This window comes from Papaver somniferum, unplaced genomic scaffold (assembly GCF_003573695.1).
Source record: "Papaver somniferum cultivar HN1 unplaced genomic scaffold, ASM357369v1 unplaced-scaffold_99, whole genome shotgun sequence".
Classification (NCBI taxonomy): Eukaryota; Viridiplantae; Streptophyta; class Magnoliopsida; order Ranunculales; family Papaveraceae; genus Papaver; species Papaver somniferum.
In genome coordinates, this window is record NW_020653081.1 from 1169540 (window position 1) to 1241191 (window position 71652).

The 71652-nt window shown below is 37.5% G+C and overlaps 3 protein-coding genes and 1 long non-coding RNA gene across 7 annotated transcripts; 2 read left to right on the forward strand and 2 right to left on the reverse strand.

The window, feature by feature from the left end:
- Positions 1-9819: 9819 nt before the first annotated feature.
- LOC113346341 lies at positions 9820-10540 on the forward strand. The gene is made up of 2 exons (XR_003358487.1): positions 9820-9958; positions 10052-10540. It is a non-coding gene; the product is annotated as an uncharacterized LOC113346341 (long non-coding RNA).
- A 4-nt stretch (positions 10541-10544) lies between these two features.
- On the reverse strand, positions 10545-20904 carry LOC113346339 (splicing factor 3B subunit 3-like). Of its 2 annotated transcripts, XM_026589883.1 has the most exons (15): positions 20659-20904; positions 20440-20574; positions 20243-20322; positions 20061-20144; positions 18263-18350; positions 17941-18107; positions 15822-17775; positions 15244-15554; positions 14542-14809; positions 14253-14408; positions 13968-14109; positions 13311-13387; positions 13006-13145; positions 11785-11893; positions 10545-11121 (listed from the first exon to the last, which is right to left on the reverse strand). In XM_026589883.1, exons 1-15 carry the CDS (start codon positions 20842-20844, stop codon positions 10921-10923), a joined length of 4098 nt encoding a protein of 1365 aa, XP_026445668.1. In that variant the 5' UTR covers positions 20845-20904; the 3' UTR covers positions 10545-10920. The 2 variants fall into 2 exon arrangements, with proteins under 2 accessions (XP_026445668.1, XP_026445669.1); XM_026589884.1 differs by lacking the exon at positions 20659-20904 and having other exon boundaries at positions 20238-20322; positions 20440-20496.
- Positions 20905-25691: 4787 nt separating this feature from the next.
- On the forward strand, positions 25692-29394 carry LOC113346466 (mediator of RNA polymerase II transcription subunit 7a-like). Of its 2 annotated transcripts, XR_003358517.1 has the most exons (7): positions 25692-25846; positions 26379-26533; positions 26674-26743; positions 28334-28500; positions 28576-28649; positions 28734-28859; positions 28948-29366. XR_003358517.1 is itself a non-coding variant. In XM_026590013.1 (6 exons), exons 2-6 carry the CDS (start codon positions 26399-26401, stop codon positions 29006-29008), a joined length of 507 nt encoding a protein of 168 aa, XP_026445798.1. In that variant the 5' UTR covers positions 25692-25846; positions 26379-26398; the 3' UTR covers positions 29009-29394. The 2 variants fall into 2 exon arrangements, 1 of the variants encoding a protein (XP_026445798.1); XM_026590013.1 differs by lacking the exon at positions 28734-28859 and having other exon boundaries at positions 28948-29394.
- A 191-nt stretch (positions 29395-29585) lies between these two features.
- Positions 29586-31170, reverse strand: LOC113346520 (caffeic acid 3-O-methyltransferase-like). Of its 2 annotated transcripts, none has more exons than XM_026590068.1 (3): positions 30705-31170; positions 30326-30585; positions 29586-30183 (listed from the first exon to the last, which is right to left on the reverse strand). In XM_026590068.1, exons 1-3 carry the CDS (start codon positions 31025-31027, stop codon positions 30035-30037), a joined length of 732 nt encoding a protein of 243 aa, XP_026445853.1. In that variant the 5' UTR covers positions 31028-31170; the 3' UTR covers positions 29586-30034. The 2 variants fall into 2 exon arrangements, with proteins under 2 accessions (XP_026445853.1, XP_026445852.1); XM_026590067.1 differs by having other exon boundaries at positions 30275-30585.
- Positions 31171-71652: the final 40482 nt, after the last annotated feature.

Here is a 71652-nt window from a genome sequence, read left to right on the forward strand (position 1 = left end):
AGAGTTTGGAAGAGAATAGAGACATAAAATCGAAGAACTAGGCGCTGTGAAGAAGAAGTTCCTGCTGCTGCTGGAACTGAAGAACACGAAGAACATTGGACGAGGCAGGAAAGTCGTTAAAAACTGTCGCTTTATTACGACACTTTTCCACTCCTTTCCGCGACTGAGTCATTGTACCAACAACACTATCTTTGTGTCGTTGATTCTGGACGCCTTCTGTGGGTCGCAGAATCCTGTTTTATACTATTTACCTCTTCATTGTAAAACACTTTTGAGCATCAATAAAATATTTTGAGAGGTTTTCCAACATGATGAGCGGCTAAAATACCTGGTGACTGAGGCGACGGAGGAGCTATTCACTCATGTTTGATTGGTAAATTCTTTTTTATAATTTCTTAATTATTTATTTTATTTAATTCACTTGGATCAATAAAAAAAAAGAGATAAAAATGGTTTTCTTAATTAGTTGTGAATCAGTTTGATGTTTTATGCTTAGAATTAATTCTTTGATAAATCATGCTGAAGGATTACAATTTAATATTTGGACACCTTATAGATTAATAAGTGATTTAATGGAAAAAGAACTAGATAATAATTATGAAATATTTTTGTAACCAATCAACTTGAAGTAATAGTGAATCCTGAGCCTTAATCTTTCTAAAATCTTGACATTACTATGAATTTCCTTCATTTATTTATTTGTTTAAATCTTAAAAAAAAAAGAGTTACCTTCACAAGTTCGAAAAGAACCCAGTTTTCACCACTATCTACAACAACATTTGAGTTACATCATGTGGGGATTAGGTTTCTCAGTTGCTAAAGTTATCCTTTATGTAGTTTTCAAATCAGGGTTTGTACTCCAAGTTACCTTGGTAACAAAGCATTCAATATTCACCGTTAGATGAAAAACCTGATTCAACCAAGCAAATATCTTCCAACCGTTAGATCGAACTTAGCTTGTTACACACAAATGTACCCTCATTTAGGTTTATGAACCGTACCCAAACGTGTACACCCATGTCGGATCAACAATAGTCAACCGAAGTTAGCCATATGATAAATCTCATATCAACCATATTCATCTAATTCATAACTAGTTCAAATGACTCAAATGAAACTAGTTAAAGAGTCGCTCAATTGTTATATTCTCATAGAAGTATACAAGAACACAATCGAAACAAAATCGATTTGATTGACTCGAGTCAATTCATGAACATTATAGCCACGGTTTGCAAAGATTGCATTCCTTATTATATAAATGTTTAAGTTCGTGTACACAGCCAATTTTAGAAAGTAACCCACTCACGTACGCAAACGGGTACGCATACTTGAGTATCCGGAATTGAGTTTGGTTACGCCAGTACGCATACGGGTACGCATACTTCAACACATTCCAAACTTCAGCAGATTTTCACGGACGTGAACTTTCCACCGGTATGCGTACGGGTACGCGTACTTGCCCAGACATCAATAACCACCAGTACGCGTACGGGTACGCATACTTCAGGATCCCGGTTTTGGACTTATACACTAATGTGATTAACACACTATGTTTATATCCAATCATGGTTACATGATTCTAAACTCTTTATGTCAATCATTGAAACTTTCTTAGAGGACGTTATATAGTTGTTGTTCACAAACTATTTTTCGTCAAAGCGATTTTCAAGTTATTGAAATTATCATAATGAAACATTCTAAGACAACACCAAATGATTGTATCACACAAACCATGTAAGATGCGACTCGAAAATTTTCATATGATCTTATTCGGACTTTCGTCACGAATGTAAGATGAATTCGACCGAAGCGAAAGCTTGTCAACACATATTCCGAGAAATATATAAGCGAGATAAACTCAACTCGAAATCTCAAATTTGTATAATAGAAAACTATACCGTAACACGATTCATGTCTCAATATAGGATATAGCATATAAATAGACTTTTCATGTGATAGATAAGTTTCAGTCTCCACATACCTTTTGTCGATGAAGTTCCACAAGATCCCCTTAGTAGTTCTTCGTCTTCAAGAGATGAACGCCGTGAAGTCTAAAGCTCAACTACACAATATATGTCCTAGTTCCGAGACATCTAAATAGGCTAGAAATCGAGACTCATAGTTTTGATCACTAACATTGACAAACATACAATGGATGAGAAGCTGGGTTAGGAAGAAGAAAAAATTTTGTTAAAAATCAGCATAAGTTAAATCTCATTGTTTTTGCTCTGTGGCACATTTGAAAGTTTAGGTGTGAGTTGATTTTTGAGGACAAACGCAAGCCTTCCAGAGACATTCTCTACAGAGTCATGAACTTTTACAGTAACACCAACATTTGCATTACTTTGAAGGAAAACATTAAAAATGCAAATAAAAATGTCACTAATAACAGCATGAACAGAAATAGGATATGAACTAAACCTCCACCTAACTGGATAAAAATGAATATTGATGCTTATTTTGTTAAAGGAAATTTTATTACTGGTTTAGCTCTAATCATTAGAGATGTTTCAGTGCACCTGGTAGGGGAAAGAATTCTAACTGTGAGAGCCAGAGAAGCATAAAAAGCTGAAGTTTTTGTCATGTTGGAAGCGTTGTCAAATGGGCCCATCAGCTTTAGGTGCAGAATCTCATAATTGGTGATTGTTAGGAAAACAGTGGGTTTCTATTCTAGAATTGTTTCCACATTGAGGTGGATTTCCTATAAACTAGGCTTGATAGAGTTTAGGAAAGAGTTTGGTTTCCTAATAGGAGACTAATACTTGGTGGCTAGGTTTGTGTTATCTATATATAGAACTAAAATTGTAGATTTGTAGACATCCAACCTAGAAGAGTGGTAAATCCTTGCTCAGGATTTTGGTATCTTTGTTGGGAGGGTCGAATACTACCGTGAAGGTTAATAATGGTGTGAGAGAAAAACTTGTAGAGAGAGGATTTTTGTGTTCTGGTGTTTAGGGTTTAAGGATTTGACCTAAACCAAGTTTCTAGTGTTTTCATGTTTCTCTTCTGTTACTAGCAATTGTGAACAAGGTGTAGAATAGAAGACATGAGGCCGTTTTGAAGGATGGTTTTAGAGAGATGGTTTTTATGGTTTTCTTTGATGGTGTACTCGGGTATGTCTTGTTAACTCTTTGGGTATTGTCTTGGAGAAAAGAGCATGTAATGGTCTTTGATTTAATGGAAGTTTTTCTGGTGGTGTTGGTCGTGGATGTATCCTTTAAAGGTGAACCACGTACATATTGTGTTGTGGCTGTGTGTGTGTGTGTTTATCTTCTTTCTATATTATTATTTCTTTGTGTTTGGTTCAAATCACCGATTTCCATTTGTGATCATGTGTTCTGCGGCGCTCGGGGCGCCAATTTTGGTATCAGAGCAAGGACAGCCTGATATGATCGAACCTGGAATTGAACGATGGTTTATTATCCGGGTGGAGAAATATGTTATGAAGATAATGTTCCAACCCGTGTTTACACAAAGATGGGTTTGTGATGTGATCTACAAACTGGAGGTTCAACTTGGTAAAAGTGTATGTTCTCCGGGGTTTTTTATGATGTAGTGTGGGATGCAGAATAAGGCTGAACGAGGTGGAATACATACATACTTCTTGAAGGGTGTTAGTAAGTATATACATTATAAAGAATGGGTTACAAAGTTTGAAGAATGGTTGGGGTTGTGAAGTCTCATGTAGAAGCAAGTCCAGCAGTGCTTCGAAGTTATGCACGAGATCTTATAGATTTATGTTCATAAGTCTATGTTAAAGTATTCTTGATGACTTGCACGTAATACAAGAATGTGCCCGATCTCAAAAGCATGTACCAAGGTAATATTGGCATTCATAAGGTATATATTTTGAGCAAGTATGTTGGGTATGATAGTGGTAAAAAGTATGTCACATTAGTGATGGATTTGGGAATCACTCAAAGGATTAAGCCTGTTAATCACGGTAATGAAAATACCTGATGGTTTATTTCAAATACATGGTAATCATGACATCTGCTGGAGTATGATATTGAACCTAACTCTTCCTTTCTAAATTAATGTTCAGTATGATGTTAGCTTACTGGCTAGGTGGAGTTCGCGTTGATTCTTCTGGATGGTTCTCTTGGTGATTAATGGTGGAGTCTGTGCAAGGATTATTTGATGGTGATTGAAGATTTTCATGGTGTTTGTGAAACGTGGCCATTTTCACAAGTTTTTTTTCATGAAGAAGATAGTTTAAAGACTTTTATCAATGTCATGGTGGTTTAGTCGAAGAGATGGTTCTATGAAGATGTAAGTTCGCGTATGAGCTTCAAAAGGAATTTTACGGGTATATAGAGATGGTGAATAACTATGGTGGAAGATGGAGGTAATTTCTTGTGATCGTCGCATGCTTGAAAGTATGATCCGAGGTGGATATTGTTAGGAAAACAGTGGGTTTTCTATTCTAGAACCGATTCCACATTGAGGTGGATTTCCTAAACTAGGGTTGATATAGTTTAGGAAAGAGTCTGGTTTCCTAGTAGGAGACTAATACTTGGTATCCAAGTTTGTGTTCTCTCTATATATGACTATATTTATAGGTTTGTAGAAATCCAACCTAGAAGAGTGGTAAATCCTTGTGCTTAGGATTTTGGTCTCTTTGTTGGGAGGGTCGAGTGCTACCGTGAAGTTCAATATCGATGTGAGAGAAAAACTTGTAGAGAAAGGGTTTTGGTATTCTGGTGTTTAGGGTTTAGGGATTTTCCCTAAACCAAGTTCCTAGTGTTTTCGTGTTTATCCTCTATTACTAGAAACCGTGAAGAAGATGTAGAAGAGGAGACATGGGGTTGTATTAGAGCATAGCTTGTACCCACCAAGTGTTGGCATATCAAGTTTCGTTGTCATATTTTAGTATCAAAACTCATCTAGAGTCGCTTGATTAATTACTAGATTCAACTTCGTTTAGGTTAGACTAGAAAATGTAGGAATGTTACCATCCAACTAATGTCCACCATCAAAAAACTCAAGTACCCTCAGAGTGAGATGTTATTACTTCGTAACTGCACTGGTGTGTCCAGATTGTACTTCTATATGCGCACCACCAACCCTGCTGCTTTAAAAAATGCCACCGAAATATTTGATGATCATTTATTTCAGTACTTGAGGCTTCTGGTCACAGGGGATGGGGCGGGTTTTGGACCTTTGCAACAACGCAGTGCTACTCTTCCCATCAAGGAAGGTGGATTTGGCATTTACACTATGGCATACACCCGTAACTATTGTTACTTGGATTCTCAGAGTCAAACGGTTTCGGTGCAAAAGGCGATTCTTGGTAATTTATTCTCTTCAGACAAAGGTTCTGCTTATTATTGTGGGTTTCCTTCTAATTATTGTGTTGATGATACTACCCCCCCTTCTATGCACTCCTTGGCAGTTATTTATTTTGACGCAACTAAGAAGCAAATCCCAAACCAATTTTATATGTCTGCAAGAGATTCCATTTTATGGCAGTGCAATCGTGTTAAGCACGCTCAAGATTACCTATTGGCCATACCCATTAGTGGTCTGAATCAATGCCTTGGACCCAAACAATTTTGCAAAGTTTTTTGTTATCGTCTTGGTATTCCATTGTTTGTCGAAGGTGTCCTATGTTCAAGCTGTAATAGACCCATGGATATTTTTGGTGACCACGCTCTTCACTGTGCCAAGGATGTTGGGCTCAAGTTTCGGAATGATCTGGTACGTGACGTTATCGTTGATATCTGTGACAAAGCTGGTGTGCCCGTGCGTAAAGAATCAACCCTTGGGTTTTTGTCTGATGATAATAGAGACTTGCGCCCGGCTGATATTCTTGTTCTTAATTGGGATAATGACCAAGATGTTTGTATGGGTGTTATAGGAGTCTCACCCTTCACGGGTGAAGGTATCCGCGCTTTTGTCCCGGACCAAGCTATTTCAAATGCTATTTTACACAAACGTAACAAATACTTAGATCAATGTGTTTCACATGGTTATGGTTTGATTGTCTTAGAAATTACCACGTTGGGGGAGCTTGGTGATGATACTGTGTGTTTGTTTAAGAGATTGAAGAATTGTGTTGTTAGTAATGATGTCAGTAGTAGAGTAGGTAAATTTCTTTTCTATAGATTAGGTGTTGTTATTCAGAATGGTGTTGGTGCTCAGCTTGTTGCTAAGCTACCAACAAAAGTTCTGTACGATTTTATTGAGTAATATGGTTAATTTATATTAAAAAAAACGGTAAAAAATTTACATAAGGATAAATTCCCAACTAAAAATGGTACTAGAGAAGTCACAAGGTGCAATGCTTTGTCTTTCGAAGGGAAAGGCAACATGTTGAGGTAAAGTTCATGATAATTAAAAAAAAAAAGAAGGAAAATGGGTCATTTGTCCAAATATTTTTAAAACATGGTTCTAATGGACGAGTAAAAATTATTATGGGTTAAATGGACAGAAAAAAGATAGCAATGATGAAACTGGATTCATCCTGGCTTAAACTTAAAAAATAGCGAGGATGAAACTGGATGCATCCTGATGTAAATTAAAAATAAGAAAAAGTATTTGAAAATGGGTAGGATAAAACTGTTTACATCCTGGCTATTTTAACATTTTTGTCCATTTAAACAGTATCAAAACCTAGATATCTTTTTCACCCAGAAATTATTAATTTTGGTCTTTTAAACCAATTTTGTAAAAAAGAAATTGACAAATTAATAAAGTAACCAACTTTCTGACTACTAATTAATAAACCGGCCATTTTTTTAGATCTTATTTAAAATGGCCAAATTGTTAGTTTTCTCGTCTGGGCCTACTAAAATAGTCGGCAAAAGTTGATTTAGTCAATAAATCCTCTGAGATTACCACTGTATCCTAATGAAACTCTATTGTAAAAACATTATCCTCTTCCACATCTCCTCAACTCCTTTTTTCTGCCTCTTTCTCTTCTCGACCCTAAGAGAAATTGATTGATTGACCATAAAAGAAATTAGGAGCAATTTCAGAAGTTAATACGAACATGAAGATAAAGTTGGAGTTTGATAAGAAATTTGGTATGACTTTATCAAGATTTTTGACATACATCTCGACCTAAAAATCAGTTTTTGCCGATAATTAAGAAGACATTTTGAGGAGGATAAAGTGATTTCGAGTCATAGTTTGATTAAGAAGAACGGGTCAGCAGCAAATTTGATCTTTAAGCAAGCTAGATGGAGATTCTTTTGTAAAGTTTCGAAACCAGAAAACAGTTAGGAATAGGGTGTTGTTGTCGTTGGTTCAATTGCGTGACAAACAACTTTGTTGAATGTTTAGAGTTTATAACCGAAATTTGTAGGGAAGGAGATAGAAAATGCTCAATACAACACTGAAACACACATCTCGGGACCAGCACAAAAATGCACATCAAATGTTCGACGATAGGCCTATAAGAAGAGAAAAAGGGGGTAAAAAACAGCTGTGGTACACACAACGGTTTTATATCGTGAAATGCACAACGAGGACAATGGACGGTCTCGATGCGCGTACTTGGTATCGGGATAGGTACGGGCAGAAATGGTCCCCACCAGCCCCTCTCACATGCAATGCTTCGGTGCGCTCCGTGGTGTAAAATCACGGTGTGTTAATCATTTCTAGGTAAAAAATATATTTCTTTCTTTTCGTATTTCAGTAACGGTGAGGTGATTTATTGCTGGGTATTTATTAATTTGGTCATGTAGAATGTGGTTTTTGATGTGTTTCATCATCCAATTTCTGAGCGTGACCAAAATTGATTCATTGTTACTCTAAATGTATTTTATAAAAACAAGAAAAGGAAAGAACACTTGTGTTTTGTTTGTTCATTAGCAGAGAGACAGGGATTGTTCCCGTGAACCGATAAAATCAGTTGTAACTTGTAGTTGGATTGGAAGAGTTTCGATCAAAAGATGAGTTGTTTTTTGTTGTTGGCCGACGAAAGAAAGTGTGATGAACTAAGAGCAAAAATGTAAAGTCAAAGTTTAGCTAGGGGCAATAAGTCTTTTACCAGGTAGGGTAACGGACACCGGTGCAGTTAACTACCATTACCTGTTTTTTTTTCTTCGAAAAACGGAATGGAAAATGTAAACGACTATTTTATATAATAATTCAGAAAAACGTTATCTAGCGAAATTAGTTTTGTAACTGTTCTTAGAGACGCAAACTCTATTGCGCATGACTTAGTTCAATACGTAATTTCAAACTCTTTAAACAGATGGTGGTTTCCGGTATACCCATTTTGTTTCCATCGTACCCAAATTTGTAGGGAAGGAGATAGAAAATGCTTAATCCTAATTGAAAATAAGGTATTGCATAATACAATAGAATTGTGTTGTTTAGAGTTTATTTTCAATTAGGATTAATATAAATTAAAATCTGTTCTCTTAAAAAAAAAAAAAAAAAAAAAAAAACGTTACTTTCTTAACCTGGCCGAATTGGGGTATACCCAGATTAACTGGGGTATACCCATTTTGTTTCCATCCAAGGTACTGTGCTAAGGGGTGTCTGAAAGATGCTAATCGAAAATTAAAATCTATCTTCAAAACTCTAACCCAGTGTGATGAAATCGAAAATCAAAACAAAACTAAAAAAAAATCAAAAATCCGAAATCAAAACAAAACCAAAAGAAAAAAGAAAAAATGTGGCTACGGGATTTGAGATTGGGTATGATTTTGTACGCGGTTTGAGATTGGGTACAAAATCATACCCAATCTCAAATCCTGTATGATTCCACATTTATATCATCAGTGGGCAGGGTACTTTTTGTCGGCAGGGTGTTTTTCTGTCGACCTTGCCGACTGGTACTAGTCAGTGTCTTCCTAGGTTGAATATCATGCCGGCTTTTCGTCTCTGAAAATTGCATTTACAGGGTCGTTACGGTATTCAACCTTATACCTTACCGACTATAGTTCAGTCGGCAGGTTATGGAATTAATACCTTGCCGACTAATCATGCATTTGTAACACCTTTCTCTGTATGTCAAAAACCCTATAGTCGGCAAGGTATTTTTTTCGACCTTACCGACTATAAGGTAGCCGGCAAAGTAAGAAATCAATAAGATGCCGACTAGTTAAGCATTTACAACAGTCTCTTGTTTGTCAAAAATAATAAAGTCGGCATCTTCTTCATTCATCGAGTCGGCATTTTCTTCATTCGTCGACCTTGCCGGCCAAAGTTAGTCGGCACCATATTCAATCGTAGACCTTGCCGACTTTTTACATTTTCAAAACCAAAATTTTTGATCGAACTCATAAGACAAAAGGTTTAATCTACTGAATTCATAATTCAATAAGTTTTAATCTAAACTCAGTTAATCAAATATTTTAATGTTAATTAAATAAGGATATATTAGCCATTTAGAAAATACAAGGTTAAGGGGTAGCATGTTTTACTTCAAAATGATCGCGATTTTGTCTCATTAGGGATAACCCAATTTGGTCAGATTTCTTAATTTCATTTTAAAAAGTTGGCCATTTTACTAAAAAGCCCAAAAAAATTGAGCCCACCGAGAGACGAAATTCTGGTTCCATCTTGCTTGAACCATTTTCCACATCATATCCAAATCTAAGCCAGTTGTACCAACGAATGAATGATGTTAGATAAACATTTACAGTCAAATCATGCAAGGCACATGTATCATGCCAGTAAACACTAAATAAACTAAACTGGGTCAGTATTGTAACCGGTCATACAGAAAGGACCGAGTAAAGTTATACCTAAAGCAGTAAAGTTAATGACTTCCAAACAAAACAACCCAACAAATCCCACTATGTGCTTCTGGGTACGCGTTGTGCAACCAGCCCCCAGGCGTTATATTTAAATGTAGGTAATGCCCGAGTCTCACTCACTATCTGCGTCTCTCCCTCTGTAGCAGCACATACATGGCTTCTCAACTAGGTGTTCTAATGTCAAAGACGTCTTGGGCATTTCAGCCAAACATTTTGAGACTCGGCCAGTACATTAGTATCAGGTGAACTCTCATCTCGCCTTTATTTGCTTTCTTTTTACAAAGACAGAAATCAATTAAAAGAAAAACTGTTGAATTTGTCTGTTGCTTATTTAGAGTTGCGACTACCAGGGCAACGAAACCGAAGAAACCAAAGAGTCCTCCCATCGGGAAGGGAAACAAGCCGCCTCAAACCAATGCTTGACAACCAGAACGGTGCTTCCGGTTCATTATCAGTTGCTGAATGGAAGTGAAATATGAACAAGTGGTAGAGACACCAACAATAACAAGATTACAGTAGTAGCAGTTGGATTAAGTCAAAGCTAGCCAACCACTTTATTCTTATTCTTATTGAGTTATATTTTTGTGTATGTACTTCTTGTTTGTTTATTATCCAGTTGAATAACCAAATCAGGCTAGTGTAAAACAGGACTTTGAGCCAAAATCGAAGTCAACCAACACTTACTTGACTTTATGAAACGCCGCAGCTAACTTTGCATTTCCAGCGTTTCGATTTATCAAGTGATACTTTTCATAACTGCTAAAAAAAAAAAAAAAATTACTGGTTGAAAAACAACAATCAACTGCCGACAAAACTGGGAGAACCAAGTGAAAAGCAAAACTGCAGGTCTTTCAATGCTCATTGGAATGGACCAGGTAGAATGAAGTAATTTACAAGCCAGCAAAATACAAATATAATAAAAACGAAGACATTATTTACAAGGCAGATTACACAAGACTTGATTTGTTACCTACAAGACTACAACATGAGACGTACACGAGAAACAAAACTGCACATAGTAAATGCTATCGTTCAAGCGATCATCTTCCTACCAATATCGCTCTGGAGAATTATTGTGCACTGGATCTGAAGGGACCAATTTCTCAAGCTTCAGCTTATGCAGATCCTTGAACAGCATGGCCGCTTTGCCATGGATTCCGAGACTTTGCACTTCCAAGAGAGTAAGGAGAACAAGGAAACAAGCTTAGTTAAGGGCATAATGAACCCGTTCAAGCAAGCGAACAACCTGATTGACGGAGATTGATTTGTGAGGAGGAGGCGTCGAAATTGACGCTCCAGTCTCCTTCAAACCAAGTGGAACTGCCAGAATAGACTCTTGCTGCGAACTCGTAAGCTCCAAGAATTGTGTTAACATGTCCCCATCAAGCATTTTAGACACACCAGCCTACACAACAGGTTATAAAGTTACAAACTATCAAGTGCACTTGAATTAGAAGCATGTAATTTCTTATAATAAATAAATAAAAGATCTGCAGAAGTGATCAAACGACTAGATGCTGAACATAAAAGATACACCAGAAAATGGGTTATATGACCGCTCATCACCGGAGCAAATAACCACATAAAAATTAGCCGTTGAACACGAACCTGTGGACTTATGCTATTTCACTTCATAAATAAAACAAACAAACAAAAAGGTAGAAGACTAACCAAACTTATCTGAACTAAATTTTTGAGAAAGGTGGCAATGATCTTCAGAAAGTAGAACACTCAAATTCATGATAATGGACCTGTTGACCACCTATAAGTCTTAGAAGTCATATGACCGACTTACTATCTTTTAAGATTACACCTGACGTTAGGACCAGATGGAGGGCATAATAGTTTATCACCTAAACGCTAGCGGTGAGCTAAAAATACCCAAAAATCATTTCACGCCACTGATGAACAGATTTCTTGTCTAAAGTATCTCTTTGAGAAAAAGATCATCCTCAAAGATACAGCCCCTAAGTTTCACTTTATCATGTTATATAAGCACATAAAATGCTTTGTAAAGAAAAGGGGTTGTATACACATAAATTCTTTGTAAAGAAAAGGGGTTTTATACCGCGGAACCGCGCCCTCGGAATTCGTTGTGGTCATTTCCCAGGATGGGAGCAGTTAACGGATGAATAATGAGTCTAGCTTGCACACCTTTCAGGAGCTCAAATTCTTCCCTACAAATCCATAAAATTAATCAAGTAAGAACCAAAAGGAAAAACAGATTCAGTAAAGCAATGCACAGACAAGTAAAACGGAAGATAGATAGAATGCTCATTTTCATAGCTAGAAATTTAAGAAGAAAAGTTCGAAAAATTCTGATAGTTCGGTCAGAAAACGAAACCCTTAAATTGATTAGGGTGCAATCAAGAGAAATCCGGGATCTGCAGATCAGACAAACTTGCAATTTCTTCAACTGTTAAACTAGGAGGGTTCTGTTTCAGGTTCATATATTGAGGCGCTAAGTGAGAACCCTGCAAAGTCTTAGCAAGGCCTGAAACTTCTGATAAACCAATGATATAAAATTTCTGAAGATTTTGTAGGACAGAAACGAATTGTGTTCTTAGATTTCAAGAGCATTCTTAAGAGCCAATCCTAATATAGTTCTAATGTGCATGAGAATCATGAGATATATTGGATGGCCCAGGCTAATTTAAATGTGTCCAACAAGATCAAAAAGAGAAGTTCCAAGGTGAGGTGACCAATATGGTTTATTTTACTCTAATTAGTAGCTACTAAATGCAGTTTAGAAACATAATGGTACTGGGAATGTGTTAGAGATTTCATTAACGAGTTTTAGCTGAGAATAAAAACCGAGTATGGTTAAAAATTAAACAATCTTCCAAGAATGGTCTTAGGTTCGCAAACGTATGCTACACTTTCAAAATCATTAATGCATAGGCAACCTCTATTATAAGACCATTGGGTATGCTATCCAATCATTTATTATAACACCTCTGCAATTAAATGACCATGAGTTCAAATAAGGATGTCAGCTCAACCATCAGCAGTACTGATATTTTAACCTGCCCTTTCCTCTACACCTAAGAATCCTCCAAAAGACTTTCAAGGATAATTTATCCTACGCATTGGCACTATCCTCAAATTTAACAGTAACTAATCAATCATTTTATCTGTAGAGGACCTGTAATAAGCTAAAATAAAATAGCAACAAAACAGAAGTTTTAAACAGCACTATGTATCCCATTATACTTTTAAACTTCTTTCAACTCAAAAATGCCAACAGGTGAACTAATACGACAATGAAAGATGCAATATAAAGCGGAACCTGGAGATAGCAATGAAAACCACTACACTTCCTAGCATCGTGCTGGCCACAATACTATTGTGTGACGAGTTGAGTATTGTGTCTGCGATATCGCAACCGTTCGGTGTATCATCAACTGGAAGTTTGTATGAATATGACCCCTGATTAAAAAAAAAGAAAAGAATACAAATATGAGAAAAATAAACCGGATAAAAGTATTTCGAGTAAAACGGAAAGACATTTGTAAAAGGTCAAAAAAGGAAGCCCGACCACTTTTTACATAAAATCCAATAACACTGACAATAATAATATGTAATAGTGCTAACCTTTCTGATGCTCATGGCCGTCTCTCCAATGTAGTAAGAACAACTAAGTGTCAAGTTGCACTCTGGACTTGCATTATCTACGAAAGAAAACATGAATCCATTAAATAAACGGATCATGGTACATAGCAAGCATGGCTGAACCTCAAAAAATTCAGAAAAGGAGGTTGCCACGTGATTAGATAGTAACAGTGTAACATGTGGGGGGTAGGGGATCAGTTCTGACAAATTCGTAATGCCTGTTTTCATTATCTGACATAACAAAAATGAAACAATCACAATAGTTGTTATCCCAGTTATAAAAAGCGGCTTCCCCGCCCTACACAAATTACTGGTGGCTGCGAGTCTGAGACTGAATCAGCGCACTGCAACTTTATCCATCAGTAACTGACTATAAGCTTTCATGTGATAGACTATGTCTACTTTATCGTATCTCGTAGCATTAGTACAAGTGACTTGATACAGATCTAGCCACCTCAATAGGTAGGTCAGCTTTGACCTGATGGACTTACAGCCTTACAGGTACACCTGAATTTCCTCTAACAATGACAAATAAGCTTGTCCAGTCATTTTCAATTTTCAAATACCAAAGCACAGAAAGAAAAAACTATCCCCATATGGATCAGTTTTCTTGACCAATTTACTTAACAGTTAATTTACCTTCAACCCGATTTGGGCATGACAGAACAGTAAGGTTTCCCTTTCGATCTGAGACCACAGCAGTGTCCATGTCCATAAGGGTACAGTCAGCAACTAACCTCTGTACCGGATCACAGTACAGCTGTTTAAGTCTCCTAGGCTCCTGGCACATTGGTGGAGTAGAGGGAAATTCATAAGCAAAACAATTAAACATCAGATCGAAAACAACAAGATATAACCGATGAGTGTGGAGAAAACAACACCAACATACATTTTAAGCAAGACACAACTAGTTAATGAATGTACCTCATCGTAGGAATAGAAAAGAACTCCATCACGACAATCACCGACAACGATTCGAGTAAATTCTGAAGCCAAACTGGTAATTGTAAAGCGTGTCCTCGCATAAGCCAGTCTTCTGACTCGTTGAGGATTCTCATTGACAAAGCCATATAGATAAAACTGATGATGTAAAAGAGATGCATGTGAGAAATATCCATAGCAAATAATTGTATAACACACTCAATATAGCACCAGTTAACAAATATAGTAACCATACAGAAATTCAAAGGCTCGAAATGTTATAGAAACTTACAAAATTACCAGCAGATGCTAAAAAGTAACGATCAAGATATGGGCAGACAGCAAGTACTACTCCTGGTATAATGGTTTGATAAGCAAGTACTAGTTGCCACACTTCAGTCTCTTCGAGTTTAACACCCTCAAAACCATTATCCTCAGGACTGCTGCAAAGACTACTACTTGAAAGTTGCTCAGTGGCATAACCAACAATTTCACGAAACAAACTGTTAACTGAGTTCAGCGTGTGCTCCAGGCACAGGACAAGTAGACGCCCTTTGCTACTGTTTGTCAAAAAAAAAAAACAGTAATATTTAACGGCTACTGAAGGAATTCACTCAGTTAATACTAATATATAGCTTCAAAATGACAGTCCAGATGTCTTAAATTTTTGATTAGGCTAGTGTTTTCATAGGCATTTCATAAAAGTCATCCAGATAGTAGATCAAGCTGAACCTTTATTCAGCTTCATAATACTGCCTTTATATCTGACGCTAACACGAGGGTGAAACTTACAAGTTCAGAAGGTCAGGTTGCCCAAGCTTGAATCATTGCAAAAACACGAGGCTAATCATTGTAAATAACCTTATATGTAAAGGTCAGAACAAGCATTCAGACCAACTCAAGCTCAAGAAAATTAGGAGTGGATTTCTTGAGCAGAACTTCCCAAGACTAGATTGAAAGAAACAAAGAAATAGGGAAGAAGTATATGACTAACCTTTCGGCTTCACCGGTGTGCATGATAGCTCGACCACCAAACCGATTGGTACCCACCACCAAGACTCGTTCATCTCCAACCTTCACCAACTGCATTGATTTTCCTGTTTCTCCTGGTTCGAGCTTAAACGATGACAGCAGTGATCCAGAAAGTGGATCAACACAGCATACATCCGATGAACATGATTCACCACTTAGCTCGGTTCTCATCACAAGCAGCAATCTACTTTCACTATGATATACAACCTTCCGCGGAGTACCACCAAGAGAGAACTTCTGCACATTTAGCCTCTTACTGTGGACCATTTCCACCTTAAACAGCAGAATGGGAAAGATATGAGAAAGCGTTAAAACTATTATAACTGACAAAATTGTAGACTGACCAAATATAATCAACTGTAGAGAAAGGTTCAACTACTTCATAGCAATCAGGAACAGACGTATGATTATATTTATATCCACAAGGAACGGAGGGGATTTTACACCCAATTATCGCCAAGGAATTGATAATAAGTTTTTCAAAAGAACAGAAAACCAAAATCTGAAGCAGCATATGAAATTGAAAAGTGGCATGTTTACCAAATGAAGGCGGTTCTCTGCTACAAATAAAATTCCCTTAGGGCAATCCATAGAACACACTGGAGTGACATGAGTTGCAGGTTGAAATGAGATAGATGCAAATGACAAGCTGTGTCTTGCAGTTTGCAAAAGCCACGGTCTATCACTAAGAGCAATTATGTCGGAATCAAGGGAATCACACAAAGGAACCAGAAAAACTGGTGTTACACCGATACGGCGAATAGCAATCAATTCTAAATGAATAGGAGTTTTTTCAGCCTTTTCGAGGATATTGCTGTCTCGACGTTGTTCATTGCTTGAACTTGGTGATACAAAGGATGCAGCCATGTTAGAAATCATAAAAGGGCTCTGCTGGGGTAACTCCAACGATGGGGGTAACGTAGACATATTCGGCCACTCAAACCGAAGTAACATTCCATTTCTCAATCCTGAAAGTACATATAACCGATCAACTAAAACCAGCCTCACGTCTTGGGGGACACACCCACTGATAGCAGTTCCAAGCGTGTTGCTCAGGGAAATAATCCCACAGGCAACAATCCTTAGCCCTTCTTCGGGTACAAATGAGAGAATTTCTACTGAAGGTCTGTGGGTACCAATGACAAAAGTATCACTAATCTCAACCCCAATAGGAAGACCAGAGCAAGGTTTACTAATATTTGGTAAACTAACAACCGAGGTTGATGATTTGTATTCTGAGATCCTTTGGGGTATAGATATGGATGAGACTTCATTCTGCAGTCTCACATGCTGCATCTCATAGATTTCATAGTGATGGGCAGATAAAGACCTGGCCCCAAGAATAAATAAGAAGCAGGGATTAGATGTTGCTACAATTATCATGTTCTGCCCAACTGCCCCCAAACTTATATTCACATTATCCGGGAACCAAGATGTATAAATTGGAGCAGACAAAGGGATACCTTCAGGATGAGCTATTGTTGTGGGCAAACAAAGTCTCACGGCATTCCTATGTATCTGGACAAGTAACCCATCACCTACAAGGCCACACGCCAAAGTACAAGCGTCAGGCTGGAACCCGACTGCATCGGTCACATCGCTGAAGCTTAACCCAACCGAAAGCACCCTAGTCTCTTCGACAAATGATAGCACGAGAAAAGAGTCAAAAGAATCTAAGACTTTCATCCGCAAAGTCCAAGTCCCAGTTATGCCTTGATAAATAGAGGCAGTGCGCAACAGATTCTCCACACTAATACCACTTCGAATAATCCTTAACGAACCCTCTGGAGCCACTCCACAACAAGCGAACATTTGATCCTGTTTATCATCATGACAATCCACAACCGAATCTAAAACTGGAGCGATGTTTTGAACTGGACTCATATAAGAAAGTTTTCCTCCCTCAAACTTAAGGACTGTCCCATCCCCCATCTCTGTAAGTGCAACAACGAAATCCCCTTTAACCCACAAAAGCGTCTTGCAAGGTAAACACTTGTAGAGCGGCTCAGATAAGTTCATTTTACTACCATCAAATTCAAATGAAATTTCTAAAGTAAGCAACTCCCCCGTATCTAAACTAACAAACATCGTAGGATTTGAATTCTGTCCTGGCTCCCAACTCCATGAGCAAATACTTTTAAACAGTGAAGTATACTGGCCATTCTCATTATCAATAATCATAGGGTCATCTCCTTTACTCATTTCCATTCCCAACTCCAGTAAAGCCCTTACAGCAACATCGTCATCAACACCGTCCTCAATAGGCAAAAGACCAAGACAAATTTTATGCACACAACGAGGGTTGTGAGGATCACTGAGATCCATCAAGAGAGCATCACCAACCCTAAACAGAACAGCAAATCCATAAGAGTAAGGAACCTCAACAATGTTCATTGCTAGAGACTCAGCTTCGATATACTGAGATATAACATGAACAGCATTTTCATGAGTATCCCACTCCAGTAGCATCAGCTCATTCGACACAGCACCCTTCCTGCAGTACCAAAGCACAATCTTTCAAACACTAAGGGGTGATTATACGGATCATTAATACATTACACCTTAGATGCTTATATGCTTATGAAACAATGTCAGGATACAACTAACGGGACATCAGAAAATTCATGAGTCCTTGGTTCAATAATTTACAGCATTATACCTATTCAGAACAATTGCTAGTGTTGCATTATGTTCACCCTTGCTTGATTGACTAACATCCTTTGAAATGAAGCACATGCTCCAAATTGTGCCACTGACATTGGTTCCATGGACATCCTGAACAACACTCGTTATATCCCCTTCGCTCTCAGGTGGATAGAATATGTTCTGAAATATAGAGTTCGGAAAGATGATCAATTATCAAGTAGTAGCAAAAAGTATTTACCATCTCTTCATACAAAGAAGATATATTACTCCCGCCTGAGGGACCCAAAATGACAGGAGAAACTTAAGAATTTGAAAAAAAAAAAGTGTTACTCAACCTTATTAATAATGCTGCTGTCATCCAACATAGATACAGAAAACAAAGCCAGTCGTTCTTCAAAAGCACTAACAGCAACAAAACAGCCACTGCGCAGTAAGGTCTACAAGTTAGAAACATTTCGCAGTCCGACTAACAGAGACCATAGATAAAGATAAGATAAAAGAGGTCAGTTAACTTATGAATGCTATACATCACACATCAATTGATTGAGCACATATGCCACTTCAAACTAGAGGAATTGTGTGCATAGCTTCATGCCAAATACTAGCAGCATACAAAGCTAAGGAAAGAGTGACTCATTTGATTGGATGAATGTAAAATTTTGATTTTTTTTTACTCAATGAACAAGCGAGGTGTACAATTTACAACAAAACCAAAAACAACTTGATGCATCAATCCTCTAATTGTCCGCCTTTCAATTTCAAAACTGAACAAACATCTTCTCCAACTTAAAATTCCCCACAACATGGTATAAGATGTAAGATAATGCGATCATCGGTATATACTACATAGTTTTGTAGATTCTGCATAAACAAAAAATGATAAGCAGTGAACAAATCCACATACACAGGCCAACTCGTAACTAAAAACTTCATCATATTCTGGAAAATTAAATCTTGAGATGAAGCTTCAGAATGAGTTCAGGGTATATAAGCGTAACGAGTTACAATAAAGATATAATTACGTAGCTCGACATTTGTTGACACCGACTCATCAAGAAAATTATATTATTTCGTTATTAATACGCCAAAGACACTATCTACTGGTATTGTTCACATTGACGTTTGTCAGATCCAATGCTAATGTAATATATAAAAGAAAACCTAGCGCCTAATAATCTCAACTCCCCGTATCAGTGTAGTAACCTGTAAGTAGTAAATACACCTTTTGAGCATACATAACACTAGATTTTACTGCTCGAGCGAGGTTTCCTCTAGGTACTCAAGGTTGTTCAACACCAAACTTCAAAAATCACGATTAAAAAGGGGGCAACGTAATGCAGGGTCTGTGGAACCTATCTTATATATCTGAGTTGGTTCGGTTAACATTTGATACCACTATCAAAAGAAATGCTATCAGATGTATGATACAGAAATGTAAGCTTTCCCTACTCCAAGTCCAAGGTGTTCCCTTGAATAACATTTGGCCAAATCAATATATAACTATCTCCAAACGAGAGAACAAAACTATGCAACTGGTGCTCCCAATTATCAGAAAAAAACTCATATTCCTGTGAATGCAAGCTTTCTTAAACATCTATCCTTTTCTTGTATTGTATCACAATTGGACTGAAAAAAATCCAATGCATACATTCATTCTCAGGAAAAATTCAAGAAGCAGTTGAATTATACAGCACAATTAAGAAACAACATAGGAACATTCATCAATGCATGGTGATCGTGAAGAAATCAAAAAAAAAAACATTCATCTTTGTACCAAACATGTTGATGTCATTTTTCAGGAAGTTTAATTTTCGTTACGATAATGTTAAGCGGAAACAACTTACAACTATCTCCGGCCACAATAATGTACCTCTATACTTCCTCAATAATGATACCCAAGCAGACAAGGTCTCTTTTGATGGTAGTATAAAAAATGGACGTATCAATAAGATCCAGAAGACCTAGTTTGGTTTCTTTGGACAACTTAAGGTTTATAAGCTGTATCCATGACAGATGTTATAAACAACCAAAAGATGCAACAAAAGCCGATCAGGGGATGGTTAAGTCCACAAGAAATCAGCAAACAACAAAAAATGGCATATGAAGTGACATATTTCAAACTAAGTAACTTACTGATTGTCAACCGCTAACTTATGTCCTAGCTGATGTCTTGAGTTCCCAGGATTTGAAAGTTGGAAGTGTGATACCGGAAAGAACCTGCGTCAACAAATTAAAATTTAGTCAAACTATTATAAATCTATATATATGAAAAACATAAACCACAAAAATGGACCAACAAAAGGAACTTACCTAACCTGTGCATTTCATTGCAAAATTTAAGAAAAGAAAGCTTCCCAGAATCAGAAAGAACAACCAAAAGATCTTTCCCCGGTTCCTAATAAACGACAATCAAATATTTCAGGTTTAAGTTTCTTGTAACACAAAATAAATCAAATTATAAACAGGAAAAATTTGATGTAACATAATTGTGTGGAGTGAAAAGTTAATTAACCTGGGTATTTAGTTGACAAAATTTCTCACTCCGCCGTAAAACAGAAAGATCCTTAATGATACCAAATACGGTCTGTTCACACACAGATTGCACAACTCCATCTTCACCGACTACCACCAACTCAATTGAAGTTTCCTGATAACATTAACCCATTAAACTCTATCTCTATACATACGTGAAGTGACAAGATATTATTGATTCAGAGGAATAGAAGAAAACCTTTCCGAATACGATATCGAATGAAGATGAAGAACGAAGATGTCCGTAAACAGCATGAAGAACAGCACTTCCTGGAAGTACACACTTAGCGAGATAATGAGTACCTTCTTCTGAGGGATTTGATGATCGAGATTGACTACAAGCAATAGCAGCAGTAGATGATGAATCTTCTTCTAAACTCCCCATTCCTTTTTTAGGGTTTGTGCTTTGTTTTCCGGTAAGTTGTTGTTGCCGTTCTAGTCTTTACTGCATATTTCGATTTCGATGAACTAACACAAAAGTAGATCAATAAATAACAGTGGAAATAGTTTCGAAAAATTCTCGCGTTCATTAGATGCATAATTGTTAACCCAACTTATAATGGAGGTGAAAATCCTACGTAATCGTAACCGTTCAAATCATGGTTTTTCTGATCCCGTGTTTTTGTATTGTTTTTTTTGTATGTAGGGGAAGGAAATAGGGGAATTCAGGGAACAAGGCAGGCCGTTAATGTCAGTTACCGGTGGTACATGGTACACGCCCGGGGTACCGTAGCTTCCTATAAAACTAAATTTTCTAAATTATGAGACAAAATATTTTTAAGGACTAAGCTCCCAAACAGATTCTTTTTTAGCAACTAGTATAAAATTAGGTTTTCGCCAGAAATAAAAATCAGATAAAATCGTATATCAAAACGAGTTTTAATATTATCTGAAAGATCGGAATTACATTCATAGGCCGAAATTTTTTCCGAATACATCGAATTATTGGAAGCAGATAGAAAAGAAAAAAGAAAAAGAAAACCTAATGACATCAGAGAAACTAGCGGATTGATCACTAAATAGATACAAATAGGTGCAAATTCTGACATGATTGTAGACCACTTAATTCTCTCGTTCTGCTCGCGGTGCTTTAAGCAGAGCAGCATTCTAGAAAAATAGATTCCCCTATCTCCAATTTTCTTTAATGCAAGGCTTCTTACGTTCAGGCACGAAGAGATTTCAAACTATGTGAACAAATGAAATATGAAGAATGGAACTCCGAAACATCATCAACATCTACAATAACTTAGTTTGCACCACTTCCAATTCTTAATACAAATCAGTATGTTCTTCTAAAGACTCAACAATCAGTCAAAATAAATAAGAAAGAAAGACAAAGACAAACTCAGTTAGTTTACTACTACTAATGGTAATCACCAAAAAAAGATTGTTACAAGAGCCATAGACTTCAAGTATATATTCACTACGATTTTTTTTTATGTGCATAACACACCGATCTGCAAGTGACAAGGGAGGTTTTGTACGAGAAAGAAGCATAAGTTTGTGTTGTTTATAACTTAGTCGACAATGATTTGCGGCCTTATTTTCAATGATTCAATTATAATCTAAAAATCTTGAACCAACTGGGAATAAGCCAGTTGGCTAATGGTCGAACTCCCAAGTTATATGTTAGCGTTTGACTCCCCCGCTGATCGTATCAACAAAAAAAAAATATAAATTTTCATCACTCAAGATCATGAAATTTGTCTAATTTACTATGTTAATATCTTCAATTGAAATAGTCTCTAAAAAAAAGACATTAGCATGATCCTTAAAAATAAGAACCCATGGAAAGCTATTGATTTCCTATGACGTGGTTTAGAAGACAATGGTGATCACTAAAAAAGATTCCCACATATTTTTCGTAGACGACCTTATGATTGTTGGGGTTTATAATAAACAAACTGTTGTTTCTTTAAAATATTTGTTGTTTACTTACTCGGTGTGATTAAGCAGCTGACAAAAGACAAGCTTTGTCCTATCAATGGATGTAAAAAGTATGAATAATGAATATAAAAATCTCGGTACATATCTGCTTAAAGGTAAGCACACTCACTCCTCGTATGATCATGTTATTAGTAAGTTCTCCTCCAAGCTTGCAGTTTGGAAAAAGAATTTTTAATCTCACACTGTAGAAATGTTTTGATTAAATATGTTTTAGCTTCAATATTTATCTATTTTACGGTTACTTTTGTTCTCCGAAATAAAATTATTTATGTTATGCACAACATAACAGAATCTTTTGGTAAGAGACATTTTATACCAGACAAAGATTCACTTTATAAGATGAAACAAGTTCAATAAATTTGAATATGAAGGTGGGCTTCAGGTCTCTTGAGTTTATGAACAAGGCCATGATTGGAAGGTTGGGATATAGGCTCTTAACAGGTGGCGTTTTCCATTTTGGTCAATATCCTCGAAGTAAAATATCTACATATCAACTAATATTAGAAATTGCAAAAAAAAAAAAAAAAAAAAACAATCCATTGCGACTTGCAAAAACATGTTGGTTATTAGAGATCAGATGAGATAAAGATATAATTGGTTTATTATCAATGGAGAGCCAGCTAAAATTTGGGAGGATCTCTGGATCCCTAGACTCCCTTCCCCGTTAGTTGGGAATTCTTTTTCCAAAGGTACCCCTGTTAAGGAATTTGAACAATCATAGTAAAAATTGGGATATAAACACTCAAACTCAGTTGTCCAATTAAGTTGAAATCCACAAAAAATTATCTCGCTACCTCCCTCGAATGAACCGGAAAAACTAATTCCTACGGAAACTCACTTCTCAAACTTATAATTGGCGATTTATGACCTGGACTGCAGGATGATCCTAACCCGCTCCGCTCGACCCACTGGATAATGAAAAATTCCGGGTCAAAGTTGTCATATATGAACCCGTCAGAGAATGGGTCGGCCTAGGTTTAGCCCGCAAATTACCTTCCATTCTTGTCAATTGCATGGGATTCTTTTGAAATTGTAGACACTAGGGTTTTAAGTAAGAAATTTTAAATGACCTCCCCCGACTCAAGTTCAAAAATCATCGATATAAAATTAATCTAACCCTTCAGTTTTACATTCTAACCTTCCAAAAGTCCCAAAACTAAAACTATCTCGGATATAAACTTAGCAAAATAATTAGTTACATACTTAAATCGATTTTAATATATACATTTAAGTGAAAATAAAATCGATGATCACTTTTTACTTATATTGTTCGCATATCGATGAAAACCTATATCAATGAAAAAAGATTGAACCTTATATCATAATAATTAATTAATTCACTTATCAAAACTAAAAAAGTGTGACATAAAAAGGAATATAGTTAAGAAAGAAAGGTATGTCACGATCTTTTGAAGCAAAAAGATTAATCAAGAGAGTGTGGATGTAGATTGGTATTTTGAGAAAATGAAGAACAGGATGACTCCTCGTATGGCTTTGGATCAGTGAGCCACTAATACAGACATAAGATGGACAAAATAGTGATAAAAATAAGGAGGTTTTGTACTTTGGCCGATAAAAAGGAAATAAAAAGGCCATACCTTATATTTTATGTCATAATAATATAGGTTTTATATATTTATTTCAACTATTGCTTGGTGGCATGGTGGTTTCATTGTTGTATGATACGCAACATGTGTGAGGCTCGATCAATTGTTGTTGTTTTTCTCTTTAAAAAATTAAAACTAATTAAACTTTATTTCCTAGGGCCAACCCGCCTAGGATTAGAGTTATCCATATGGACATATAGGGATCAATAGGACAGGTTAGAGTTGAACAAACTAAATCCGCAACCCGTTAAATCCACTAGGGTCGACACCCAAATACGGCATGTTTCCAGCTTAAGTTCCAGAAGCAGTTAACTGATGTTTAAGGTTCCTCCTCGAGAGAAAGCGAATTCTGCTACTTTTGGAAATCGAAAGCTTCACCACCAAAGGTTACAACCTTCAAACCTTTTGTTGTATACTACTGAATAATGGTCTAGCAGTTAGAGTTAATGCAGGTAGATGGATCCATGAGGTTGAAGTTTTGTCGTCCTCTATATCTAAAGAATGAAAAAACTGTCGACCAACTTTTTCTTTACTTTGAAGCTTCAAAGTGCATCCAATTTCCTTCTTCAATGGTCTTTATAAGAAACTTTTGCAATTAAAAATATAGTGAAGTCATCGCTAGCTTGTTAAAAGAGGAAATATATCTTCACACCTGCTTGATTGGGTTACACAACTTATTATGGTCCATTTAGAAGAACTGAAGTAAGACCATCTTTCAAAAAGGTGAATTTAATTATCAATGATGCTCAGAAATTGGTTGATGGCCTTAGTGTAATTGGAAACTTGAACCAGAAATTCATAGTGAGGCTGCCACCCAGAATGATGGGTGGATATCACCTAGCTAATGTAGCTTGGATAAAAATAAATATCAATAGAACAATCCACGAGTTCACTTTTGCATCTGTTAAGGTTGCTTATAACCATAAGAGGAGTTGCATGTGTGTTGAAGCTAATATTTCAGTCAAATTGACCTTCCGATGACCGAAGCTCATGCTTTTAACATAGGTATGAACCTTGCAAAATCTCGAGCTTTTCAAAACATCATATTTGAAAGAGTATCTAGACATATTGTGAATGTTCTCGCACAAAATTCCTCGATTGTTTCTCGGCTTATGAGGACTTCATATGTGATTTCAAAAAAGATATAAAGCTCATAAAAAATGTGTGGTTCCATCTATTACGGCGTTTTTGTGGCACATAACTTGGCAGATTACACAGCTACTCATGGCATTGCCACTAGTGCCTTTCCTCTCCCCCTTTGCTCATAGACACGTTGTGCCTCAAATTTTTCGATAGCTTTTTTATTTTTTATTTTTATGTTTTGTAGTCGAAGAAAAGGGAATTGGAATGGATCGAGGTACTGCAATCATCAAAAGGCTCAAACACTAGTCAACTCGTGTGTAAGATTCAACATATGAGAAATAAATAAAAATATCTTATACAAAATTAAATATGTACGCTTTGTTTACTTTGTTCAAAAATAAGTGCACATTGTCTGTATAAGTGTGAAGATTTCAGTGAAAGATGTCAACATTTGTAATATGAACTTTTTTTTAGCCTTTAAAATATTTTGTAATATGGACTTTTTTTAGCCCTTATAGTATAACAAGATTTTGTTTAACATGAAAATTTAGGAAACGTTTGGACTTTTGGAGGCACAGGGACCACACATGTATCGCTTAGGGAAAACGGGAACGGTACCCATCTCAACCGGGGCGACACAACGGGGCGACACGGTAAAAGGGTGAAAGCTTAAAGTTTCCAAAATTGTGTAGTATATATCTCTAGGCAGTCCAGAGAAATCACCGAATTTGATTTCAATTTTCTTCTGAGGTACTTCTTCTAAGAAACCCTCTCTGAATCTTTTTCTTTTGTCATGTTTTTCACAGTTTCTAGAGTTTGATTTGTTGTTTTTGTTTTGCGGGATTGTATTGAAATGTCACTATGCTTACTGCTTAGATCTGTGTGTGAAAGGATTAATGCTGGTGTACTAGATGATTTAGTTAGGGTTTCAAACCACCGTGTTTTAGACATTAAACTAGGGTTTCTGGATTAAGGGTTTTTGTAAGATACCGTTGTATGTATGTTGTTGTTCGTAATATGAACGGTTTTAACTGAAACCTATAGAAATGCAAGAATTTGTACTGGAATTTTACATCTTATTTCCTTGTGTATTTGCTGAATCTTATTGCCTGTCACCAGGCCACTCTAATCTAACAATTAGAAGACAGACTAGTTTATTACAGAAAATCAAATGGACAATTAGCTTACATTGATGTTTGTTGTTACTTTGTTGCGCTAATTTTAGTTTAGGGTTTAATGTAGCATTCATATATCAATTTTAAACTGTACATTACTGTTACAGTTGCAAGAACTGAGAAAGAAATGGCTACAGCAACATACCCACCTCCACCACCATATTACAGGCTCTATAAGGATTACATTCAAGACCCCAAATCTGCTCCAGAGCCTCCTCCACCAATTGAAGGGAACTACATCCTGTATGGCGCAACATACACTGTAAGTTTTCGATGTCTCTTCTATTGATTCAGAAAAATAGTGTCGTTCAGCCTATAGATTATGGATACCTATAGTTTAATCTGCATCAAGTTCACGATTTTCGGGTTGTTAAGGTGTTTCTTATATGTGCATTTATACAGACGGATGATGTACTTCCAAGCTTAGAAGACCAAGGAGTCCGTCAGTTGTATCCGAAAGGGCTGAATGTTGGTATGTTTATCTCTCTGTTACTTTGAAGGTTGAATTTACACCGAGAAGTGTTTACAGTCTTACTATATTTCCTAGTCCACTGGTTCTCATGGTTTAGCCGTCGTCAATATAAAATTTCTCCGGAGTTGTTCTTTTAGCATGTTTAAAGTTTGAGACCATATGACGTAAGTAGCATCATGTATGAAGTCAGTAGCATCATCCGAATTTCCTGTTCAATTCTATCTAAAACTGCATTTTGAAATGATCACAAGTCTCCAGTGTGGTTTACTTCTCATTACATATCACTTTTATCCTTCACTCAACAGTTGGGAATTTAATTACAGAACTGTATGCCCTCGAGATGATCATCTTGAGTCATGACATTGCTAGATGACATAAGAAAATCTGATTGGTGCGGAGTATCGAGGATTAGTTGTGACTGGCTATGGGGTACACTGTGCCCTGAAAATCTAATTAGCTATGCAATCTAGAGAAAGTATTGACTATGGCATGGCATTTATGTCAAATTTGGTTGAGAGATACCACAGCCATTTGTTTCTTAAACAACTAAGGGTACTATGTTAGCAGCAAGTGCAACTCGCAATGGATACTGGTGATCACATAATATGATATAATATGTGACCACCTTTAATGTACGAGGATGTAATATAACATGATAGCCGTGCGAGGATGTTAATGTACCGACTTCACTGTCATTATTCAAACGTTTCTCTTGAATTGACCACCTTTTCCCCACAGTGTAACGATATAGGGATATTAGAGAAGGACTTTTGTCTAGAGAACATTGAGTTATGGTCTTATACAACTGAAAAGAGTAAGAGGTAAACCCATGAAATTAGTAAAATGTATGCGAGGGCCTACTAGTATAGCTGCTTGAAAATTTAACCCACAATGGCTACATTGTCTTTTAGGTTTTTGTGATAAGAAGATTCTAGAAATAGTTATTAAGGATGCGCTGGAAGTGAACCTTCCATTATGGTGCAGTAGGTGGGGAAGTTGGGACAACAATAGTGAATGTGAACCTGGTGTCTTGTTTTGTTTTTGGAGGTTGTGTTTTATCAGTTGTTGCTCTTTCTTGGTAATAACTGAATCTAAGTTGGTTGAGAATCTTGAGATAGCAATAGTGGTTCTAAATGGTTGCAATGTTATCTACGCATCAATTGCTTGATGATGGACATGGATTTATATCTATGTGTACTGGCGTTCCTACGTTGGACACATAGATGCAAAGTTTTTGAAAGAATCAAACAGCGCATATTCAATGCAAAATTTTTGTCTCATCTCCTACCATTAGAGGTTAGCTTGGCCTAATTACTTGGTTCTTTACCCTGCTTAAATGTGTAATAATAAGATGTTAGGGCTTCTAAAATCATCCTGATAGGATAGTCGATAATCGAATTACGTAGGAATAGTTACACAGAGTCTAGTTTCTTCTTCGTTGGACTTTTATGTGTATTAGAAGATCTGGAGGAGCATTTTTAGTGTTTAAAAGCTTCTTTTAGGGAAAAAATGAGTGCTGCCATTGTCAACAATATACAATTTTGTTAAATATGATTGCCTAATGTCTGAAATCTAACTACTATCTTACAGACTTCAAGAAGGAACTGAAATCACTGAATAGAGAATTACAGCTACACATTTTGGAGCTCGCAGATGTTCTTGTTGAGAGGCCATCTCAGTATGCAAGGAGAGTCGAGGACATATCTCTTATATTTAAAAACATGCACCATCTTCTAAATTCTTTGCGTCCCCATCAGGTGCATAATCGTATTACTCCAACGCTAATTCATAGCGTGCTGACCTAATCATATTGTTGTTTGTTGCTTTTTCAGGCCAGAGCAACGCTAATTCACATACTAGAACTTCAAATACAACGGCGGAGAGAAGCTGTCGAAGATATAAAGAGGTAATAACGTGGTATTACCCTCTTTCTTTAGTTTTCTTCTGTTTGAAAGTCGACAATAACTTGATTGCAATCCAATACATGTAGGACTGGCCTTCTCAACACACTGCATTAGTACTTCTATGTATCTATTGTTGTTTGTAGCATTTTGTAGCTATTTTCACTGCCTTGAACAAGGTTCTCGATCAGCGTAACTCATTTAGCATCAATATTGTAAGCAAGTTCTGACATGTGAATTGAACGAGTGGCGAAAGTAGTTTTTCTCTTTTCGTAACTGGTGTTTTCTGTCTTGATAATTCAGAAGAAGAGAAGAGGCACAGAAACTTCTGAAGGAGTCACTCGGATGCTTAGATGGTCACTAGCCGCCAAGAATTACTGACATCTCTTGCCAAAACTTGTTCTTTGCATGCTGGATCTGACTAACCTACAAGTGCATCCCTGATTCAATAAACTCAGATAGTTGACGTCACTATGGAAAATTAGAATGTAATACTTGTTATTGCACATTTTCATATTGTAAAAAGCCTCCCACAAGTTTGCTAAACCTAAAATTGAAGAATATGTCTAGTCCTTAGTGTGTCGGTTAACTGCTTTAACTGCTGCCTTCATGGTCGTATCAATGTTGTAAAAGTAGGCATTCTGGGAGCCTTAACTGAATTTGAGTTTTTGTTGGCCATAATACTTAGTAGGATGTTCCTCGTCTCATTATATTTCTCAGGAGATCTGGTGTTATTATCTTTTTTTCTCAGTGACTATTCCAAATCTAGTTCCACTTACTGCCGTGCAGCGTGCACTTCTCAGACTGTATTTGTCTTGAGGATTTTTTAGTGAGGATTACTCTGAACATCTTTGTGCCATTTTTTGACCTAGTTAGGTAGCTCCCCTATGGGGTGAAGGCCATTACTACTACAGCGGTGGGATAAAATGTCTGGAACGGGATAAAGAAAACGAAGTTTCATCCATCATATTTAAGCCAAACTTGCAAAAAAGAAAAACATAAAGTTCTCAGTCATGATTCTAGTACATCGAATAAAATACTCGTCGCAATACTAATTCTTTGATGTTTTATGGAACTCCATAACATAATTGTAGTAAGCAGAGCATAGGGTTTCACAGCTTGCAAATCCAGATTGCCTTGCCAGGGCTTCAAATTCAGAAGATGTCCTTTCTTTACCTCCAGGGTTCTGAGTTAACATGATTATGTCTTGTTCAAACAAAAGTTTTGAGGTAACACTATCATCAATGTCTGCAGGAAGATTCGCTTCAACAATGATCACTTTTCCGCAATCTGGTAGAGCTTCATAACAGTTTTTTAAGAGTTTCAAGCAATACTCATCACTCCAATCGTGAAGAATCCCAGTGCAAGTGATGCATGGTAATGTATTTAGTCAGTGATTTAAATGTAGAAGAAGATTTATAACAATAAATGATCCGGTTAACCTAAGAATGTTTCCGAGAAACGAAACTGTCACCTTCATGAAAATGGCATCTCCTCTTGGAACACTGACAAACATGTCTCCTCCAACATTCTCCACTCCTGCAACATGGTTTTAGTAACATGAATACATGGTGATTAGTTCGTAAGACGGGTTTACGCATACAACAACACTGGTAGAAAGAAATGGTACCGGGATACGCCGGTGCATCTGCTAATACATGAGGCAAGTCGAAATTGATACCCTTAAGTTGAGGATACTTAGCAGTAATCTTTTTAGTTGCGACTCCAACACCACCACCAACATCAACCAACACTTTAATACCTTCAAACCCTTTGTATGTTTCAAGTACTTTCTTCATAGTTAAGGTAGTGTGATCTAACATGGCTTTATTGAACATTTGATTGAATCTAAGATCTACCCCAGGGTATTCAAATGCACTCATTCCATGAGCTCTATTGAATGGAATTCCACCTTCCATGACAGCATCTTTAAAGTGGTACCTGAGGCCACAACAAGAACAAGCGCACATGATAAGAGTTTAATTTATGATCAGTAAAAGAAAATTAAAAAGCCAAGCTAGAATTTTGGTTGCCGAATCTTTGTTATAGTAAAATTTTACCAACTATCCATGAAGACCCTATCTGTATTCATCACAGCTAAAGGAGCAACAGAGACACCATTATCTTGATCCCTAGTAAAATACTTGCAAACAGGTGCCAACCCATACAGCCGTTGGATCTTGCCATTTTGGGTAGTGATTTGTGAGCATTTGAGAATAGAAAAGCTTGTTAACAATCGCAAAAGCCTATCTAACATGGAAGGTGCATTGGGATTTTGAGTACCTAACTTGGATGAAATCTCTGATGGTGTGATGTATGCATTTGGACCCGCTTTAGCTATGATTTCGAGTAAATCAAGATCTAATGCAGCTTTTAAAGCCATCGGAAGTCCTGAACAAGCTGCTATTTGACATGCTAAAATGCAGAGTTGATCATCATTTTCTTCTAAATCTTGATGGTTTAATTCATTAACATTAACGGGTATGGAAGAACTAATTTTCTTGTTTTTAGTTTTATTTCAGTGGTTGCTTGTGAAAGGCAAAGAAAAATGGTGTGATCATGATTTATGAGCTAGTTTTCAATTTTATAGCTTAAAACTGGCCCCGTATTGGCCAACCATTTTGGAGCGAGTGTAGAGTCTGTCGAGTGTGGACCCATCTACTAATACTGCGGTGTGCCCCCACATATCTTTATGCTAAGGGTTGATTGTTAGATAGTACCTCGTGCTACATTACATGGCTGCGTAAATGAGAAAGGAAATTGAACATGATACAATTAGACCAGTAACGGACAATATTGAGTGGTGTAGCTGGTGCTTCTAGAGAGTATGAAAGCCGGTTGTAAAAAGATGTCTCGACTATGCAGGTTTCTCGTAATTAATGTGTGTGGTGCTTCTAGGGAGCTAGTATGAAAGCCGGCTGTGAAGATGTCTAGGCTATACATGTTTCACGCCCACAAAAATGGTCAACCAAGTTGACTTAGCCAAAATTTGGTCAACCAAATTTATTTAGCCAAATTTTCATGCTAAAATAGCTATCGTATCCCTATGAAACTGTAACAAATAAAGAAGATTTTTGTTATAGGGAAAGCTAAATCATTCAAGGGGAAAGCTGATTTTTGGTCCAAGAGATTGGACTTATAGTCAATGGGGGTGAAATAGAAAGGGGATAGCGGATGGGTGCTCTGTTCAAGATTTCTTTTCATTCACCACAGTCACTACCACAAATACCACCGCTAATGTATAACATACCTTTCTTCTCACAGTTAATGGTACGTTATTGATTCTTTTTTGGTTCTGCAATTATCTCTTCGAGATTCTTTTATGTTGCACAACGAGATTTATTTGCGACACAACAACTAGTTTACTGAAGCTTCGATGATTTTGTAAACATAAAGATAGAATGATCCGATAATCAATGATGTCATCAATCAACAAAAACTATTGGTAGTTATTTTTGTCTTACGGGTATTATGATTAATCATGGTGCAAAAATTCAAGAAAACTAGCCAGAGATTTTCCATTTTTTCATGGGACTTCCACTTATATGTGTTGTCTAGGAGATACGGTTTTCATAGGTTCATTAAAGATTAATTAAGAAGATTGGTGATTCCAAGTTATAAATTGATTGGATTGTCATCGATCAAGTATCTCCTTGTAACCACTCTTCTCTTTTTTGAAGCATAATTGTGGAAGTTCGCTCGATTTCATTCATTTTGCTATGGTATTTTGATTTTTGATTTTGATACGGAAGAGATTGGTGAATCCTATTTGATTGGATAAGAAAAATGATAAACCATATAATCTCAATGAATATGATCCAAGATTTGACGGGAAGGTACCGAGTGATTGGAGGGGTTTTAGGAATTTTTAGTTCCACCCGTATTGATCCATAATCAATATCATTTGACCATGACCATAGTCAGCTTTCTCCTTAAATGATTTAGCTTTTCCTATAACAAAAATCATAAAGAAACCCACGACTCTTTTTTTTTTTTTCATTCATGTGTTTTGTTCTTGCCATTACAACCAAAAAGCAAAGAGGAAAAATTAAGTGGGGAAAAACTTTTTTTTGGAGGATTAAAAAATTAAGGTGGTTTTCAGTTTTATTTGGAAGATTTAATGGTATAACAAGAGTATTATGAGAGGTTGTGGTTTAATGACAATAAATAGCGGTTGAAATTCAAGGGAGAAGAAGAAAGAAAATTTTAAATCGATTGGGTCTTCAAGAAGAGTTAGTACCTCAAACCCAATGTTTATTTATATTCGTTTTGCTCATATTAGATGGTTAATTGTGTTAATTTGTTACATAAATTAGAAATCGAGTTTAGGGTTCTTCGAAATTATGGATTTTACTGATTTATGTATTTATTTTTTTGGGATTTTGGTTCCAATCTTGGTTTGGTAGCGATGATTCAACAGTAATCTGGTGGTTGCCTTTTGTTGTTATTGGTGATGCTCGAATAATGACAAACAAAGATGGTTTGTTTTTTTGTTGCAAAGTTAATTTATGATTATCTTGTTTGGGATTCTCTTCATAGTTTTCTTTTTCTGTCCTTCATTAATTAATGGATTTTTGATAAATCGACGAGGGTTATGCCAAAAATTTGTTGTCACCTAATATTGAATTGAAGAAATCGAAATTTCATTAGTTTGCAATGTTAGTTTGAAAAGTAACTCATGGAAGAACATGATATGTATTAGGGTTCTAATTTGAAATGTAAATTTAACTTTTTGGATTTTGTATTTGTGTGTAGTTAATCAACACCAGCCACGTGTCCTGAAGATGTACACGTGGAAGTCATACAACACCGAGGCATCAGAAAAGGATGCCACGTTTGAACACCCAGAAACGTCTGAGATTTTGAATCATCATCTGCCACGTGACCATCAGCATGCACATCCAACGATCGAAGGTTCAAGGAGTACTGATGATGCGTCACCCGCGAAGCACAATAACCATTCTGTTAAACCATTGCTCGGTCGAACTCGCAAGCGTTTCTATCTCAAGCTTGTTTGTCAAGTTTAGTTGATTAAAACTATATACTTGATTTCTAATCTACTTATAGCTATGTCTCGGATTAGGATAAAAGTGTGTAGTTGAGCATTATACTTCACGACGTTCACCAATTGAAGAAAAAGATCTACTGAAGAGATTGGAGGAACTTCATCAACAAAAGGTATATGGAGACTAAAACTTATCTATCACTACGAAGTCTATTCTAATCTATCTTCTAACGAGACTAAATCGTATATCTATATAGACTTTTACATTATGCACATTTGATATTTCAAGCCGAGTTTATCTCGTATATTCATTTCTCGAAATACTTGTTGAATGCTTTTAGCTTTAGCTAAGCTCATCGTATTCTTGATGAGTTTAGTTGGAGATAATTTATTTGTTGGAAACTAAATATTAAGTCAAAAGATTATCATGTGGAAATTACCTTGAATATCTTACAGATTTGTGTGAGACGGTCATCTGATGTCAACTTGGGAAGTTTCGTATTGATCGATTAATCACTTGAAAACTACTTGAAGCTAGTGGTATGTATGAGATTACCATTGTTGTCTTGTAAGGATGTTTTAATGATTAAATGAGAGTTTAGAACTACTACCATGTTTGGATATAATACAGGAATTATACTTTGTATGCTAAACTGTGCAAGTCTAGTTCAGGTAAGAAACTATTGTTTGTGAATTATGTTTGCAAACTAGTTTACCTGAAAGGTCCGGTGCTACTGTTCGCGTACCCTGTTTGCGAACGGCCAGATGTGACCAGGTCCGGAGCTGTGTAGTTCGCCTACTCTGTTTGCGAACGGCTATACAAGGCCAAGTCCGGAGCCGATGTTCGCGTACTCTGTTTGCGAACGGTTGGGCAAAGCCAAAGTACGGAACTCTTGTTCGCGTACCCAGTTTACGAACAGAGTGGTTAAGTTCTGAAATCGGTAAAGTGTGATTTTCATACTCATGAACTCGGGTTCGTTTGCGAACTAAGTTTGCGAATAAAAGTCCCTGAAATATATAATGATATAAGGTGCGTGAACTAGTTTTACAAACTGTGGCATTATGTTCTGAATTGGTTCTTGTATAAGTACTTTGTATACTTACAAACCAAACCGATTTAGTTTCAAATGGTTCATATATATTTTTATGAGATGATGAAAATTTGAACAACTCTTTTGAAACACATTTAGATTCATTTGATTATCTATCATGATTGATTGATCATCATATTTGATGTAGAAGTGTTAGATGAATATGGCTAAGCTATAAGTGTTGATGTGGCTAACTTCGGTCGACTATTATTGAGTCAACAAGATATACACGTTTAGGTACAGTTACCCATATGTAAATGTAGATATATTTCATTTGTGTGTATCAATCTAAGACTATCTAACGGTGGAAATTAATTGCTTAATTACTAAGCATACTTAGCTTGAATATTAAATCAGGAGTTCATCTAACGGTGAATATTAATTGCTTTGTTGCTAAGCTAATCTTAGTTTTAACTGTAAGTAACCCTGATTTGAAAGACTATATAAGGGAGAACTCTAACATTTGGGAAACATAATCCCGAAACTTTCGTGTGTCCTAGTTGCAAACTAGAGTCGATTCTTCTTTAACCTAGGTTTTTCCAAAACCATTATAGGTTAACGACGTGAAGACTTCATTTGAGATTCGTGAAGCCAGATCCAACTATTTTCTTTATAGTTGTGTATTCTTATTTTACTTTCTCTAGCGTATTGAGTTTTATCTTCTATAAGATTTACTCGAGATTTATCTCGGATAGGTAAGATATAAAAAGTAATCACAACAGTTATTCGTCACATACTCTTGTGATTTCGCGATAACTTTTTCTGTTAATCAGTTGGGTTATCGTGGGGTGACTAATATTTCTAGGCTCCTCTTCGGGAGTATAAGTCCGGGGTATTAGTTGATTTTCCTGTTGATAGACACATTTTTGTGACCAAATTGTCCTCAATTTTCAGTATTGTTGGTACTCGATTTTCTACTTATTATGGTGTTTTATGTGTTTGTAGGTATTTTTGGAAAATAAACATTTTTGAAAAATTCGGCTCGAAAAGTTGGTATAGGCACCCGGAGGACACATGTTATTCGGACTCTCAGTTTTGGATAAGGGGCACCTAACTAATAAAGGGAACCCCAGGGAACCAACTGCTAATCGCACCCCATTACTGATTAAGGGGTCTCCATCTTCTTCCTTAATTTAAAAAGAAAAAATTGGCGGGAAATTTGGTTTCAACGGTAAAGGATTCATTATCTTTAAGATAAGAATATCTTCTTGCCTTACAAACATGAAGTTTTGAAGAAAAATGAAGTTATCTTGTATTAAACAAGAAAGATATCCTTAGAAGATTTTATCTTGGATTTTATTCTGCGAATTAAAGAAGATATGGGTTTAGTAAAGAAATATATAGAATAAAGAGAAGTAAAAACTATGAAGATATTTTTAATTAAAAAGAAGAAGATTTTGGAGTTATGGAAGAATATATTTGAGTGATGTGTATTTGTGTGTATAAATAGAGAGCTAGAGAGCACATTTGGAGAGAGTTTTTGGGCGAGAAAAGAAAATCACTGTTTTATCATTGTTTCTCCCATTTCATCTTTGTAAACATCCTTTGAGCAATAAAAATGAATTTTGAGTGTGTTTCCATGATGATGAGCTAATTCTCGCGCAACCAAGGCAATGGATGAAGCTATATATGCATGAATGATTGGTAACAATTTTATTTTCTCTAATTTACAATTTATAATTCATTCAATTACCGCTTTTGCGGAGTTCTAAATGTTCACATAATTTTCTTAATTACTTGTGATTCAATTTGATAGATTATACTTTATTTAATTGATTGATAGTCTATTCTTAGGGAATACAATTAATATTTGGGAATATGTTTGATTATGTGTGAATTAAGAAATAAAGGACTTAAAGGATAGTTAGAGTTTTGAAACATATTTGGTATCGTTCATTCATGTGTAATAGTGGAATCTAGTGTCTTGGTTACTTTTAATATCTTGAAAACAATTTTGCAATAAGTTTTCTATTTTTAAGTTTTATAAGTCTAAAATCTTTTGCTTTCACAAGTCTCAACGAACTTATTACTACAACATCATTGAAAAATAGCATCAGTTTTTGGCGCCGCCGACGCGGACTTGTCTTTAGGCTAGAGTTTTTAGATTATTTTTTTTTAGGTTTTTATTTGTTTTTTATTTTTATTTTATTTCTTCTTCTTTACTTTTCTGGGTTTTTGTCTTTTCCTTACAGATTTTGGAATTTGGAGCGAAAAAAATTGCCAAAGCTTTTGGTGAATACTTAAAGATCTAGAGTAAAAGCAAAGCGAAAGGAGCGAAAGAAAAGGAGAATAAAAATTAATTAAAAAAAACAGAGAGAGGGAGAGACAAAATTTTTGTAGAATTTCTTTTAGATTATTTTTTTCTTTTGCACTTTATTTTTGGACTTTGGAATGTGGACTTTGGGACTTTATTTTTTTAAACCCTACGGAAGGGTAGTTTAAATATAAACTGTTTGCAGAGAAGGACGGCGATTACGATATCGCCTCGGCCCCTCGGGTTCGTACATGACATAGGATTCGTGGCCCGAGTCGACTTCAGCGGTTTCATCCCCCGTATGGTACGAGAGGTAAGTTTGTTGAAACACTCGCGAATCTCCTGTAAGCGAGTTACTGTATTCCTTTGTTTGCATATATGCTGAGGATATGAAAACGGCTGCTTTAATTTCCTAGTAAAGGGCAAGGACTGGCCATACAAGATAAGGGTTCGGATTTCATCACCGTTCCCTTCTTGCCCGCCTTAGGAAAACGAAACCAAACGCGAACCTAAGCCTAAAACTTGACTAGAACGAGACCTATAAGGTAACGAGCTTAATAGGAAAGTAATTCGAAAGATATTGGTTACTCTTTTAAGCATACTTCGAAGTTCTTGACGGTTACTGTAAGTTGAATACGCCGCCTGGTAACGCCTCTGAGGCCTTGGGTATCAAAGCTCCATTGAGCTTCCCTCGTCTCGATTCAACTTACTTAAAATCGGATTGATTCCAGAGGGGTTTTCTTAAATTGTAACGAATTCCCTTTCGAAGTATTAGAAGCTGGTCTAGAAACAATCTAAGTGGAGCCATCATGCTTTTTGTTTGCTAGAAATCTTTAGGTTTGCTTTGGTGGAGTCAGCCTGCTTTGTGTTTGCATAGAACTTCCCTTCCTTTTAGAATTTCTTTCTTTATCTTTTGTTTTTCTAGTGTATGCCCAAGGTTATTAAAGAGCGGGCTTGGAAAAGAAACACTCTAGGTCGTTTGATTAGTGATAAACCTAGTAGTTCTTCTTGTGAAAGCGGAGAGCTCGAAGACTCTTCTTCTGAGAGCCCTGTTTTTGGAAACTTCAATTTTGAGAATCTGTATCTTCGTGAGGAAAATATCCCTAGTACTTCAGCTGTGCCAGCAATGGAAACTTTGAAAGATTACATGTTCCCAACTAGGTCCACTCGAGCTTCGTGCATTAAATTGCCAGCCACTACCGCTAATTTCGAGATAAAACCTAGTATTCTGCAGATGATCCCTATATTCTTAGGAAAAGATGATGAGAACCCTTATTTTCATATTAGGGACTTTGAGGAAATTTGTGGGACAATTAGAATAAAAGACCTTACTGATGAAGTCTTGAAACTTAAGATGTTTCCCTTTTCCTTGAGAGATAAAGCCAAGACCTGGCTGAACAACCTACCATCTGAATCCATTGAAACATGGCAGGAACTTATTGCCGCTTTCTATATGAAATTCTACCCTAAGCATAAAACTGCAGCTGTTAGGCAGAAAATTAGTGCTAGTGTGCAACAAGAGGGAGAGTCTCTTTATAGATTTTTTTAGTGTATGCCCGATTTTGTTAATAGGGCTTGGAAAAGAGATACTCTCGGTCGATTGATTAGCGAAAAACCTAGTAGTTCTTCTGATTTAAGCAGGGAGCTCGAAGATTGTTCTTTTGAGAGCCCTGTTTTTGGAAACTTCAGTTTTGAGAATCTATCTCTTCGTGAAAATCTCATAACCCCTAGTACTTCTGTTGTGCCAGCGATGGCAACTTTGAAAGATTACATGTTCCCAACTAGGACCAACCGAGCTTCGTGCATTAAATTGCCAGCCACTACGGCTAATTTCGAGATAAAACCTAGTATTCTTCAGATGATCCCTATATTCTTAGGAAAAGATGATGAGAACCCTTATTTCCATATTAGGGACTTTGAGGAAATTTGTGGGACAATTAGAATAAAAGACCTTACTGATGAAGTCTTGAAACTTAAGATGTTTCCCTTTTCCTTGAGAGATAAAGCCAAGACCTGTCTGAACAACCTACCATCTGAATCCATTGAAACATGGCAGGAACTTATTGGTGCTTTCTATATGAAATTCTACCCTAAGCATAAAACTGTGTTTGTTAGGCAGAAAATTAGTGCTAGTGTGCAACAAGAGAGATTCAATGATCTCCTATCCCAGTGTCCTCACCATGGATTTAATAAGATGAAACTCGTAGAGATTATTTATAATGGCTTAGACTATTCAACCAAAGCCATGGTTGAGTCTATGTGCGCTGGTGAGTTCACTAGTAAAAATGCTGATGATGCTTTCACCTTCTTAGGAGCTGTCGCTGAAAAATCCCAACAGTGGGAGTCTTGTGTTGAACCCCCCAAAAGACTCTTGGTCAATATAAGTAGCACCAATGTTGTAGGCTTCGGGTCTGATGCTAAGTTTGCTGCTTTGTTTATAAGGTTAGAAGCTTTGGAATTGAATCATCCTAAACATAGGTCTCTTGTTGAACCTGATGATAGGTTTAGAGCCTCTCAAGTGTCTAGTTGTGGAGTAGAACCCAATAACTCGTTTTGGGAAGGTAAGGTTAGTGAAGAGCAAGCCCATGCTGTCTATAACAATGCTAGGTTTGAGAACCGACAAAAGTTTGACCCATACTCAGAGACTTACAACCCTGGTTGGAGAAACCATCCTATTTTTTCTTGGTCTAAGGGTCAGAATCAAGGACAGTCTAGTAGTTCTCAGCCTCCCCTAGGTCTTGGTTATGCTAAGAACTCTTCAGGTCAACCCCAGTTTCAGAATGAGAAAAATATCTCCACCTTAGAAAAAACCCTTACTATGTTAGCAAAGAACCATGAGATGTTATCAAAGAACCACTATGGTTTTCAAGAAGAAACCAGGCAGAATTTTAAGAATAATTCCCAATCTCTTGCTGACTTAAAACTTCAAGTCGGCCAAATAGATAAGTTTCTTAGTGAAAGAGAATATGGAAGGTTCCCTAGTGAAACTAATCCTAACCCTAAAGGAGAGAAATCGTACAATCATGTGAATTCTATAACAACCCTTAGGAGTGGAAAGAAAGTTGACAATAAGGTTGCCATGCCTGATAGTGAACATGTTGTAGTTCACCCTTCTGAGCTAGAAAATGAGGAGACTGATAGAGTCTCCAAAGAGACCAATGAGGGTCCTGCTGAACCCGGATTTCTTCCCAGATCCCCGTTCCCCCAGCTGCTAGTTCCAACTAAGAGGGAGTCTAACTTTAATGATATATTGGAGGTTTTTAAGCAGGTTACTATCAATCTCCCATTGTTAGATGCGATTAAGCAGATTCCCGCTTATGCCAAGTTTCTTAAGGATATGTGTACGCGAAAGCGAAAACTTAGTGTCCAGAAGAAAGCCTTCCTAGCTAGTCATGTGAGTTCTATTATTCAGAATACCACTAATCCTAAGTATAAAGACCCAGATTCCCCTACTATTTCTTGCACAATAGGTAAATACCGTGTCGAGAAATCTTTGCTTGACTTAGGTGCCAGTGTGAACTTACTTCCATACCATGTGTACCTTAAGCTAGGACTTGGTGAGATGAAACCTACCCAGATGACACTTCAGTTAGCTGATAGGTCCGTTAAAATTCCTCTTGGTGTGATCAAGGACGTTCTTATTGAGGTCGACAAGTTTATTTATCCAGTGGATTTTGTTATCCTAGATACCCAACCTGTCCCTGACCCAGAGAACCAAATACCAGTGATTTTACGTCGCCCGTTTTTAGATACATCCAATGCGATCATTAACTGGCGAAATGGTATTATGAATTTCTATTTTGGTAATATGACTATTGAGTTGAACATTTTTAATATTAGTAAGCTACCCTATGAACTAGATGACTCGAACATAGAAGAGGTGAACATGATATGAACATTAGTCTAGGGGTCATTACCAAACACTTTGTTAGAAGATCCATTAGAGAAATGCCTAGCCCACTTTGGGATTGATTTTGATGATGACGATGTGAATAATGAGGTTAATGCTTTGTTAGATTCAACCCCTTTGATAGACACTAGTAATGGCTGGAAACCTAAGTTCGAATCTCTACCCGTTTCTGAGTCTACCCTAGTTCGTTCGTTAGAAAAGCCTCCTAAGTTAGACCTTAAACCATTACCAGATTCCCTGAAGTATGTGTTTTTAGGCCCATCTGAAACTTTACCTGCGATTATAACATCTGACTTGGATAATGATCAGGAAAGTAGGCTAGTGACTGTCCTTCAGAATAACAAGGAAGCTTTAGGGTGGACCATAACAGACATTAAGGGTATAAGTCCTACTGATTGTATGCATCATATCTATTTAGAGAGTGACACCAAACCTTCTAGGGAGATGAAACGTCAACTGAACCCTAATATAAAAGAAGTAGTTCCAACCGAGGTTCTTAAGTTGTTAGATGCAGGCATTATCTACCCCATTTTAGACAGTAAGTGGGTCAGCCCCGTTCAGGTTGTTCCCAAGAAATCCGGTATTACTGTAGTCCAGAATGATAACAATGAGTTAATACCAACCCGGGTGACCACGGGTTGGCGTGTATGTATTGACTATAGGAAATTGAACAAGGTCACTAGGAAGGACCACTTTCCCCTTCTCTTCATCGACCAAATGATAGAGAGATTAGCTGGACGTAGCCATTATTTATTTTTAGATGGATACTGCGGTTACAATCAGATTTTCATAGCCCTAGAAGACCAAGAGAAAACCACTTTTACTTGTCCCTTTGGTATCTTTGCGTATAGACGCATGCCTTTCGGGCTATGTAATGCCCTTGCGACCTTTCAGCGTTGTATGTTGAGCATATTTTCTGACATGGTAGAACGGTTCTTAGAGGTCTTTATGGATGATTTTTCAGTGTTTGGTTCGTCTTTCAATGAGTGCTTGCATCATTTGTCATTAGTTTTGACTAGGTGTAAGGAAAAGAATTTAGTGCTTAATTGGGAGAAATGTCACTTCATGGTTAGTTCAGGAATTGTTCTAGGGCATATCGTATCTTCGAAGGGTATAGAGGTAGATAGAGCCAAAATTGACCTCATTAAAACTTTACAGGTCCCAAAATCCGTAAGAGATATTAGGTCATTCTTAGGGCATGCAGGTTTTTATCGTCGATTCATTAAGGATTTTAGCTTAATTTCTAGACCTCTTTGAAATTTGCTTGCAAAAGACGTTAAGTTTGTCTTTGATGATGCTTGTTTAGAGGCTTTTGAGAAGCTTAAGAATTTAATCACTACCGCCCCCATAGTCCAGGCACCCAACTGGAACCTACCCTTTGAGATCATGTGTGATGCTTCAGATTATGCTATTGGTGTTGTGCTAGGTCAACGATAAAATAAGTTACTTCATGTGATTTACTATGCTAGCAAAACTCTGAATGATGCCCAGTTAAACTGTACCACTACGGAGAAGGAACTATTAGCTATTTTGTTTGCCTTAGACAAGTTTAGATCCTACCTCTTAGGTTCTAAGGTCATAATCTTTACTGATCATGCTTCTTTGAAGTATCTTCTTTCCAAGAAGGATACTAAACCTAGATTGATTAGATGGATCCTATTGTCGCAGGAATTTTCCTTAGACATTAGAGATAAAAAAGGTGCAGAAAATGTAGTAGCAGACCACTTGTCTAGGCTTGTTGTGGATACCCTTAATGATTCTCCTCCTGTTAGGGATAGTTTTCCTGATGAACAATTGTTCTTTGTTACCCAAGCACCTTGGTATGCGAATATAGTGAATTATCTTGTTATTGGTCGAATGCCCCAACATTGGGGTAAACAAGATCGTTCTAGGTTTTTAGCCGAGGTGAAGCACTTCTTTTGGGATGATCCTTATTTGTTTAAGTATTGTCCAGACCAGATTATTAGGAGATGCATACCTGAGAGTGACCAGTCCAGTATTATTTCCTTTTGTCATGATCATGCTTATGGGGGTCACCTTAGTGCTAAGAAGACTGCTGATAAGATATTGCAGTGTGGATTCTATTGGCCTTCATTGTTTAAAGACTCCCATAGTCACTGTGTTACTTGTGAGCGTTTCCAGAAATTAGGAAGCATTTCCCGTTGGAACATGATGCCCTTGAACCCTATTTTAGTTGTTGAGGTCTTTGATGTGTGGGGTATTGACTTTATGGGTCCGTTTCCTAATTCTTTTGGTAACTTATACATCCTTGTCGCTGTAGACTATGTCTCTAAGTGGATTGAGGCGATTGCGTGTAAGACTAATGACCATAGGGTTGTGATTGAGTTCTTGAAAAATAATATACTTACACGTTTTGGTCCACCGCGAGATATAATTAGTGATGGAGGGTCGCACTTTTGTAATGGACCTTTTAGGCTTTTGATGAAGAAATATGGTATTACACATAAGATAGCTACCCCATATCATCCACAGACTAGTGGTCAGGTAGAGGTTTCCAATAGGGAGATAAAGCGTATATTAGAGAAAACAGTTAATCCTAATCAGAAAGACTGGTCGTCTAGGCTTGCTGATACCTTATGGGCTTCCCGTACTGCGTTTAAGACCCCCATTGGAATGTCGCCTTATCGGCTTGTGTATGGCAAGGCATGTCATTTACCTGTTGAGTTAGAACATAAAGATTATTGGGATGTTAAGCAGCTAAATTTTTCACTTGACAAGGCAGGAGCCCATAGGAAACTCCAGCTCAATGAGTTGGAAGAGATTCGTATAGATACTTACGATAGTGCGAAGGAATATAAGAACAAAATGAAACTTGTGCATGATAAGAATATTTTAAGAAAGTCATTTTCTCCAGGTCAAAAAGTTCTTCTGTATGATACCGCTTGCATCTTTTCCCTGGGAAGTTACGTTCTCGGTGGACGGGTCCTTTTATTGTTCGCACTGTCTTTCCTCATGTAGCTGTTGAGATCGAGACACCAGATGGTAGTAGTTCTTCGAAGGTTAACGGTCAGAGATTGAAACCCTTTTTAGAGACCTTTCCTACATGTGATGTTGAGGAGGTCCCTCTGGAGGACCCTGTTTACCCTTGATTGACCATCGAGGCGATTGTATGTTGTATATTAGTTTTTGATTTCTCTCTTCACCCAGGTACTATCTTTCCGACTTCTCTCTTTACTGATTCCTCATGTTGCTTTGCTTTTTGGTATTGCTCTTTCATTAGAAACATTGAGGACAATGTTAGATTTAAGTTTGGGGGTGGGGAAGAAACTTTTTGTTAGCTTTTAGTTGCAATAAATAAACTCCAGAGCCTAGAAATTTATGCTTATTAAGGTTGGCACTAACCAATCTAAGTGGATGGGAACATCTTGGTTGTAGGAGTTGAGGAACCAATCTGATTAGATGGAAACATCTAAAGAGTCTATTCATAAAAGCACAGAGCTCAGATGTTAGAATTAAAAAAAAACATGGTAGTTTCGCCATAACTCGTTGAATCCTAATCCATTCTGTTTTTATTTCTTAAGTGATTTGGTGGGGCACACGACTCAAGTTGTTACCATTGCTAGGGTGAAATAGGGTGATTGAGATACCTAAAAATATAAAAATTAAAAAAAAAAAAAAGTTTGAGACCAGACCATCAGACCAACCGGAATAAAATCAATAAAGTCGACCACTGGTGCCCTTGTATATGCCAGTTGTGTTGACCTAGAGTTAGGTTTATCGACCACTGGTACCCTTGTATATGCCAGTTGTGTTTATATTAGTCAGACCGGTATCTCAGTCCATTAGGATAGGTTCATCTTGGCAGAGATCTTCAGACAGATATGGGAAACACCGTTCACTTTGAACCATCTATTTTTCTCTTTATCCATCCTCTTAATCTTTCCATGTGATTGGTTGACTCCGGTTATGATGTCTAGAAACTATCTGAGTATAGCTCTGTCACTTATATATGAATTTTAGTATGCTGAGTGCAAACTCGTGTACATCAATTGGAATTTCGCATCAGGGTACTTCCTCCTATAGTCAATGATTGTATGCCAACCAAGGAGATTCTTTAGTGCCTTCCAGGGTTCTGCATAGATAGTTAGGGTCTGGAGAAAAGGTTTTGTGGGTACACTTCTGGTAAACCCTCCGGAGAAAACAGTCCGCCGCTAGGGCCACCTAACGGTTTAACGGCTTGCTGCACGTGCTAAGTGTAGTCATTTTTATTTTTCTAGATTAGATTTGCTCGAGGACTAGCAAATAATAAGTTTGGGGGTATTTGATAGACACATTTTTGTGACCAAATTGTCCTCAATTTTCAGTATTGTTGGTACTCGATTTTCTACTTATTATGGTGTTTTATGTGTTTGTAGGTATTTTTGGAAAATTCGGCTCGAAAAGTTGGTATAGGCACCCGGAGGACACATGTTATTCGGACTCTCAGTTTTGGATAAGGGGCACCCCAGGGAACCAACTGCTAATCGCACCCCATTACTGGTTAAGGGGGCTCCATCTTCTTCCTTGATTTGAAAAGAAAAAATTGACGGGAAATTTGGTTTCAACGGTAAAGGATTTATTATCTTTAAGATAAGAATATCTTCTTGCCTTACAAACATGAAGATTTGAAGAAAAAGTAAGTTATCTTGTATTAAACAAGAAAGATATCCTTAGAAGATTTTATCTTGGATTTTATTCTGCGAATTAAAGAAGATATGAGTTTAGTAAAGAAATATATAGAATAAAGAGAAGGAAAAACTCTGAAGATATTTTTAATTAAAAAGAAGAAGATTTTGGAGTTATGGAAGAATATATTTGAGTAATGTGTATTTGTGTGTATAAATAGAGAGCTAGAGAGCACATTTGGAGAGAGTTTTTGGGCGAGAAAAGAAAATCACTGTTTTATCATTTTTTTCTCCCATTTCATCTTTGTAAACACCCTTTGAGCAGTAATAATTAATTTTGAGCGTGTTTCCATGATGATGAGCTAATTCTCGCGCAACCAAGGAAATGGATGAAGCTATATATGCATGAATGATTGATAACAATTTTATTTTCTCTAATTTACAATTTATAATTCATTCAATCACCGATTTTGCGGAGTTCTAAATGTTCACATAATTTTCTTAATAACTTGTGATTCAATTTGATAGATTATACTTTGTTTAATTGATTGATAGTCTATTCTTAGGGAATACAATTAATATTTAGGAATATGTTTGATTATGTGTGAATTAAGAAATAAAGGACTTAAAGGATAGTTAGAGTTTTGAAACATATTTGCCATCGTTCATTCATGTGTAATCGTGGAATCTAGTGTCTTGGTTACTTTTAATATCTTGAAATCAATTTTGCAATAAGTTTTCTGTTTTTAAGTTTTATAAGTCTAAAATCTTTTGCTTTCATAAGTCTCAACGAACTTATTACTACAACATCATTGAAAAATATCATCATCTGTTTACCTTGATTTATCTAAAGACGGAAACAGAACCAAGAATAGACAAATCTAAAAATGCGGGGGTACAACAACCACACCCAACAAATTCGTTTGGCAATATGAGAGGACTTACTCTAATATACTTTAAAGAGAGTCAACTAGACAGACAAACTCAATCTTTAAAAAAGTATATCAAAGAGTTTATATCTCTAACTCTCAATTCAATCAGCAATCAATAAATAGGAATTTGCGAGCCCGATTGAATATAAGAGATGTAACTTGAACGGTACCAAAAACCAATGTTCAAGGATCAATCAATTTCAATCAACAACCAAAGGTTGGATTTCCCAATTGATCGATTCAACGCACAACCTGTGATATTTCAATTATATAACAAAATATAATGCGTAAAAGAAATAACACAGACACCAGAATTTTGTTAACGAGGAAAACCACAAATGCAGAAAAACCCCAACACCTAGTCCAGTTTGAACACCACACTGTACTAAGCCGTTACAGACACTAGCCTACTACCAATGAATTTCGGGCTGGACTATAGTTGAACCCTAATCAATCTCACACTGATTCAAGGTACAGTTGCGTTCCTTACGTCTCTTATCCCAGCAGGATACGACCCAAAGAGTTGCTACGACCCAAAGTCGAAGACTTGATAAACAAATATGTCTCACACAGAAAAGATATTGGAATAAATAAATCTGTCTCCCACAGAAAAACCTATGAGTTTTGTTCCGTCTTTTGATAGATCAAGGTGAACAAGAACCAATTAATAAACCAGTCTTATATTCTCGAAGAACAACCTAGTATTATCAATCACCTCACAATAATCTAAATCGTATGGAAGCGAAACTAAATATTCTGGAATCACAAACGATGAGACGAAGATGTTTGTGATTACTTTTTATCTTGCATATCCGAGTAAAATCTCGAGCAAATCTTAGAGAAGATAGTACTCAGCGGGCAAGATCAGAACACGCAACTACAGAGAAAATAGTTGGGTCTGGCTTCACAATCCCAATGAAGTCTTCAAGTCGTTAACCTACAGGGTTTCGTGAAAAACTTAAGGTTAAAGGAGAATCGACTCTAGCTTATGCAACTAATAGCACACAGAAGTGTGGGGATTAGGTTTCCTAGTTGCTAGAGTTCTCCTTTATATAGTTTTCAAATCAACATTTTCAATCTAAGTTACCTTGGTAACAAAGCATTCAATATTCATCATTAGATGAAAAATCTGACTCATCCAAGCTAATATCTTTCAACCATTAGATCGAACTTAGCTTGTTACACACAAATGAAATGTAACCTCATTTAGGTTTATGTAACCATACCTAACTGTGTACACCATGTTGGCTCAACAATAGTTAACCGAAGTTAGCCATATGAATACTCTCATATCAACCTTGTTCATCTTAACCATAACTAGTTCAAATGACTCAAAAGAAACTAGTTAAAGTGTTGTTCAATTGATATATTCTCATAGAAGTATATAAGAACAGAATTGAAGCAAAATCGGTTTGATTCACTCGAATCAATTCATGAACATTATAGCCACGGTTTGCAAAGATTGCATTCCTTATTATATAAATGTAGGTTAATTGGTGTTTGGTACAAAAATTTTGTCCAAAGTTCGTGTTTGGTATAACATTTGTCCAACTTAGAGGTTGGTACCTGGAAAAGACGTTGACTGTCTTTGACTGTTTTTGAGCTGGCTTAAATATATTTTATGAAATAAATAATAATTAATTTACAGATATACCCTCGGATGGGTCTAAAATCCAACGGTTTTGATGAAACCATGTAGCCAACGGTAACAGATCAATGTCCATTATTCCCTTAACCCAATCACTTTCTCTAATGTTGTTCAGCCGCTTATGCGAACATAGAGGAGCGCTATTTGTGAAGCCGAGAATACAAGGAAGAATATAAGGAATGGGTATTTGATGCCATCGTTTTGGTTGTGAATGGTGTATGAGTAATAGTAGTACTAGAGTTTTGGGTGGAGTTTTGAGTTGAAAAACAGTTGAATGGCCGCTGCTACTCCCGATAAATGAGGATGATAGATGGAATTCATACCCTCCTCAGATCCAATCTCTTATCTTTAGAACGTCCCTTCAATCATCATATTTCTCTTCTCTATATCTCTTCAGATCTCATAATCAATTAGGTATATTAATTACAACCCGATACTTCAGAAATATATGATATGAACCCCAGAAATCAAAGAGTTAGAGGGAAATGAATTTTTTTCAAATGAAGGAATAGGAGAGTTCTATTCGAATTTGATACATGGATTTGAATGAGTTTTTGTTGGATTCGATTTGTTTTAGGTTGAGGTTCTTGCCGAAAAACCAGTCAAGAAATTCTTTTGATGTCGTTTAGTTTACGGTCATGAATGGTGTGGACTGAGAATGACTTTGGTGTTTGTAACAGATGAAGAAAATTGGGTTTGTTTAAATTTTAATTTTTTTGCAGGGAACTCGAACGAAATGAAGATAACAAAACCGTTGATAGGCATATCAAGTGCTCGACAGAAATTCAGAACCAGTTCTGCTCAAGCTCTGTATACTGTGAACATATCATTTATAAGATATCAAATAAACTAAATGTGGCATTAGGTGGGTTGATTTTATGTTCTAAGTGGAAGTGGTGGTCGCTATATGATGGTGGTTGCCGCAGTGGTGATGTAAATGTTTATCAAATGAAGGGTAGTATAGTAAATGCATAAATGTGTAAGATTTTAATTGAATTATATTTGGAATCAATTGATCTAATATATAAGTGCAATTCATATGGCAATGTTCAAATGAATTTGTCTGTTGAGCCACGTGGATGGTCAAACCGGATTCTCCACTATGGAAAAGAAGTGAACGATTGATGGATAAACGCGCGAACTAAAGTTTGACTCTGGATCTCGAACTACAAGCGCTGACGCTTTTGAGGAAGACGCCAGCGACAGAACTGCAGACGCCAGCGTTTAAGGCCCGACCGCCAACAACAACGACAACTTTTCTACGGTCACCGGAATGGCTAGTTTCCAACTGTATAAATATGGCTCAAATTTGATCTCACAAATACACAATAATCTTTCATCCGATCAATCTTTTCTTAATTTCAATTACTCTCAATTTTCAATCATCAATTCTGATTTTGATTCTTCTGAGGAGGATATGGAGACGGATGACATGTTGTACGAAGAAGATGAAGAAATGTATATGGAGTTTTTGCATCAAATGGATGAAGATGCAGATCAAGATAGAAGAAGACAAAATTTTATGTTGCGATTACAAACCGGGATCATACCAAAGCCTTTAGAGCCATATGAAGTTGCGACTAGAATATGGAGGTGGCGAGATCGACATTTTTACCACGAAAAGCTGATGCATTATTATTTTAATCATGACTCTGTGTATTCCGATGAGGATTTTCAGCGTCGATTCCGCATGGGCCGCAACTTGACGCAAAGGATTATTGCCGAGCTTTGTCAGGTACAACCTTTATTTAATTATCAGTATGATGCACGACATATACGAGGCTTTAGTCCCGAACAAAAGGTCACTGCGGCCCTCTGTATACTATGTTACGGGATACCAGCGGATTCCACGGACGATTACATCCGTATTGGGAAAACAACCGCCTTTAGGTATCTCAAACTGTTTTCCGAAACAATAGTCGATCATTTTGGTCCAACCTTTTTAAGAAAGCCTACTCAGGAAGATGTTCAAAGAATAACTGCAGAAAACACCGTGAGGGGTTTTCCAGGAATGCTAGGTAGTCTTGACTGCATGCACTGGACGTGACATGCGTGTTCGGTAGAATGTGCAAGCCAATATAAGGGTCATTATCCAAAACCAACTGTAATTTTGGAAGCTTCAGCTACTTATGATTGTGGGTTTTGGCATGCCTTTTTTGGACTCCCGGGTTCAAATAACGATCTCAACATTTTATATAAGTCATCATTGTTTGAAGATCTTAAGAATGGGGTCGCGCCGCACTGTAATTTCACCATCAACGATCATCACTACACTCAGGGTTATTATCTAGCAGACGGAATCTATCCAGAATGGCCAGCTATGGTTCAAGCTTATAAACAAGTAGGCTTTGGTACGAAGACTTCGAAGGATATGCAGTACTTTAACACACAACAAATGGCATGCAGAAAGGATGTTGAACGCGCTTTTGGCATATTGAAAAGGAAGTTTTCCATCATAGCTAGCCCGACGCGCTTTTTTGATATTCAAGAAATGAACAAAATTATGTTGACTTGTATTATTCTGCATAACATGGTCATTGAAGAAACCAGGCGTGACCCAACCTGGACTAGTTTTCCAGATGAACATTTAACCAAGGATCTTGTGGTAGAGCGTGGGCGTCCGACAAGAGAATATAGACTTGCCACTGACAGACTCCATAATCGGGGAATTTATGCACAACTAAGACAATATTTAACAAAGCACCCCTGGGCTTTAAAAGGAGAAGCAGACGGTGCGGGGAGGGGGGGACTTGTTGTTTATGGGTGACTTCAGTTTGTTGGTTGGGGACTTGTTCGGCTTGGACTTGATCAACATGGACTTGTTGTTGTTCGGCCTCATCCATTTGCTTAGTCCATATAGCATATTGTCGTTCATTCATTTTGCCGGTATCCAATAATAGTAACTTGTTTATCTTGAAATCCCTGTAGTATTGTTCTCGCGAAAGATGACTTTTCTGTTAATTATTTAAAGAAATGGCACGGTCCTTGACTCTATCTGCCTCCATTTGCATCTCCATTGCCTTGTGATCAGCATAGTTGAACTCGCTTGAACCTCCTTCTGCTACTCGTTGATCTGCGTCTCTCGCTGATTTTGCATCTTTCACACCACCTCCACTTCTTCTCTTGGAGTTGGTGTTAACGTGTAGATTACTATTGTGTTGATCCTGACTACCTGGAGTTCCATCAGGTGAGGAAGCATGCCCTCCATTCTGAAAATCCTGCGAGATTGGACCATGTGGTGATCTTCCAGGAACTTGATGACCTCCCAACAAGTATGGATTAAACTTGTTGAGCACCCTCAAAATGGTGAAACAAGTTTCATGTTGGAAGCTGCAACCTTTGTGGGATCTTGCCACTCTTCCCGACATCTTCGTTCCACATCCGGTTCGCCTTCACCACTTCTTCTGCCGATCCATATTTGAGTGATCAAAGCTACATATTCACTAATGGATGCTGAAATTGTGCAAAAACGATGACTCAACCCATCGACATCACGACTATGAATGTTACCAGTTTATTCACAAATTTTTTTTAAAATCTTACCATAAAAAGTTTTTTTTCTTGACTAATACCATTGATCTAATGTATATAATACATAATTTCTTCAAAGTGACTCATCTTCATCCATCGTATACTTGGGACCACGAATTCTTGCGTTTCTTAGTTGTGATTGTTGTGGTGTTTGTGTTTGTTGTGGTGTTTGTTGTTGTGATCGTTGTTGTGATCATTGTTGTGAGGATGCCATATTTGTTAAAGATGGAATTTTTCTGAAAGATTGAATTGATATGAATAATTTTGTTTGAAAAGAAAAAGAAAAGTTAGAGACGGTATGGAAATTGTGTAATGTTGAGGAAGGTGTGAGTCTAAGTCAGTAAAACGAACTGAATTTATAGGGAAAGGAAAGGAACAATGGTGCCGGGATGGGAATAGTAGTTGGCGCTCATAGAAAGAACGCGACGCCATTACCAAAAACTCTAGCGTCCTCACTGAAGACGCACGTTGGTTGTACGAACTCTGGCATTTTTCCTTATGACGCTAGCGTTGGTAGAAATGACGCCCGTCTTTACCACAGACGCGCGCTGGTTGTTCCGACTCGATGTTCAAATCAACAAATCTGTTGATTTGAACATCCATTTTCCATGTTTGTCCATTCCATAGTGGGAGCAAAATGAACAAACCATGAGTTTGTTCATTCCATAGGAATTGCTCTTAGGATATTAATGTACCACCTTTAATGTAGAACGCGCAATTGGGGATACTTAAACTAATTGGGGGATATAAATTACTTCTTCCAACCAATGGTGTCTGCTAAGGGGTGATTTTTTGGTATGAAAAATACTAAAATACCCTTTGGTTAATTACAAAACATTTTGAAAAGACTATTATACCCTTTCTCATAAAACTTAAAATCAAATAACCAAACACATATCCTCCATTCTCCATAAATCAGTTCCAGCACTCTTAGGGTTAGGATTAGGGTTTTGAAAAAAAATATTCTTCATCATTCTTCATTGATGATTAATCGTCTATTCAAAAATATGTTCGTCGATTACCCCAATCTATCTATAATTATGCCTCCATGAAAGAAAACTCTGCAATCAAAATCACTTGCTCAACAAAAACAAGAAGAAAGAATCAATCGGATTTCCGAAGAAGAAGAAGTGAACTCGGACAATCAACCTCTTGTAAACATGGCTTCTGTGAGAACGTAAGTGATTTTGAACTAGTTTATAAGGGTTTGAATCGATTTATAGCAGTGAGTTTGGGTTAAAATCGTGAACCCTAACTTAAATAGTTGAGTTTCAGTGAGTACCGACATTGATTTTAGTATGAATAAAATGCCGGTACTGTATTACGAAATTCAATTTAGAATGAAGGCAGTGCCGGTATTGAGTTATGGCATTGAGTTTAATATGAATACAATGCCGTCTTCAAACCCAGAGTCACCTGGAACTGAATGTTCTATACCGACATTGAAATTAGGTTTAATACTATGCCGGTAGTGGGTTACGACATTTGTTTAAATTTATTCGAGTATGCCGGTAGTGTACTTTTAATATATAAGAAAACCCTAGGAATTTGTTACCAGTACCGGCATTGATTTTAGGTTGCATACTATGCCGGTACCTGGTTACAGCAAGAAGTTGAACTTTTACGTGTGTGCCGGCAGTGCTCTTTTGGTATCTAGGAACTGCCTAGGAATTACCTAAGACTACCGCCATTGTCGGTAGTTATTGTTCACTGCCGGAATGGTGTACCAGCATGATGTATTTGCTAAATTATTATGCCGTTTATGGTCACGTCATGGTTGGTATTTCGTGAATCTATGTCGGTATTGAAAATGAAAGTGAGTTGTCTTATATTCATTTCGTGTGTATTTTGTTATAGGGCTAGAGCCAAGGAAGCTAACAAAGGCAAAACTAAAGATGTTGGCATTAAAAAAAAGAAAGAAGGACAGTCTTGGTACTCCTCAGTCTCTGCCTCCTCGAGGGAAAGAACAAAGTCGCAACAAGCGTTTTGGGGATGATACAAGAGGGATAATTTGGGAAAGTGGTGGTGGCCGTAGTCGACTTATAATCCGTGAACCTACTGGAAAAGTTGAGCAAGATGAAGAGGAATATAATGAGGTTGATCCAAGTCAATTAGCAACCCAAAGCAAAGTTGTAGAGGAAGATGGTGGGACAAGTCAACAACCGACACAAGGCAAGGGTAAAGGCAAAGTTAAAGTTAAAGGTTCGTAACTTCCTCATGTTGATGGCATGATACCTGACCTTGATCGTGGTATAATTTGGGGTGAATCTCACGATTCGAGAATGTTATTTGGCTAAAAGGACACGTGGGCTCGTACTATCTATCAACCTGTGTAAGATTTTTTTTTTATCTTGTGCATATGTATTGTTGTGTATTTATGTAAAATGTCTTAACTGTATTGTCTCCTAATTGTAGAATCATAAGAAGGATGTGCGTGTTTTCCAAAACCAAGCCGCGTCTCATTGGGATTTGTCTACGGAATGTGAAGAGGTCCAAACATTAGTAAGGGATTCTGGTCTATATGCTTTGGTTGAAAATTATGTGAAGTGTAATTCTATGACAGTCAATTGCTTCGTCGAAAGGTATCATGGTGGAACTAATACCATGCACTTACTGTTTGGGGAGATGAACTTGATCCCTGATGATGCTCATAACATTTTAGGATTGAATGTTATCGACAAATCAATTGTAGAAGGAGATAAGTGTCCCAACCTAGAATGGTCGAAGTTGCACACTCTGACTAACAAGATGTTTGGTTGGGACTACAAAACTTATGTAGAAAACTTCTATGTATCTAAGGCTAGTAGGACAAAGACAATCAAGCTGACGCTGCTTAAGAAGACCTTTGAAAACACAAAGGAAAGAAGTTTGAAGGATGGATAGGACCCTGCACAAATTCGTTATACATCCGTTGCGTACCTGTTATTCATCTTGGGCACTAAGGTATTCCCTGACACTAGTAGCAACATGGTTGGTGCAAACCACCTTCAATACTTGGATCCTTTAGAAGAGGTCTTTATCTATTCTTAGGGGATCGTAGTAATGGCACATTTGATAACGGAGATGAGAAGGTCCTCTAAGGCTGTTACAAACCAATTTGTCGGGAATTTCACTCTCCTGTAGGTAATTTTATTTTTAAACTTATGTTCATATGTATATTGTTCACGTGTACCCTTATCATGAACTTAGAAACAAAATTTACTGATTCTTATATGTATCATTCCACATTGGTATAGGTGTGGGCTTATGAACACTTCCCAACATTGTTCACGGACTAACCCTTCTTGAAGATCATAACATTCCCGACCCTGAGGCGCCTAGAGCTAAGAGATACGATTTCAACAATATTCCGAAGCCCGGTAACAATCGTCGACTGATAGATATGAGATTGTCTCTGGACGCGATGACTACCAAAGAGGTTGTGTTCGACCCTTACAAGGAGGCTAGAGAGAACCGCTAAATTTTGAGGTTTAATAACGTTGCATTTTACAATGGACCGTTGTTCCACCCAAAGGGGTACGTTATGGATGATCCTCGACGTGTGATGCGGCAACTTGGATATAAAAAATTACCTAGATTCATGACAACCTCTACTGAAAGGTACACTGTTGACCATCCTCGTTGCCTTATAACTTCCTCAAAGTTGAGGGTAGAGTATACGCCAAATCCAGAACCAACACATTGGAGGGATAGGGAACCACGTCGTTTGGTAGCCCATCCTCCTAAAAGATATGACATAATTCCATACCGCGAGGACGACAAACAATGGGGAGAAGCGAGAAATACGCAACTCTTATTTGATCACATCCACTCTTGGGCTCGTTGGATCTATCAAACTTATGTAAGACGTTTGCATCTTGTTATTATATTATTTATCTATGATCAAGTGAATTTAATTTAGTTTGGTGTTTTTATAGGATCACAAGAATGCCTTCCGTGTTAGCCTCCGTCAATCAATGGATATATGGCCTTTGGAGCTTGAGTGTGACATTGTTCAAGTATTAGTCAGAGCATCCGGGTTGTATCCTGCAGTAGAAAGTTATGTGGCCACTGATCAAGTCATAACGAACTGCTTCTTGGAGAGGTTTTTTGGTGAAACCGGTACCTTGCATTTTGGCGAGATGACCATTATCCCTGAAGATGTCCAAAGAATACTAGGTCTAGAGGTTCTTGGGAAAGCCGTGAAGGAAGGAGGTCACTGTAAGGACCTATCTTTGACCAAGATCTATGAGCTGACTAAAAAGATGTTTGGGTGGGACCACGAAACGATTATGGAAAATATTTACAAGACAGAGCGTTTCTGGACAAAGACTATCAAATTCGTCGATACCGTTCGATTGTTTGGGAATACGAGGGGCAGGAAATTGAATCCCGAACAAGTTCCGCAAACTGCCGCTGCTTAACTTTTGTTCACTTTGGGCTCCGCAATATTCCCTGACGCTAATGGTAACAGGGTGCATTTGAACAACCTACAATACTTGGATCCCTTGGATAGGGTTTATGAGCATTCATGGGGGGCTGCTTTCTTGGCACATTTTTTGGCAGAAATACATAGAGCTTCTAAGGCGATCGCCTGTCAATTTAATGGGAATTTCACTTTAATTCAGGTATAGTGAACTAGTTATTTTATGATCATTGTCATTAATTATGTTAATTTCCAATTATTTCTTTTCTTATACATTTTATTGGAACGATCTTTTATTGGTATAGTTGTGGGCTTATGAACACTTCCCAACATTGTTCCCGAACTATAAAGGATTGAAAACAATACGTGAATATTAACCGCATCAGCCTCTATCTCAGAAATAATTTTTCAACAATGCTCTGAAGCCGAATAGCAAGAAACGGTTATTCGCCATGAGATTGGCTTTGGACTCCGTGGTTGTCCAAGATGTTGTGTTTGACCCATATATGAATGCCAGAGGAGATCACTTTGTAAGGCGTAACAATGTTTCATTTTACAACAGACCCTTATTTCATCCAAAAGGATTTGTTATGCACAACCCTCACCGTGTAATGCGCCAACTTGGGTAAAAGCAGAAAAGTCTTACAGATACATCTTATCAGAAATTCTCTCATGACTTTCCTGGATGCCAAGCAAATGAGAAGCATACTCTGGTAGTTTACGACCCAGATCACATTCCTGCACATTGGAGGGAAAGGGTAGAAAGAAGACTTGTGTTGATAGGGTTGGTTGGGAATTGGAGGAAAACGATTATGAGACCAAACCAGACTTCCTCGGAGGTCATTTGAGGTACTCGCATCCTTATATTGTATGCCCGGCTACCGAAGAAGTTCCTCCACAAGAAAAAACCTCCACAACTTAGGCTGAAACTACTGTATCCGGACTACAAAAGATCCTTACGTTGTTGGTACGTACTTCTTATTCACTTCCTATTCTTTTAATCTATATCTATGAACTTATATAAGTGTACATACTAAGTACATGTTTAAAAATATGACAATAACGTCAGCGGATAGGAAATTTGTCAAAGTTATGTAAGAAAAAGAACATGAAAGGAGAGATGGTGACCCTGAAAGAAATGGAAAAAGTCGAGCAAAAGATAGACAAAATTGAAGACCCATAGGCAAAAGATTTGTGGGGAAAAAGAAAGAAGAGGGTACACAAGAAGCCAAGGACCGAGTGATGATCGTGTGTTTCTTCTATAGTATTAGTTAGGTCTTGAACAATCTAGTGTTGGTTTATGTTTGTTTGTGTATCTTGAACAATGTGTTTTTTTGTGTGTCTTGCTAAACTCTTTGCTTGATTTGGTTTATGTTTGATTTGTTTTCGTTTTGGAAGCTCTTAACTTTGGAGATGGTTTTTTTAAACAATCTAGTGTTGTTATTTTATTTATTATGTTGATAAACCAGTGTCAAATTACCTCTTTGCCGACATATATTTGGAATGCCGGCACTATGAATTTTCAAGATCACATAAATTTCAGAGTTTTTCTGACCATACCGGCATGGTCAAAAATAGTTAAAACAATGCCGACACTCTGAATTTTCAAAATCAAAGAAATTATAGAGTTTCGGCATTGAATTTTTTTGGCTACCATGCCGGTAGTCTGCATTTTCCAGGAGCAAAATACTTTTGTCATAGTACCGGCACGGTTTGTAAATTAATTTCGATGCCGACATATTTACTAATTTTTCTGGATATTTTTCTGAAATCGCGGTATTAAAAGATCAGTTCAACGCCGGCACAAGCTTACGGCATTGTAGTATTGAAACATAATCATGCCGGCATTTGCATCAAAATATGATTTAATGTTTACAATTCACACTTCCAAAAAAACAAAATGTTGCGTATTAGTGAGTGAACCACATATATCGAAATTATTCATCATCGCTTCCATACATATGAAATTGCATCTTCTCTTGGAGAGGTTTTTTTGATAAGGCCAACGCATTCCCAAACTGGTGATTCTCCTCATACAATGCCATCCATTCCTTCCAGATATTGGGATCTATATCCTTATTTTTAGTCATCCCACAAACCGGTGGCAATGGACAATTATCCTTGAGTTTCAGAATAATGAAATGATTCCAATTCACAAACGCCATAACAACTCTTCTCTTCTTAAGAGATCCTTCGCATTTTTGCCACTTTGGTGTAAATGTTGCTTGTACGGTGGAGGGTAAAATAATGAACAAAAAAAATTAAATGTATCCGCCACTAGATGCCCACAAACCGGCATTCTCATCCAATATTGAGTAGGTAGGAACTTCATCTCCTGCTCGGGACCTAACACATGAGCATACATACTATCAAACCTTTCTCCTTCACCAAGAATTTGCTCATAAAAGCTCTTTTTTTTCACAAGTTTTTCGGCCATCCTCTTTCTAGCATATCGACATGGTGTCATCCCTTTACTAATCGCCGTCTCAAAGATTCCTAATTGTTCAGTCACCGCACGATAGCCACAATTTCCATCTCTATTGACATCATCCATATATACAATATACTCACGAATATTCTCGGGAAGTCGATCTACATAAGACTCTATTTTGGTATGGTAATGTCTATAAGTCTTACCTGTTTTGGAATCCTTAAACATATTCATATTACTAACTTTTAGCTTAATTATATCCAATCCATCCTCTGCAATCTCTACTTTTCCAATGTCTTCAATATGTGATAGGAGTGGATACTTCCTTGGCCCACCCCTTCGCTTTGGAACCGAAACTACATCAACTTTGGTCGTGCCTACGGAGTTGGCACCATCATGTTGCTGTTGACTAGATATGGGTCGCTTACCTTTGCTATCACTTATTTTTGGTGTGGCTTCGAAATTTTCACCTTGATGTACTTTACTTGATGTAGGTTCCTTATTCGACCTTCCTTTTTGTTTGGCGCCGCCGCCTCGTCACCTTGTTGTTCTTTGTCACTTGATGTTGGTATCTTTAGCGGCCTACCCTTTTTCTTTGGAATCTCCGCTACATCGAGTATGGGTGTGGCTTCAGAATTCTCACCTTGTTTTTCTTTGTCACTTGATGTTGGTACCTTTGGCGGCCTACCCCTTTTCTTTGGAACCACCGCTTCATCGACTACGGGTGTGGATTCAGAATGCTCACCTTGTTGTTCTTGTTCAATCGATGTGGTACCTTCTTCGGCCTATCCATTTTCTTTGGAACCTTCGATTCATCGGTTTTTAGTGTGGATACGGAATCGCCGTTTGTTGTTGACTTGATAGCGGTTCCTTTCTCGGCCTACCCTTTTTGTTTGGAACCCGCGCTTCCACGAACCTTGCTTCTGAAATATCACATCCAGTTGTATCTCGTTTCTTACTTGCCTCGAGTTCACATTTACATTGACTCATTTCTTTCAATTCTTTCCTTTGTTTTATCCTTGCCGTTTTGGCTTGTGGTATACCGGGAGGATCTTCCTTTGTTGGCTCTTCACTTTGTGCTGTCCACGGGAGTGTAATTAGCCTTAATTGGCTCAACAAGACTTGCCGGTTAGCCGAGTTTCCACGTGAATAAGCATCAAAGAATTCCTTTGCTTCGTTCGTGTCCTATGGTGATTGTCCGGGAGCATCCGTAGGGGGAGGGGTGAAAGATAGTTGCTTCCAAAACGGATCGATAACCTAAATAGGTATAATATGACCTTTTTGATCCCGTATTGCCATAGGGTTTAAGGTATGTTCGGACGGGGTTTTAGTCCGCCCTGGTGGTGAGCATGCCACCTAAAACGACCGTGAGTGCTGCGGCCATCATAACCCGCCGGCGTGGCCTGACCGGCTCAGCGTCCTTGGTGGGGACGGAAGCCCCAATGAAGACACGGAAGCCCCAATGAAGACATGTCGAGACAAATACACACATCATCCGGTTTTCCGTAGTTTATATCCTTTTGCATTTCTCTCATCATATGTTTTATTGCCCAATGAGAGACGTTGAATTCTATTCCTCGGGAAAACTTACCATATTGAAGATATGACGTCATCCTTCCATCGAGCTTTTCTCAAAAGATTTCTTGATCCTATCGATATCATTCTTAAAGTATTTCTCCATTGCCTCCGTGACGTAACCACTTTTCCTTGGTTAGACTCGATGAGACCTTTAAATCTCCCATGAGCGGACTCCTGTATACTAGTTGCTTCATTCCCGTAGTGTCTATACCGGTTTGTCCATGCACGCACAAATTTGTCCTTGAACTTATCCAACCATTGATTCCGACAATACGAGACGGCAGTCGGATAAACTTCGTTCCAATTGGCAATTAACTTGTCTAGGCCTGCACATCGGCCGGTCGGCCCGGTTTTTGGCCAAAATCGGCCACCGAGCCGACCATAGGTCTGTTTTGGAATTTGTAACCGCCACCGAGCTGATCACCCTCGGCTCGGTTTTAAACCGCTCCCAGTCTGATCAGCCGGTCTCGGTTTTTCCGGCGGCTTTTACGGATTCTACACCACTGATTTTCTTTACACAGTATCAATTGATTCATTTCAAAGGAATAACAACAATTTGTTTTCATAATAATCATACATGATCACCAACATTAATCCAGCGGTTGCTATCAACATCAACAAATTAAGCAAAAACAAATATAGGGTTTCAATTGAAGAAAAAGAATAGGGAGTTCAGATTTAGATGTAAGTGTTACAACTTACAAGCTTACAATTAAGATATACAGAAAGAGGGGAAAATTAATTGCAGATAAAGAGATTAGCTTCCTTAACACAATTTAAGAAACCCAATTCTTGTAAGAACCCTAAAATTCAATTTAATCTTGAAATGAAACAAACCCTATGAAATATAGATCAATCTTCAACTTTTAAAGGTGGTGGTGTTGGTAAAGGTGATGTAGAAGGTGGTATTGCTGGTGGTGTAGGCTAGTGATGGTGGTGTTGGCCAGTGATGGTGGTGTTGGAGGTACCACTATTGTAGAATCAAAAGGAGGAGGAAGAAGAAGTAATTAAGAAAAGGAAGAAGAAGAAGAAAAAGAAGTAACGAAGAAGACGCATGGTAACTGTGGTGTTCGTGGCTTCCTCTAGGGTTTCAAAAGAAGTGTTTCAAGAGGGAAGAAGAAGAAGAGGTCTGAGACTCGAGTGAGAATGAGAGTCTACGGGAGAGATATGTTAGGGTAAGGAATATATATCTACAACGAACGGCTAGGATTGTGTCACTTGTAATTGGCTCGGCTCGGCCGGATTTTTTATCATACCGTGCACCGAGCCGAGGGATAGCCGGTTATGTATTTAGATACAGTCACCGGCCGTGGGGAAGTCGGTACATCGCGGTTTCGGCACGGTATCTCGGCCAGGACGGTTTCCTGTGCAGGCCTAAACTTGTCCAAATTCTTTTCGTACGTATCCTCGGTAAGAAGCCAATAAATTTTCTCCCAATCTCTTAGAAATTCCAACCACTTTTTATGATTTTCCTCATGTTCTTTGTCCACTCGCTCTTTGATCTTGCCTCTTTCATCTTCATCTTCTTCGGGTGATAGTTTGTTCTTGTGAACGTCTTCCTCTAATTGAGCAATCGTTCTCTTCTTAATATCCGCCTTAGTAGGTTCAAACAAGGCATGGCAAGATTTTACCACATTTTGACGTATATGATATGTACATAGGAAATTTTGTGCATCCGGGAAGATGTCGGTTATTGCATTCATTAATGCGTCATCTTGATCGGTTATGATGACCCTCGGAAGTTGATTTTCCTAGAAGAATAATTTTAATTGTCGTAATGCCCAATTATAATTATAATCCCTCTCATTTTCCATTAAAAACCAAGCCAATATGAATGATACCTTTTCCGATGTTTGCCCCACGATGTTGAATAAAGACATGCTGTATTTGTTTGTCTTATAGGTGCAATCCATCATAAGAACACCACAACATGTATGAGCCAATTTCGCAAGCAAAGGATGCGAAATGAATATTTGAAGGGGCTTGTTGTCCGGTCCTCTTTTAATGATACGCGTGTAGTTGTGATCCCAAACAATCTTCTCAAATTCTTCCATAACGGTCCTCCCTTACCATTTCATCCTTTTAATAGTTGCTTGTGCGCTATAAGTTGTACTTAGAGAAGACACATTGGTCTCATCCTTTTCCTTGAAGCCTCTGAGAATTTGTCTTGGTTTGATACATGTTTTGGTCAATCTCTTTACATCCTCCAATTCATTAGGTTTTAGCTTAGCAACTATGGAGTGACCAACAAAATCTTTCGGATCCGCGTGGTTATGACGGCCGAACCACACCTTACAATCCCATTCATTGTCCTTGTCTCTTAAATTGAATACAAGCTTAAAGGGGAAATTATCCTTCCTCGTATGAGTCTTGTATACCCTATTAGTCTTATTTGGATATACAACCCTTTCTCTTATGGCTATTCTTCTCCTTGTATAACCTACTTCTCTCGCAAACAATCTCAAAACAGATCTTTGGGCTTTGGGTATTCCTCACCAACACACACATGTTCTTAAGATCCGTCTCTTTAGCCCAAGCAATTGCTTCCTGTGGAGATTTTATTCCCTATATAAGGACAACAATGGGAGATTATAAGGTTCATTATAAGCAATTCCTGAGCAAATTTCAAAATACTAGGTGAAAAGTATTCTTTAGTAACATATCGGAGGAATTTTATAGTATTACAACGTATCCCGACCAAGCGGTCTTGCATTTGTTGGATCAATATATGTCACAATCTAAGGATCGAATGAAAAGAAAATAAATTAGTTCCAAAAAAAATTAAAACACTATGCCAGACCACAGTTCCGGCATGCTCGATCAATTTTCCGGCATGGTCGAACAGAACCGAAACTGAAGACCAAATTTAAAAAAAAATTCGGCAATAAAAATTTCATTTGAGATCAACGCCAGAAACGTAGGTGCCGGCAATGCTCGTTATCTATGATTCCACGCTGGTACCTGTTTCCGGCATATCCCATGCCGGTATTTAGTTTTGGAAAACATTCCTTCTTGTATGTTTTTTTGTAGGTACCGGCATGGTAACGTTAAAATTGAACAATGCCGGTGTATGTGCCGGCATTCTCATTATCTATGGTTCCACGCCGGTACACAATTCCGGCATGGTAGTTAATTAATTTACTATGCCAGTATTTAGATTTGGAAGACACTGCTTCCTGTATGTTTTTCATGCAGTACCGGCATGGTAACCTTAGAATTTAACCATGCCGATAGCATATTCCGTAAAATATTTCGTGGTAAACATAACTTTTGTACCGGCATAGTTTTTTGGTTGAATACTATGGCGGCTTGAATTTCAAAATGGGGGATATCGAGCTGCCGGCATGGCTGTAGTATGAATACTATGCCGGTATGGCTGCTTCCGGCATTGAATTCATACCACGTCCATGCCGGCACCGAGCTTTTTCAGATGCAAAAATGGTGGATTCATAGAAAAAAAATCAAATTTTCAACCTCTTAGAAGCTTTACCTGATTATTGGGGATGCTTGTATGTTGTGCAAGTTTACTTTCTTGTGTAGGTTCTCCAAAAAACTCTCCATGCTCGTAAAAATCATCATTTAAGGGTGTTGGCTCAACAAAGAATTGCGATTGTGAGTTGTTGTCATTAGTTGAAGATTCAAGATATGCTCCTTGTTGTAGTTGAGCTAAAGATTCTGCAGCAGCAATTTTCTCTTCACAATCATCCTCCATTATCACCAAAAATACGCACTAATCTTTTAAATACACACCTCATTCACCCAAATACAAATAATAATACACACTAATCTTTTAACAAATACTTAAGATTTTTTTAATTATAATTAAACACTAAACCTGATTAGTGAGGGTAGATTAGGAATTAAATAAAATACTTAGATAATGGGTGATCCTGATTTGATATTTGGATCCGGTTTTTGTCATTTTCATTTATCCCCAGATTAGTTTAAATATCCCCAATTACACGGTGTTAATGTACGAGGATGTAATAAAACATGATAGCCACACGAGGATGTTAATGTACCGACTTCACTGTCATTATTCAAACGTTTCTCTTGAATTGACCACCTTTTCCCCACAGTATAACTATATAGGGATGTTAGAGAAGGACTTTTGTCCAGAGAACATTGAGTTATGGTCTTATACAACTGAAAAAAGGTAAGAGGTGAACCCATGAAATTAGTAAAATGTATGCGAGGGCCTACTAGTATAGCTGCTTGAAAATTTAACCCACAATGGCTACGTTGTCTTTTAGGCTTTTGTGATAAGAAGATCCTAGAAATAGTTATTGAGGATGCGCTGGAAGTGAACCTTACATTATGGTGCAGTAGGTGGGGAAGTGGGGACAACAATAGTGAATGTGAAGTTGAATCTGGAGTCTTATTTTGTTTTTGGAGGTTGTGTTTTACTTCCTCCGTCCCATTATATAGGCGGAGAAATGAGTTTCTCTTAGAATAAGAATTTTTTTTGATTTCTTATATTTCCATCCGCTTTTCTGTTTTATCCTTTGTACAATTTCCAACATTAAAAACATTAACTTAACTGTGGCGATAACTACCTATAATAAATAAAGATAATATATAAAAAAACTCACATTAAAATTGGAAGTCTGCCTATCTAAGAGCATCCACAGTGGGCGACTAAATCCAAATATTTGGTTTATTAACGAGACGTAGTGGGACGGACTATCGATTAAATCCTGACCATCGATTAAATCCCAGACTATATTTGGTCTGGGACCAAGACTAAACCCAAATTTGATCGCGCGGAACCTGAAGGCTACGCCCCACACCAGGCGTACATTTAGTTTACGCCCCACACCAGGCGTGTTTTTAATCTCCGCGCGATTCTTTTGTTTTTCAATTTTGTATGGGGCGGACGTTTACACCTCCGCCCCATAAGATGACTTTGATTCTTTAGTGGGACGGGCGGAGATTTAATCCTCCGCCCCAATTTTTTTTTTTTTTTTTTTTATAAAACAACGGGCGGACGTATAGTCACACGCCCCACATCAGGCGAATGCACAGTGTTACGCTCGATCAAATTTAGTCTTCCACCCGTAGCGTCACACACCAGACTAAACTCAAATTTGGTCGTTTTTTTTTTGTCTTTGATCTTTGATTATACTCGCACCACTGCAGTTGCTCTAATGGGACTATAAATTTTTACAACTCCACCTTTATGATAGGGACGGACGGAGTATCATTTGTTGCTCTTTGTTGGTAATAACTGAATCTAAGTTGGTTGAGAATCTGGAGACAGCAATAGTGGTTCTAAATGGTTGCAATGTTATCTACGCATCAATTGCTTGATGATGGACATGGATTTATATCTATGTGTACTGGCGTTCCTACGTTGGACACATAAATGCAAAGTTTTTGAAAGAATCAAACAGCGCATATTCAATGCAATTTTTTTGTCTCATCTCCTACCATTAGAAGTTAGCTTGGCCTAATTACCTGGTTCTTTACCCTGCTTAAATGTGTAATAATAAGATGTTAGAGCTTCTAAAATCATCCTGATAAGATAGTCGATAATCGAATTCCGTAGGAATAGTTACACAGTAAGTCTAGTTTCTTCTGCGTTGGACTTTTGTGTGTATTAGAAAAGATCTGGAGGAGCATTTTTAGTGTTTAAAAGCTTCTTTTAGGGAAAAAATGAGTGCTGCCATGTCAATAATATACAATTTTGTTAAATATGATATATAACATAACACAAAATGATTTGTTTGGTGTCCCATTTTTTTTGATCGACAATGAATTGTCCAAAATGACCTTCCGGATTTCTAACTATAACTGAAACTGCCGTAAATATAACACGAACTCATGGGCTAAAAGGACTTATGATATGACCAAATTACGCGATTACCCCTCGGTGATTTTAACTTTCGAACATGGTACTTCGTATTAATGCAAATTTGATAAGGACATTCGTGTCAAAAACTTCTTTCGATCAATTAGCAATTGTAACATATTCTTCTCCCCGGTTTCCCCCTTCAAAGTTCAAACTTCTTTGATCTTTTCCTTCACCATCACCAATCATCATACACAGACGAGAATCAAATTGAAATCGAATTCCATTACCGTAACCAGTACCACCAATTCCAATTGGATTTGAAATCGAAGTCATAATTTTTGAATTTTGATTCCGAACCCAATTGTTGAAATTGATATTCTCTGAAGTGAATCATCAAAAAGAACAAAATCCAATTGATATATCTGGATCATCAGCTTCATCTTGAGCTGTCCATCTCTGCATCTGCCATCTTAACACTCCTGCATCTTACTACCATCACTAGAAAAAAAATTTAGCTAATTTGACAGGGAAGAAAACAGAAATAATACGATTAAACAATGGTCTCATGGACTACTAAGGTTTCAATTATTGCGACATACGATGTAAAAGAGGGACTGAGAGTTGCAGGGAAACCAGATTCAACATGAATCTTACAGGTGCAAAGAAGAGGAAAAGAAAGTTAGTTGATGTTTCGGCTGCAAAAAAAGCTGGATTTTACCTATTAAGTTTTATTCATTCTTACTAGATTACTGGCTCAGCAGTGTGAGGCCGACTGTTGTTCAGTAATGGTCGTTGAAAATTTGGATCGATTAAATCTTTAGTGTATTTTAATGTTTATGAGTTTCAAGCTCAGCTTATGGGATCATTACCCAGCCGGTTTACTATCAAAAAATAATGAAAACAAAAATAAAAATAATAGAAAATGAAGTTTTGATATAAAAAATGGATTGACGAATTTTGGTTGGTAAACATTCTAAAACGAGCCTAATACATAGAGAAATAATTGGGTGACTTGAATCCGTTTCGCAGTATACAATGCCCTCATACATATGAGATGGTTGTGACTCTGTTGAGTCCCTTAAATTACTAATGTTCACTACATACACGTCCACCAACCTAGCAATTTGATACAAAATGCACGGATGAGTAACATGTGTCGAGGGTTGTTATGGTAACTTTCTTTTCAATCACAATAACCTTACCTAAAAGGCTAAAGCGTAATCTTGTCATCTCATTATCAGCTCTCTCGGCGGCTCCGCCTCCTTAGTGTAGTGGAGAAATATCATTGAAGATCTCTGTTGGGAAGATGAAAACTTGTTCAGTTGTTAACGAAGAAATTACTGGTCATCACCGAGTCATCAACTAATTTGGGTCACGTCAGTGAGTTGTCTGCATCAACCAGATCATAACTTCATCTTCTTCGCATGTTCTCTGCTACTGTTTTCTTTTTTTTGTTTGTTTAGTTTTATCAATCTGTGCTAATAATTAATCGAATTAGAACAAATAATTCCTCATCTTGGAGTGTGGGTTTGTTGTAATTATAAGAAACTGAAGCGTAAATGGTTCTAATTTGCTCAATTTGAGTTCTAATTTCGTCTATTTCATGAAAAATGAAAACTTATCATCATTCATAATTCTTCAGTTCGATCGATTCTGATCAATAGTTAGAAGATAGGTTATCGGTGAATGCTTCCACACATTCAGTGTGCAGAGAGCAGTTCTATTTATATTAAAACAGTTTCAATATTCTGTTACAGATTTTGGTAAAAGATACAAAGACTGATCATGCCAATATTGTAGGCTTTAGACTCTGACACAGTACTTGGTCAAGAGACTTGGTGTAGAGACTTTTTAGCAGAGTCTTCAGGAGTTTGCTTAACACCTCCCCTCAAGTTGTACTGCAGCTGGCGAAGTTGCAACTTGCTACGTAATATATGAAATCTAGGTGATGGAAGCCCCTTAGTAAAGATGTCGGCGGTCTGATCTCTTGAACTGATGAACCTGACATGAAGTAGACTAGCAGCCACACGTTCACGGACAAAATGATAGTCTATTTCAATGTGCTTTGTGCGAGCATGGAATATGGGATTTGAAGTTAGGTACGTGGCTCCTAAATTATCACACCAGAGTATTGGTGGTGAGATTTGGACACCAAGCTCTTGCAGCAAGGATTGGATCCATATTATCTCTGAAGTGGCTATTGCAATGCCACAGTATTCTGCTTCTGTACTGGACTTTGATACCGTTTTCTGCTTGCGTGCACTCCATGAGATCAAGTTTCCTCCGAAATATATACAGTAGCCACTCGTTGAGCGTCTGTCATCCAAACTTCCAGCCCAGTCTGCATCGGAGTAGGCTTGCAAAGAGAAGTCTGAGGAAGAACGAATATGCAGACCATAGTCTACTGTATTCTTAAGATAACGAATAATTCTTTTGACTAGTTCCCAATGCTCTTCATATGGGTCATGCATGTATTGACAGACCTTGTTAACTGCCACAGAGATATCAGGTCGCGTTAAATGCAGATATTGCAGTGCACCCACTACACTGCGATACAATGTCGAATCATGAAACCTTTTGGTACCTTTCTTCTGAATTTTCACATTTATTTCCAGAGGTGTGTTTACTGGCTTTACCCCATCTAGCTTTGTCTTGCACAGAAGGTCTGTAACATACTTACGCTGTGTGAGAATTAGTTCTGTCCCCTTTCTAAGCACTTCGATCCCCAAAAAGAAAGAAAGATCTGCTAAATCTTTTAGGGCAAACACAACACTAAGATCGTCAATCAATCCAGAGATCTCAACTGGATGTGAACCGGTCACTATTATGTCATCTACGTACACTAAAACGTACAATGTGGATCCCTGTGTTTGACGAATGAAGAGAGAACTGTCAGCTATTGAACCCTTGAACCCCAACTGGACTAGGTAGGTGCTCAGTTTTGAAAACCATGCTCTAGGCGCCTGTTTAAGGCCATAGAGTGATTTGTGCAGTTTGCAGACATGGGTTGGATGCAGCTCATCCACATACCCCTGAGGCTGCTGCATATATACATCCTCTTCCAAGTCTCCATGAAGAAAGGCGTTCTCTACATCCAACTGTTTTATATCCCAGTTGCGCATTATAGCAATTGACAGCACAAGGCGAATAGTGCATGGCTTAACCACTGGTGAAAAGGTTTCACCATAGTCAATTCCCAGCTGTTGGTTATATCCCTTGGCAACTAGACGTGCCTTTCTCTTGTTGATTGAACCATCTGGATTCTGTTTAACTCGATACACCCATTTGGATCCCACCACATTCATTCTTTTTTCATGTTTCACCAGATAGTATGTGCCATTCCTAATTAATGCATTGATCTGGACATCCATTGCATCCTGCCATTCTGGAATTTTCCTTGTTGCCGAGAAACATGTTGGCTCCATGAAATCTTCATCATGTAGAAGATGTTTGGATGCAGTCAAGTACATTTTTTGAATAGGCTTGTGTAGACCAGCTTTTGCCCTTGTGACCATGGGATGTGATAAATTTGTACTTTGGACTTCGTCATGTATAGGTGCTGATGAAGCTGGCAGAGCAGAAGCAGTTGCAAACGCTGAAGTAGCTGGACTTGCTGCAGGGGAGATGGTTGCCTCAGAGTAAGCCAAACTTTCTGAGGCCGATTCTGAATGATTCACGTTGTCTGATGTATGTGTGGCAGGAGATTGTGAAGCATTACCCTGTATTACAGTAGCATTTCCATTTCCAAATGGTTTCTTAGAGAAAATACTTGTGCTGGATTGTACAATACATGGATTTGGCACTGGGGATTGTTGCTTGAGAGGCAAGAATGTGAATGTAGTTTCCTCAAAGCGCACATTCCTAGAGATATAGATTCTATTTCTTTCTATGTTTAAACACATGTACCCCTTATGTGCGTTGTTGTAGCCTATAAAGACACATTGAATTGACCTAGGGTCAAGTTTATCTTTGTTATATTTACTTAAGCAAGGATAAGCTAGACAACCAAAAACTTTCAAGAAGGAATAGTATGGAAGTTTGTGGAACAACAGTTCAAGTGGTGTTTTTGTGTTTGACACAGAAGCTGGTAGCCGGTTTATAAGATAACATGCAGTAACAAAAGCATCTGCCCAAAAATACCTAGGCATATGAGCATGAAAAAGTAAGGCCAAACCAGACTCTGTCACATGTCTGATTCGTCGTTCTGCCAAACCATTTTGAGGTGATGTGTGAGGACATGAAAAACGATGCTGAATGCCAGACTCATTTAAATAGGAAGTAAATTTTTTATATTCTAGTGCATTATCAGATTGGAAAATTTTGATCTTATGACCAGTGAGATTCTCAACTTGTTTGCGAAAGAGATTGAATGTCTGTAATGCATCAGACCGTAGAACAAGGGGAAAGATCCATGTATAGTGGGAATAGACATCCATAAACAAAATGTAATATCGAAAACCTGTTCTTGATAAGGAGGGTGAGACCCATATATCTGAAACAACTAAGCTCAATGGCTTATTATAAATTGTTTTACTTAGAGAAAAAGATAACTTCTTGCTTTTACTCACATGGCAAGAATGACAGAAGTCAAAGTTTTTATTTGTTACTGGAAGTGAAAACTGATGACAGATTTTGGACACAGTGCTAAACATTGGATTTCCTAGTCGCTGGTGCCAAATAGGAAGTGTAGAGGACACCAGAGCTTCAGGTTTTATTGAGTGCTGAATCAAATCTACCCCTTTAAACATATAAAGGCCATTCTTATTAAACCCTCTCAGCAGCATTATCCCCGTGCACTTGTCCTTTACAACAAAGAAACCAGCATGAAACTCAAAATAAACATTATTGTCTCTACAGAATTGTGAGACAGACAACAAGTTTGTCTTGATTTTAGGAACATGATATATATGATTCATTGCAAAAGTGCGGGAATTAAACGTAAAAGATGCATTACCAACATTGGAGATCTTCAGTGCATTGCCATTGCCCACATGAACCTGCTCAGTGTCATTGTATTCATGAGGAATGGACAGATTTCTCATATCAGATGTGAGATGGTGAGTTGCACCCGTGTCTGTCACCCACTGATTGCCAAACTGGTCACCAGGTAAAGCAATATATGCCTATGCTGAACGCTGGTTGTTGCTTGTGGTTTTTTCGTAGCGAAACCAACATCTATCTCCAAGATGACCCTTCTTTTTACAGATCTGGCACTTGTCAATGAACTGAGGAGGTCTCTGATTCTGCTGCTGACGAGCATTCATGTTATTGTTGGAATATGGATATTTTTGTTGGACTTGATTCTTCCGTTGATCACCTCTACTTGTCGAGGGAAAGTTTGGGACAGCTACATTGGCTACTAGAGACTGCAACAACGACAACTGAGACTCTTGGCGCATGTCATAGGTGATCAGATGAGAGTAAAAGGTATTGATAGGCATATCCTCAATAGTGATTAACGCAGTGACAATAGGGTCATAGCTTTGGTTAAGGCCATTACTAATGGCTTGTTTCTTTTCATTTATTGTTACAACACAGCCAGATTCTGCCAACTGAGCAAACAAAGATTTAGCATCATTCAAATAGGTTTTGAGAGTTTTGTTACCTTTTGACATGTTGTGCAGCTGCTTTGTCAGATTCATATGATGATGAAAGGTTTTTGGTGCATATTCGGATTCTAGTTTATCCCAGACCTCCTTTGCAGTTGTTAGGTTAGCTACATTGCTCAACACTTCAGGTGTTAGAGTTGAATTGAGCCATCCAACTATGAGAGAATCCTGATGCTCATATGCTGTAAACGCAGG

Excerpts from the sequence above, each read along its gene's own strand:
- LOC113346466 (XM_026590013.1), top strand. The coding sequence starts at position 26,399 with ATGGCTACAGCAACATACCCACCTCCACCACCATATTACAGGCTCTAT. Across the intron at positions 26,534-26,673 it reads TGTATGGCGCAACATACACT|ACGGATGATGTACTTCCAAG; the intron begins GTAAGTTTTCGA and ends GCATTTATACAG. Across the intron at positions 26,744-28,333 it reads TCCGAAAGGGCTGAATGTTG|ACTTCAAGAAGGAACTGAAA; the intron begins GTATGTTTATCT and ends ACTATCTTACAG.
- LOC113346339 (XM_026589883.1), bottom strand. The coding sequence starts at position 20,844 with ATGGGGAGTTTAGAAGAAGATTCATCATCTACTGCTGCTATTGCTTGT. Across the intron at positions 20,575-20,658 it reads TCGATATCGTATTCGGAAAG|GAAACTTCAATTGAGTTGGT; the intron begins GTTTTCTTCTAT and ends TAATGTTATCAG. Across the intron at positions 17,776-17,940 it reads CTAGCAATTGTTCTGAATAG|GAAGGGTGCTGTGTCGAATG; the intron begins GTATAATGCTGT and ends TTGGTACTGCAG.
- LOC113346520 (XM_026590067.1), bottom strand. The coding sequence starts at position 31,027 with ATGGCTTTAAAAGCTGCATTAGATCTTGATTTACTCGAAATCATAGCT. Across the intron at positions 30,586-30,704 it reads AGGGTCTTCATGGATAGTTG|GTACCACTTTAAAGATGCTG; the intron begins GTAAAATTTTAC and ends TTGTGGCCTCAG. Across the intron at positions 30,184-30,274 it reads AGATGCACCGGCGTATCCCG|GAGTGGAGAATGTTGGAGGA; the intron begins GTACCATTTCTT and ends ACCATGTTGCAG.